The following is a 72,089-nucleotide window of genomic DNA, read 5'->3' as shown; positions in this document are numbered from 1 at the left end:
GCCATTTCCCCTAGCCAAATTGAGTTCGATGGAGAATATCCTCCTCGATTCCCCCGTCACTTTGGAGCATCGATCCCAGATAGTGAAAGGAGTCTTTCCTTGGTGCATGTTGTCCATCCATCAGAATGTCCCCTTCAACTGCCCCGGAGTTGCTGAGATCGTACTTCAAGTACTCGGTTTTGGTTCTATTAAGTTTGAAGCCCTTCGATTCTAGAGTCTGGCGCCACAATTCAAAACTTTCCTCTACATCTTCCTTTGATTCGCCGATAAGCGCCACATCGTCTACAAAGAGCATGCACCAGGGGATCTCACCCTGAATGTCTCTTATAACTTGATCTGTCAGTAAATTGAAAATATATGGGCTCAAGGCTGATCCATAAAATGATATATCAACCATAAATGGTCTGATATATCAACCATAAAATACAGGAGCAAGTTCTGCAACTTCAGCTATAACCTTAATGCTCATACCTGTGGCAGTAGCTTTCCATTACGGATAATCGTTATAGGTCTAAACCAGATTGCCAGCCGTTCACAGTACTATAGCTCCAATCACCTAAGAAAATACCAAAATTTATTTTGGCTCTGATTTTTTTTCTTCTGAACACACCACACTTAAGCACCCAAGTTGTCTGTTTTATTCATTCTCTGGTCAAGGGTTGGTATCTAGAATCAATTCAACTAACAAGGTCTACAGCTTCTTCCTGGTTATCGCATAATTACTCTTCTCCTAATTTCTTTCTTCTTCGTGTAGATGATTGTCTTAACTAAGGCGAAATTACGGATTTGCTCTGTGCAATATTTCGCCCCTACATCGCCAACGCATTGAGAAAAAAAACAACTGGGGGAAGCTCAGATGTTCACCTCTTTCCCTGGTTTTCCTTTTCTTTTTTTTGAAAGGAAGGTTTGGTTTTCCTTTCTTTGCGTTCATTAATACATGGTTCACCTCTTTCCGTGTTTTTTATCAACAACATATCCCAATCGGCACTAAGCTGCATATTTTACCACCCAGACGCTAATTAGGCTCTAAATATACTACCCTTTTACGAAACAACTCAAACTCTAACTGGTCCTTCTGGTGGATTCACATGAATCACATCCCATTCTTTTGTGAAGGAAAAGAGAGTTCGACTCTTCCCATTGGCTTCTCAAACGAGAGGAAACTGTAGGTTTTAGAATACAAGAAGAGAACACGAGACAAGAACACAAGACGAGAAGATATGTTTATGATTTTCTGTCTTTTCCATTGCCAAAGGAAACTCCTATATAGGGGAGTTTGAGAACAAAGAATAATATGAAATATCCTAACATAGGTACATATCTCTTAAACTAGGTAAGTAGATAAATACAATATATACGAGAATATACATCTAATAGAAACCGTCCGTTCAATGAGAATCAAGATATTATCCACTTTCACAAGCGAGTTATTTTTGGTACAGATCTTGTGGTCAGTGTTCCATTTGTGTTCCTTACCTCGGCAAAATCTTCATTGCTTCTTGAGATTCAAGTCGCTGCAGAAAACTACTGGGTGAAGAAAGGAGGTGGTCACACTTCTGTTCAAGGGACTGCCCATTTCTGCCATCACTATATGGTAAAACTAAAGTTTCAGTCAACGTAGAATATTTATGCTACTTCAAAATGTCGTTATTGTTTTTTTGTGGATCAATATGTTAGTGATTAATGATGGTTATCAGGTATGTTACTCTCAGTCATTTATTCGTAGATTCATACTACTTGTTTTCCTTGATTATACTTTTGACTTGCACTAATGTCTCTTTTAAGTGTCTTTTGGAAATGAGCTCAGAGCAGACAATGAACATATCCAAGGTGGGATACATATGCTGCGATATTTGAGATGACAAAAATGGCAGCATACATGGAGACTTCCAGCTTTGCAATTGGACTTAAGAAGTTGAAAGAATTTCTCAGTGTAATTCCCGTTTTCTTTTAAAGGCCCCGTGTCTGTAGTAATTGATGTAAATATTAGCTACTTGCACTATTTTTTTATAATTTTTTAGTTGATAACCTCAGACCTTTGGGGGTGTGAAAGGAATATGGATGATGATTGATTTTCTTTTTTACATTATTTTTCACTTCAACTACAAAATTATTGAACGGTTGAAGAGTTTGATTATTTTTTTCAAACAGAAGGGCAGGCGCATCCAGCGTTTAGATCTAGAGTCTCTAAATAATATAAAATGAATTTATCCACGAATAGTTAGAAACGCTTGCAAAGAAAAAAGAAAAGAAAACTTACGACCCGTTTACAACACTGATAAGAGATATGACGTATATTCTTCAAAAAAAAAAAAAAAAAGATATAAATTATGTGCTTGAGGGAACTTTCTTCTTATGATCTAAATCCACGAATATTTTCCTTAGTCGATCATTTGTTTGTTGATGTCAGATTCTTTGCGTGGTTTAATTTATAGTTCCCCTTTCTGTAGCGCTCCCTGTCTACTTTCCAAAAGCGCCTTCCAGTTTTGTTTCGGAAAATATGTCTCAAAAATACTATAATCTTGTTTCCCTAAGATTGTAGGCCAATATGTAGAACTTACCATTTCCACGAACAATGGGAATTGCAGAAAACCAAACAAAAGAACTGGAACACAACTCAAGAGCGATATAGCTATCGAAGCCCAATGAAACCGTTGTCCAAGAATAAGTATAAAAGCTGCTCCAAATGAAACTAATATGCTGGCCATCGATAGGAATAGTGTTGCAAGACCTATTATTAGTTTTTGTGGTAAGGCTTTTAGAAAATCTTCCTCTGAATACCGTGATGTGAATACAGCCAAGAACATTAACACTGATGTGATCGAGGAGACAAGTGCTAAGGCATCTGCTATCGCAAAAAACATGAATAAATCCTTGTTCAAGAAAACGGGCAGACCATTCTTTTTACTACTGCCATCGCTAATATTACCCCCTGGCACAGCAATAGCAGCTGCAAATGCAACAGTAGCTATTAGAGCCGCTACTACCATGCAGGATGTCGACGTGTCTTTCATCCATTTCTCTCCTTTTTCCATCAAGTCTTTGTGATTTTCCGTGAACAGAAAGTGAGCAGTATTACCATCTTCGTTTCTTAATTACAAACCTATCTTTCTGTATCATTGTATTTTCCACCATCTAGACAAAATAAATTAAGATTGCATAAGTACAATAAAATTAGAAGTATGCTCAAACGTTGATAATAAGGTATATTTACCTTGAACCATTGTATTTCTCGTTGCATTTGAAATGCGGCACCAGATATATCACGGAGTCCTCTATTGTGAGGTAACTCAGCACTGAAATGAAGGATACTGTTATCCTTATCATCGAGATCAGAAAATATACCCAACGAGCATCTTTGTTTTAGAATATGAATGAAATTATATATCATTTCATTCCGCTCGCGGACAACCAACTTTATCAATGTGTGTCCCAATTCTCCATCATCAGTTTTGAAATACAGGAAAGGAAATATCAGTAAACATTCCATTACGAATTCTGTGGTGCCGAACTTCATAGCTGTCTCCAACAGCTTAGATTCAAGAAATATGTCTGTAACGCTTTTTACATCTATTGCCTTCATACTAAGTAGTCCTAATAAATACCTCGTCAGGGCAACGACTTGTTGGTGCATCAACTTTTGTTCGTATAATTTCTTGATAGGAGGCACTGAAATAACAATGAAAAACAAGTCCAAGGTAAAGCAACACGCCTAAGATTATCCATTAAATTATCCTAAGGTATGAATATCTTGATAGGAGGCACTGAAATAACAATGAAAAACAAGTCCAAGGTAAGGCAACATCATTAAGATTATCCTTAGGTTAACAATGAGTGGATGATCTTCCTTCCAACTTGGAAGTGGTGGAGAATACAGATGGCCTGGCCTCTGAAGAGATAGATCCTACAGGGGAATCAGAGAATGAAATGGACAAGGAAAATATGGGAGTAGAGAAAATGAATGAGACAATTGCTGTCCAAGGTACGAAGAAAACAAAAACAATTGAGGAAGTGTCTCAGATAAAGATAATACCCTTGAATGTTTCAAAAGGCTAATTGATTGTTAGAATACGGGTATCCAACTCAAAACCAATTGGCAAACCAATTGGCAATGAGTGGAGAGGCCCTAAGAGATTATAGACCGCATGATCTTAGATGCCCAGACAATGTGGGACTAATAATCTTAACACACCCCCTCACGTGTAGCCTCGTTGGATCTAACACGTGGACAAATAAATCGGATGACGCGGAGTAAAGGTACAGCCAAACGACTCGACACAAATAGCATGCTCTGATACCATGTTAGAATACGAGCATCCAACTCAAAACCAATTGGCAATGAGTGGAGAGGCTCTAAAGGTTTATAAGCCTCAGGATCTATATTGGCCATACTATGTGCGACTAATAATCTCAACAGATTTCAATGCTCAACTTGGAGTCATTAAATCCAACCCGAAGAATACAAGCACATTCTTAAGAGCGTTACCAAAGATGCTAAGAATATGGGCATCTCTAAAACTGAGAAGGAGCAGGCCAAATTTTTTTGGCCAGGAGTCTCTTGTAATGAAGATCTTGGTAGGGGGAAGAGAACCCCAGCTAAGAAAAAGAAATAGAAAGTCTCTCATTAGGTTGTTGGTAGCTTTGTTAGATTAGGTCTTCTGCCTAGTTTTTGTGTTTTTTTCTTTGTTTGGGTCGCTTTTGCTTCCCCTAGTGTATGCGCTTAGGGGCCTTCTTTGTTTTTTTCTTTGGTTGGGTTGCTGTTGCTTCCCCTAGTATGCGCTTAGGCGCCTTCTTACTGTACTTTTTTTCTTTTATGAATCTTTCACCACCCCTTTTCTCTCTCAAAAAAAAACAGTGAGTGTTAGCAGGTATAATTCTAACCTTGGATTACGAATACGATTATTCGTTCTCCTTCAATTATATATGGGTATAACGTGCGTAAAGCTCAGTACTTTAGTTTGTTAAAGAATAATCATTAGTGAAGTGTCTATCTTTCTCCTAATGACCCCTCCCTCTATGGATAGGGACGAAGGTGTGGGCAGATTCAGATATGCTGGCGAAATGAAAAGTGGGTGTGTGGTAGCAGTTCCATGGGTTGCCGGAAAAAAACTGAGAAACAATTTATGTCCACTAAACCTAGGTATTTGATGTTAATGCTGCATTTTGCAGACTGAGAGTCTTATAAGAGTAAGTGTAGGAACTAGGAAAAATACCTTTTGTAATGTAGAGCCTGGAGTAGAATGAGATGCACTTGGTTATGGATCTATTATTATTACCAGTGGAGGAGTATTTTGAGGCACCACGAGGATTCTCTTCGTCTTCTTTGATGGTGCTCTCCAAACTAACCTTTTGTTTTTCACGTTCGATGCCACCGTTGAATGGACTACCCATGTCCACTCCAATTACTGCGTCAATCAACTTTTGATTAATTTATATAACCATCACATTCAGCTGAGTACCAGAATACAAAAGGTAGATATGAGACAACTAACCTGTATAGATGTAGCGTTCCCAGCGCTTCATTTTTGACCCGCTTAAAAATGCAAACGGCCTCTCCACAATACAATTTAAAAGCTGCGGCAGACCAATTTCATCATCTCCATCCATTATTTCCTTAACCAATCCTGGAAACCGTTGGCATACGGATAATGCCATACCTATAGTTCAGACTTTGTTAATAAAAGAGCTAAATTTCAATGCTAATTCTATCACGGGGATTTTTCTGTTTGCGTACCGTACATATCGGACGATATTAAACTTCCTAGCAGATGAAAACCATGTAGACCAGAGAATGGACTTGGGTCCTCATCTCTAGTTACAGAGTAAAGATACTCTATCACCTCCTTTTGTCCATCTCTATCACTTCTGGACGCGAAGGCAAGGGGCACACTTGGCATTACATTATTGGACCATACTTGTGTCAAGTTGGGATTCTTCTCCACCAGCGACTTAACTACTTTTATTCCACCGGACATCGCAGCTAGATGCAATATTGTAGCTCCTGCTGGGTCCACATATTCAAGTGCTTTTGGCGGCACCAGTTCCAAAAACTTGTCCAGAAACGTGTACTGGCGGTTACATTGAGCAGTATAGAGAATAGCATGAATCTCCTTCCTCGAATCTCTTGTCAGGAAAATTTCTTTTAGGATAGTTTGATGATCATGTAGATATTCCTTTGCCTTTTTCCAGTCTTGTGCCCATATTGCTTCTATTATGGGGAGATATCCATCATAATTAAATTCATTATTTTCTGGGTTCACCTGAGTAACCTCTTCTTAATTCGACATTAAAGGAGCAGAAAGAAGAGAATGAGAAACAGAGAAGTATATAATTAATAAGTTTAACACACTGACACACACATACACAAAAGAAAAAAAAAGAATTAGCTAAATCTATGTACCTTGTTGCTCATTGATTTCCGGTGGTTCATTTTCGACAGGAATACCAGGACGAATTTGTTCATTAGGGATGACATTAATTCCTGAAGCAGCCTCATTACAAATACCAGCATTATTGATACTTGTATTATTTGCTAGCATCTTTAACATCTCCATCATTTGGAATTGATTCTGCGCTTGCTGCTGTTGATTATGTGCGTGTTGTTGTTGATTCTGGGCTTGAGATTCAACAACTTTACAAAGCAAAGCTTGTATACCAGCACAGCTTGCTTCAACTCTTTCGATACTGGCTACAATATGTTGTGTAGAAAGCATTATTGTATCGTGCAACCGATGATCATCACCTACAATAGAAGTACTAGTGGTTGACATAGTGATTGGTATTGATCAAAATTTTTTTTAAGTATAATAAAATTATACCAGCTGTTAAACTTTAGCTTTCGAAGTTTTGGATGAAAATTAATTAAAAAGAAAGATTCAATGGAGAGTGAGGTGGTAATGATGAAACATTAAGACACTATAAATACTTTAAACTATTAAGGTCTGGAATCTAGATGACTTCAACTCTTCAACTATGAATACTATAAAGTAAAAACATAAACCCTCAAGGAAAAGAAAGGAACGTAAAATAAAACCCTTCAAGTCCAAGTGTTTTCGGATGTCCAAGATGTGCAAGTACTAAAAGCTGACACAATAGACAACAATCAGTGGCAACATTGGGGCCGTGGGGGTGGCAAATGTCCCCACCTCCAAATGACCGTTCATGCCTTAGTCGTAACAACGGACTTCGCCGGTTATTATGCCATCTGCTTGCAGCTGAAGTGAGAGGGAATATCTCGGTCCCGCGATATACATTTTCACGTTTGGTAGCTCGGATCCGGAACTGGATCCATTATCCAGGGAATAAAATGGACACTAAATGAAAAGAATCAGAACAAAATTAGATTTTTTTGATAAGGTTGTTTCTGAAATACACCTCATATCATATGGATGTTTTGGTTAGCCCTACCCCTAGCAGCATGTGGAATCTGTAACTAAGACTCACAAGAGATGTTTTGATTGTTCTGTCGTAATAATAAACTGCCCTGGTCATCGCACTGTTTTTTTTGGCCACCACTAAGGATTTTGGCTCTGCTGTAACTTACTATGGTTTGGTCAAAACACTACACCAAATCAAGGATTTCCTTATTGAAAAAAAGCATTACAAAAAAATAGAAGCTAATTTCCCTTACTAAAATAAATGGTTATCGATAGGGGGTAATATAATGTGTGAGAATTTTGCATCACTCTTTTAATCCATTAGGAAAATTAAATAGACTAACACTTTAAGTTCATTACAATATTTATCCTAACTATTTATATTTTACTCTTCATATTTACTTTGTAATGCAAATATTATGTTACAACCGTTGCTAACTCTTTCTATTACTATTAAAATGACCAATAGAAAAATGACATGTGTTTTTTGGTTCTAGACGTTTGTAACATTATTTCTGTTAGAAAATTTGTTAGGTCTGATACCTAACAAATGGCACTTTTCCGGCCTGACAGTTTCCGGTCGCCGGAACTGACGACGGCTTCCGGTAGCCGGGACTGACAATATTCAGTACCCATAAAATTACTTTTTAAGCTTCAATTTAAAGAATTGAACACTGGATATATAAAATATATATATTAAGAACCATAATGATTATATACAAGGAGCAGTAGTTACCCAATTACATTACAAATTACAGACTGAAAATTAGATAGGTACTAAAGAAGTTTTCACTTCACAAAAAGTGTGCTCCTCCAAGCAGGATATGTTTTCACTGCACAAAAAGTAGTTATTGAAGCTTTCATTCATGGGAAGACTCCATAAACTGTTTCCACTTCACAAAAAGTAGTTACTCAAGAAGTTTTCATTCATGGGTAGAATCCACAAACTCGATACGAGACACGGGCCAAATTACTGATTCATTTGCAACATACTCTTTCAAATAAAAGCGATCACCTTGAGGACTGTCAGGTACAGCACAGTTACCATCCTCGATGGTTTCAAGACATACCTTTCTCTCTTCTGGTTGCACTAAGAGTCCCTCACAATGTTCTCCATCTATGCCATACACAACATAACCTGTGGCAACAATTTCCCTTTTTCTGTTGTAAAGGCGCACAAATTGATTTCCATTAGGATCTTCTACACCACCAACAACTGGGTTTGTGCTGGCAGAATGTTGGTCTTGTTGTTGTTTTGCCATAACTTGCAGCACAACCTATAACAACAGAGAAAACAGTTAATTGCTTGGATAATGACAGCTACAGATATGCAATCATAACTCAAAAAGAACACAGTTTTTTACAAGGCAGTGAATCCCCTAAATAAGAAAGCACCCCCCCTATCCTTTAATACTTAAATACGTGCAAGAGTATAAGAGGAAACTTGCATACAGATTTTTTATTAAGTGTTTCAAAAATAAGCCTAATTTTTGTGCCCTGGCTCTATTGCTCTAGTGAATGCCAAACAAAAACAGAACTTGTAAATGCTCACATTAGTAATTAGTTCAGTATGCTTTGGCAGTAGAGCCTCAACCATATGATCAGTCCTTGGCGCAGTAATTGTGGGGTTTGTGTTTGCATTCATAACCGCGGTCGCAACACTTGCGTATAAGGCTTGCTTCTTCGAGACAAGTGGAGAATAACCCAACAAACCAGCTTTGCATTTGTCAGGTCCAAAGACTTCAGCAATCTCATCATTCTCAAAGTCTAAAGCGGATACCAATCCTGCATCAATTAGCTCCTTCCTCTTAGCTCTAGCAGCCTTTACTTGCTCCTATTAACATACATTGAACAACGTGTGTTAATTTCAGAGTAAATAGGTAAACTACGAGCTTCATTCAACATGACCAACTATACTCACATATTTCTCAACAGCCGAAGGATTTACTTTTCCATCTTTCCCAACATGGCCATCCATCCAAGCAAGCCCTCGTGCAGCCTCAGCTACCAAACCTTCCTTTACAGCCTGTACATACATTATATGGATAAGTATAAACAATTAACATTAAACTAGTGTCAAAGTGCAATATGATGTACTTACGATCTTGTGGATTTTATTTGCATATGACTCTCGACCACAGGTGTGATGTATGGTCCTCTTCTTTTGATTTTCTGAATATTTGGCATGTTTTTCCTTAATACCAGGTATGCTCTCATTCTCGACAAAAATTTTCCAACAATCCGAGTCAAAATCAACAGGACGTGCATCTAACTTCTCTTGCATAGTGACCTTGCCTAGGAGAGGACCAGTTCTTAGATCATGTTTATATGTCCTGAACTTCTGTGGAAGAGACCCCATAACAATCATCTTGGCTAAATGATTTGGCACATTGAACTCGAATTCTTGCTGAAATAAACAAGTTTCAAGTCAAAAATCAACAAGATTCATCAAGCCATTCATTCATAAAACCATGATAGAAGAAAAAGAAAGAAACTATAGATTACATACCAACAACTTAAACCACACATCTTCTTTGAAGTTATCCGGAACCTGCCTCCAATCCACATATTTGACTGGACAGTAGGCACGGACAAGTTTGACAGCCCGAGTAGCTAATTTGTCTGCATTGTCACCTACAGGTCTCCCATACAAATTAACCGTTACCATAAACTTTGACTTAGAAACAACATTAGTTTCAGTCGCTGAAGAAGAATAAGCAGGATCACTAGTTTGTGGTGAAGAAACAGTTGAATGCACACTATTAGAGGCTTCAATAGTATCCATCTGCATTCAACACAGAGAAAAACTATAAGAACATTAAATCGTAGACTTTATCAGTACTAGAAAATATAAGTAAATGAAGGAGAATAAACAGAACATTGAAACCTAAACACAAGCATATCCGTAACAAGAACCCAAAATAAACAGAATCACAAAACCAAATTTCCTCAAACACTACCACTAAACATAATAGACCCATAGGTTCACAAAATTAACTCAATTCATGTAAAAAGAAGAAACAGAAAAACCAACCAATGTTGCATAAGAAAAGGAAAACAAACTTCAAAAACAGTAAAAATGTGGGTATTGACAGAAATCCAAAAACAGTAAATCCAAAGATTCAATATGGAATGTGGGTATTGACTGAGATGTCCTCAGTTGTGAGCTTTGAGTAGCGATATTAGTTGATAAATGATAATTCCCCTGAAATATGTAAAGGATTCTCCAAATCTGTTCAGACCGTCACCATACAAACCAATAACTTCTACTCATGCATCAAGAAAGTCAGCAAGTGTTTGGATACTCACAATATGCTCAACATTTATAGCTTCCAAGAGCTCAAATAGATAAAGCAACTAATATTCAACATTCATTTATAAACAAGAAAGCATTGTGTACCGTAGTATAAGCAATTAGAGTGTGAAGATGGAAAAAGCAAGAAAGGGTTGTGTATGGTGAAGGAACTCACCGAAAACTCAGCCTCCCTCCCTAATGAATCTCCAAAAAACTGTAATAGAAATAGAGAAAAAAACAGTAAAAATGTGGGTATTGACAAAAAACAAACATAAATCCTAAAATCTTAGTAACAGAACCCAAATCCATTCAAATAAACTGAAACCCTAACATCTTAATAGCAAAACCCAAAACCCAAAACTCAAACAAACTGAAATTGAAATTGAAATTAATATAAAACTGAAACTGAAATTGAAATTGAGAATATGAAAAATCTTATTATCATGAAATTGATAAAACTAAACTGAAACCCTAATATCAAATCTTCATAGCAGAAATTGATGATGTGAAACATAAACAAAAAGAAGGTTTTCATGATATTACCTTAGAGAGCAGCGATTGTGAGAATTGATTTGAAAGATATACAGGCTTAGGAACCCTAAGTTTCTTGGAAAAAATTGGATCAAGTCTAGAGACCGGATTATATAGAAAAGAGAAAAGAGAAGGGGGGAACTAAAACTAAGATTTGAAATCATTCTAAAATTTCAGAGTGATTTGGCGGAAAATCTTGGTGGGAAACGAAATTTTGGGGATTTTTGGAGCGGGAGAAGAGAGAATGGGGGAAATTTTGGGATTTCTGTGTTTCTCGAACTTTCGGTTTTGGCTAATGAAAAGAGATGTGGTAAAACAAAGAGCCACGTTATCTATTTGATTACCATTAATTTTACTTTCTTCTTTAATCAATGGTCAATAATCCTCTATCTTCCCTCATACGGATCCAATATGGAATGGAGAGATTACCATTCATTTTACTTCCCTTAATCAATGGTCAATAATCCTCTAACTTCCCTCATACGGATCCAATATGGAATGGAGGGCTAAAGATATTTTACTTCCCTTAATCAATGGTCATTAATCAGTTAGAAACTTCCGATATTTCGTTGGATAATAACACTAAGTGCACAAAATCAGAAGATTCGAGTCATAATCAGTTTCTGAGACAGGAATCCGATTTTGTTAGAAACTTCGGATATTTCGTTGGATAATAACATAAGTGCACAAAATCAGAAGATCTCGAATTAATAATCAGTTTCTGAGACACGGAATCCGATTTTGTTAGAAACTTCGATATTTCGTTGGATAATAACACTAAGTGCACAAAATCGAAGATCTCGAGTCATTAATCAGTTTCTGAGACACGGATCCGATTTTGTTAGAAACTTCTGATATTTCGTTGGATAATAACACTAAGTGCACAAAATCAGAAGATCTCGAGTCATTAATCAGTTTCTGAGACAGGAATCCGATTTTGTTAGAAACTTCGATATTTCGTTGGATAATAACACTAAGTGCACAAAATCAGAAGATCTCGAGTCATTAATCAGTTTCTGAGACAGGAATCCGATTTCGTTAGAAACTTCGGATATTTCGTTGGATAATAACACTAAGTGCACAAAATCAGAAGATCTCGAGTCATTAATCAGTTTCTGAGACAGGAATCCGATTTCGTTAGAAACTTCGATATTTCGTTGGATAATAACACTAAGTGCACAAAATCAGAAGATCTCGAGTCATTAATCAGTTTCTGAGACAGGAATCCGATTTCGTTAGAAACTTCGTATATTTCGTTGGATAATAACACTAAGTGCACAAAATCAGAAGATCTCGAGTCATTAATCAGTTTCTGAGACAGGAATCCGATTTTCTTAGAATTGAAGATCTCGAGTCATTAGTCTTATTTCTATTCAGGAATCCATTTGTAAAACAAGATGTGAGGAAATTGAAGTAATTGTACAAAATCGGAAGATTTCGAGTCATTATTCAGTTTCTGAGCCAGAATCTGATTATTCAGTTCACCCGAATGAGAATTCCATCTCCAAATCGAGTACTCATTGAACCTGAGTTTCTGAGACAGATCCGTTTTTTGAAGGCGGCAAAGTTGCCACATTTCTTACTTTACCATATTATAAACATGATAAAATCATAAAGTCCTAACTTTTCAAAATTTCATCAAAATATAATAAATTAATTCCATTAATCAAATATTGGGTTACCTTTCCACAAAATTTATTTACTGAACTCTGTTTGAAGCTCGTTAAACAAAAATCTGTCCTCAAAATGATTTTACAGAACTCTTTTTGGTTACAGTTGGTCAATCCAAAGGTTACCTGTTCGATGCAATTACACAGTGGCTATTCTCGTCTTCTTGGCACCATTCTTGGCCTCTTGGCACCATAAACATTAAGCAAACAAGCCAAATGGGGTTCATCGACAAGAACATTTTTAAAGCTGCCGGGACTAGGCTTCTCAAGATCGTCTACCTTTATCGTTAACCCCATTGGTGAAGGAATAACAACCCACTGATCAGAGCTTTTCAAATCTTTGGAGTAAAAAACCTGGCTTGCCTCTTCCACTAGAATTGCTGGTTCGTCATATATTTTACTGGAACTTCTCATACTGTTCAACTTTACCAAAACCAAATTAGAATCTGGACAAATTTTGATTCCACTGCCTACCTTCACCCAGTCACAGTAGAACACAGTCTCATGAAAAGTGGTATAGTCCAATTCTAGGATTTGTTTAATCAGTCCATACCACTTTGATAGGTGAGTTTCAGGAGATGCATCACCTTTGTTCCTCCTAAACGTGGTGTATGCCTCTACGCAGACACCACTATCTTGGGTCTCATGGTCTTCTTCATAAGACCTAGGAGAAAACACAAAACCATTTACACGATATTTTATATACTCTGTCGCTCCTCCAACAGGACCTTGTGCCAATCTCCACAAAACCGAATCTGTTTTTTTCTCTTGCACTAGCTATACAAAATGAAAATAACAAAAGTCAACCAAGGCTTAGATTGAAACTAAGGCTTCCATTGGAGAGAAACTAAGGTGTCCACATCTGTATAATCTAAACAAGATACATAGAAGCCATACCTTTTCAACCAACCATGGAATGAACTTTGTTTGTGTTTCTACCTCATCGACAGTGACCTCCTTACCAGTAGAATCTAAGATGGGTAAGAGGGTGTCACAAAACTCCCTACAAGTAACATAAACCATATCAATATTCAAGCAACATTTTGTTTACTTCTCGTTAGTGAATTTGAAAAAAAATATACAGTGCAGCAAAAACATACCTATAATAGGCGTCAAGACCTGGAGGGTTTAATCGAAAGAGTACCCACCTACGTATTTGTACAAATTGTACGTTGGTTAGGGTCACTTCCTTATCTTTAACTTTAAGCATAGGACCTACGTCACTGAACTCCGAATCTGGTCTTAAAAAGGCTTCCCAAGTAGCTTTGTGATTTCCAGCGCTTGCATTTGGCATGCACTCCATCGCACCTGTAACAGACTCTTGTAAAAGACGGGACACTGAAATAGACCCTTCAATGTATCTTTTGTTATTTGGTATGTTTTTGCAGTCCTTCATTGCCCTGTTTCAGTTGCACATGTATATATCAGCAAAATAAAAGATTAGGTATATACCTAATAACCAATACCACATGACTAAATGAACAATTCACCTTTCAAAAGGATACATCCACCGAAACCTGACGGGTCCACAAATCAAAGCCTCGTCTGCCAAATGAACCATATTGTGGACACTTATATCAAAAAAGGAAGCTGGAAAGTACTTCTCAAGCATACACATTGCCTCTGCAACCATGAATCGAGCCTTTTCGAGATCACTTTTACACAAGATTTTAGAACACAAAATTCTGAAATACAAACTGATTTGGTGAAGTGCTGTTCGCAACTCTTTGTGGCGAGGAAAAGCATGTTGAAGTAGAACTGGCAGCAAATACATCATAATGACATGATAATCGTGGGATTTCAAGCTACTGATACTCAGAGTTTTCATAACATTGTTACAATTTCGACGAAGAAACCAGTAGGAAGTTTTAGATCTTTAAGAATCTTGCAGAAATCAGACTTTTCTTCTTTGCTCAGAACAAAACACCGGTGTTGGTTTACATCAGCTCCAGTAATACGATTTTGTGTAGTCCACTGTCCACAATGGAGACCTAGTTTATTTAACTCTTCCGTGCATTCCATGAATTCATAGACTTATTATTAATCGAAGATTGTCTCCATTATGTGATCCATAACATTTTTTTCGGTGTGCATTACATCAACACAATGCCGTAAATAGAGCATACGATAGACTTCAAGATCCCACCAAATACACTTCTTGTAGAATGCACCAGTGATTTGATTATCTTCAACGTTGTCATTATCAGGATCGTATCTCTTTCTCTTTGCTGTTTTTCTCTTTACTAACTTACCAGGTGTGTAATCCACAAGAGATAATTTTTCTAATGACTCCTCTCCAGTCAGTCGCTTTGGAGCAAAGTTAAACTCATCTTTACTTAGACCCAAGTGCCCACCCTTTTTTCTAAATGGATGGCCAGCCTTAAGGAATATCCTATAATTAGGATAGACCTCCTTATTACCATAAGGCAAATGAACACTTCTTGTCTTGTCGGCACAACAAACACAAGCAAAATAACCATGAGTAGTACATCCGGACAAAACACCTTGTGCTGGCAAGTCATGAATCCCCCACATTAGGCAAGCTCTAAGTAGAAAGTATTCCTTCCGGTGGGCATCATAAACTTTCATTCCATTCTCCCAAAAGTCATTCAGTTCATCTAGTGGTGGTAGAAACACATCTATGTCTTGTCCCGGCGACTTTCTCCCTGGGATCAACAACGACATTATTTGAAACTCAGATTTCATGCACAATGAAGGTGGTAGATTATACATCACCAATATCACAGGCCAACAACTCCAGCTTAAATTCTGCGTACCATAAGGATTGAACCCATCAGTTGCAATTCCAAACCACACATTTCTGCCCTCCTTTGCAAACTCTGGAAATTTCTTTTTCACTAAAGCCCACTGATGTGAATCTATCGGATGACGCATGTACTCACTAGAAACTTCAGCTCGATCATGCCATGTCATTGCTTCAGATATCCAAGGTGTACCATAATATCTCTTAAGTCTTTCTCCAACGGGAAAGTGTCTCAGCACCAGCGAAGGTTCCTTTGTCTTCTTTGGCCCCCAAATTTCCCTTGTTTGACCTTAAATCTTGGTTCTTTACATTGCGGACAGCTTGTTGCATCTTCATGCTCCTTATAGTACAAAATACAATGATTTGGGCACGCATGAATAGCCTTACATTTCATACCCAGACCCAACATAATCGACTTCATTTCCGTATATCTACTGGGCATCGTGTTTTCTTTTGGTAACCACCCTTTTATCATTTCCAACAATTTGGTCACACAATTACCTGATATTCCAAACTGTTTCTTTAAATTCTGCAGCTCCACGATCGCCGATAGTGTACTAACATTGCCTTCACAAGTAGGATACAATTTCTGTTCAGCCAATTCTTTGTACTTTTCGTGTCTCTTTTGCGCATCTGGTTCAAACTCGAATGGTTCCTCATTATCATCCTGTGTCCCATTCGCATCATCGATAAAAACACCACCACCATTACTTCGATGAACTTCAAATGCAGCATCAATAAAAGGAGTCAAATCTGGAAATACATCTTCTCTAACTTGCTCATTAGACACACTCTCTACTGGACGACTCATTACATTATTAACCGGCTGCTTCTCACCATGAAAGACCCAAGTGATATACGACTTGTCGATACCATACTCGTACAAATGCTGTTGCACTTCCTTAATATCGAGACGACCCCCATTTAGACATCTAGAACATGGGCAAGGACAAAGGGTTTTCCAAGGACCATATGTAGATGCATATTTAATGAAATTTTTTACCCCATCTCTGTATACTTGACCAAACCTATCATTCTCAAACATCCAAGACTTATCCAATTCTCTCCGCATTCTGAAAATCAAGATTAACGTTAGCCAGGTCCCCAAATCTTATTTTACTGCACCAAATTCATCTAATAACGAAAAAGGAACGAATAAGAAACACAAAAGAATTTTACAGAACATGACAAAGAACATTAAGAGCAGTAAGTAACTCTATAAAAATTCATGAATTATCGCTAGATGATAGTAAGTTATCCACTGCGATACACGAATACCAATGGCAGCAGTAAGTGACAAAATGTATTTACTGAACTCTGTTTGAATGCATAAACTGGTTACATTTTTTGTTACAGTTGGTTCAATTAACAAAACTCAAAACTAGCTAGTAGAAGGTGCAGTTGGCATGGACTTGCAATCATCATTACCAGCAGCTTTATCTTTCCTATAACTTCCTACAAATAAAAATAACATCTCTGGGATTGAGAACATTCAAAAATTTGTATGAACTTCAGTAACTAGGAAAGTAGAACAACCGATAATTAGTACGAAGTCTAGTAACTAGGGACCCAAAGAATACTTCCAGTAACAACACCAAAGAGAAAAAAACTAAGTTAAAAGGATTCCGGCATTACACAACTACTGTTGTACATATGCTAATGCCTGCCTACCCAAGTGATAAAAATAAATGACGGACATCACATCAAACCTTGTGAGTTTTCTAGCAAGTGAAATCTCAACTGCTCACCTTCCCTTGGGGTTTTAACCCTTAGCGGAACCAATGAAGAATCGTATCTTATGCAAGCACGTCCTGGTCACAGAGGTTTCAAACAATTTCAGGGAATAACTTCATCAGCCTGGCACACATAAATTTGTTTCAAAATTTATCATTCATTTTACAAAACCATGCATCATTCATTCCAAGTACGAACATCATTCATAAATATTCTGGAATCTAGAACATTCAAAAATTAGTACGAAGTTCGGTAACTATGAACTCGAAGATAACTGCCAGTAACAACACCAGAGAGAAATGAAAAAAGAGTTGATGCTTTCCTGCACAAAAGGATTCCACCATTACACAGGTACTGTTGTACATATGTTAATGCTTTCATGCACAAGTGATAAATATAAGTGAACAAAAATGTGATGAACAATCCTTACCATCCAAACGAATATTAAGAAGTGTTTTTATTTAGGCAAATGTCAAGTCCAAGAGTTTAAAAATTGTCGCAAGGTGAACAGAAGTGGATTGGTATAAATAAATTTACTAGTTTAAATGCAGAAAATGGAAATACGGGCTGGTATTATAGCCTTTTCTTAGCTCTGTCTCCAAAATCAGTAACCACTTCGACTTGTATCGACATCGCCTTTGTGGCCAGCGTCAGAACAGCAGAAGTTAGAAAACTAGGATAATCTCCTAACCGGCTGAAACTATTTTCTACAGGCATATTCAAACTAAATATATGCACACTTATTAGCTAGTCTATCCTGAACAGACAACTCCAATTATCAGAAAACTTATTAGCTAGTCGATTCATATGATGCTAAGAGAGAACTTTTCCAAGAATCTTCTAACATTTATGGCACATTGTATTGGGTAAATTATAATTACAAGTAATGGTTTAATGGGACACTAACAACATTCTTTGTGTATACCCTAGTCATCTAAATTATCCACCTGAAACGGTTGTGCTTCAATATTTTTTTCGTTCTAGTTAAAACTAGCTTTTACCCCTCAGTAACCATTGCAAGATCAACTCAAATCTTCCAAATAGCTTAAGAATCACGATTTCAGCAACTTTCTCTAACATAAATCCTGATGTATTACTAAACTAAAAATTCATCATTTGCCTGAGCATCTCAATTTGAGTGAAGCCGTCAAAAAGAGAAGATTTCTGTAAGGAATCACATCCAGGGACAGCATAAGGACAGCATAAGAAACACTTAGCTCACTTGTTGAGGAATTAGAAGGATCATAACTCCTATCCATCTCAAGTTCCAATTTGCAGGGAAAATTTAAAATAAGAATTCGGTAATAATTCATTCAATAGTTTCAAAAGAGACAGAAAATTAACATGATAGCAATCTAAACAGATTAAAGGTTAATAAAAAGATCTGTTATGATAACCATTAACACTAACAAAAGTTAAGAGAGTGAGATAGTTTGTTTTCAAACATTAATCTATCCAAGCAATCACAGTTTTGAGCGGATCCTAAGAAAAACTACCATAGAACAATAGATGGAATCAAGCCCACATTATAAAAGGACCTAATTCACTCATATTTCAACATGCACTAAACCAATTTCAAAGTAATCAAAAACCCCATATCTCAAACGAAAGCAGAAAATAAATTGAGATACATACCGCAATTTAGGTTAGAGAGTTTTAGTATGTCACCAGAGCTACGATCGAAAGAAGAAGGAGAAGAAATCGAACCTTTCAATTGCCCCTGGTCGTAGAGATAACACAAAATCAATGGTAAAACGGATTAGATCAATAAGGGAATCGAAACCATAGGGAAAAATTGATCGATATTGAGTCTGTTTCTTTCAATTGATTTCAAAAGGAAGCTTAGAGAGTATTTTTTTTCTTTTTTGAGCACAGGTTTGATTCAACTGATTTCCAATCAAAGTTCTCATTAGGTTTTCTTTCGACCATTTGTTCTTTCTTGTACAGGCACCACAGGTATGGCTTTGGTTCTATCGAGTATGGAACCATTGGCTCGTTGGACTAAAATTTTGGTTAAAAAATGGAACTAAACTTTGGTTCCCACACCCATTGGTTCTTGGGACTTAAGTTATTCTAGGGTTCTAGAATTATCAATCGGTTCCGGGGAAGATATTTAAGAAACTTAGAAATTCATTTTATTTTTCTAGTTATTCAAAATAAATCAATGTGTTAGATATGTGAAAGTGTGTTATAAATAAAAATGGTAAACAGTTACAAACATGGGGTTGATTTTAGGATACATGTAGTTATGGGTAGAAATATTGATATTAGTTATTTAGTAGAAATGTGTTAGTTTTGTATAACTAATGAACTCACACTTTGAAATAGTTATTTACTTTTTATAAGTTAATTCCTAATTATAGTAACTATTTGTTAATTTGCTAACTCTTTACAAGGGTTACTAGAATTATAATGGATCATTAGTGTTACCATAAAAAAATTAGTTAGAAAGCACGTTGTTAGTAAAACCTAGATTTGGTGTAGTGAAATGCGAGAGATGTTCAAAATCCTTTGTCAAGAACAAGCATGGAGAACATTATAATACTTGGGCTTATCCATCGGCTACCCATATAGAACGTTATCCTCCATGTGCCACTTTGCATATAAGGACTTTTGTGTGGGATTAGCCTTTTCTAGGGGACGGTTATTTTATTTAGGGTAAATCTATTTTGAAGTAAATCTAAGTCATTTCTTATTTAAATATTTATATTAATACCAAAATTAATTTATTGATTCGGTTACCTTTTTCTAAAATGCAGATATTTGAACTCGCTTATAACGGAGGTTTTGATGAGTTCGGTCATCGAACTCTAGAAGACTACTTTTTATCAAATTGTTTAGTAGTGTTTAGATGAATTCAACAGACAACTTAAAAGCTCTTGTGATAAGAATAAAGATAAAAGAAAAGAAAGGCCACTGTTAATTTGGTCCTGCACCTCCTTTTCAGTTTCGGTTTTTGTTTGTTAAATCATACACAATGTCGCTCTCCTCGGTTGTAGAGGTGAATGTTTTTCTTTTTTTTTCACTTTATGCGCTACTAGTTTTTTACACACTGTGAGGACAAATATGAGAATGATAAAATCTCCAAACCCCAGCCAACTTAGTCGGACCTTTTGGGCCCTATGTTGTCTGTCGATTTCTAGTAAACCCCAGCCAAGAAGCGAGTTCTTCTCTAGATGGGAGAAGCTTCTCATGATTTGAATTCACGGATGTTTTCCTGCTTAGTACGAAAATCATTTGTTTGTCAAAAATAAACAATTCCCTATTCACTTCAAAAATCATTTTCAAAAATAAAATCCTATTGTCTTTTTTGCTCGCTAAATACCTATTCACTCCCTGGAAGAACAACAGATATATACGATAATCTTGATTCCGTAGGATTATTGGCCAATAAGTACCATTTGGCGAACAACGGAAATTGCAGAAAACCAAGCAAGAGAACTGGCGCACAACTGAATAATGATATAACTATTGGAACCCAATGAAACCATTGTCTAAGAATAATTGCAAAACCTGCTCCAAAAAAAATCAACTGAATAATAATATAGCTATTGTAGCAGCCCATGAAAGAAGACGTGAACTAGCATTTTGGCATAGAAGATCTTCATTTCCAAATTTCTCTTCAAACGTTCTATTATTTCTTCCATTCCGAAACAAACCTACTGGCCATGGATATGAATAGTGTGGAAAAGTATGGGTCTGAACCAATTCTGGTGATCCAATGGATACTGTGCGTCTTTCCTATAGGTATTTTGAATCCAAAAATTTATTATTTGCCAAAATCAGTAAGCGATCCCAAAAAGGTTTCAGCGGTAAATTATACTGAAATAGACTCTATCGTGCATACAAGAAAATGCAAGCATGAAAGATTCATTTTGTAGTTGTTTCACTCCATTGATTTATTGTACTAGATTCTATGCTTTACTTAATGTAGTCGCAGGAAATCCCACAACTAACACCCCTTAACAATTTCTATAGATCTAAACATATTGAACATAAAAATGAAAATGAAATGCTTAAAATTTAAAATGGACACAAGGATTTTTTACATGGTTCGATGAATGTGATTTACATCCATGGTTCTTCACTATGAGTGTTGAAATTACATGAGTATTACATTTAGAATCTCCATTAAAAGGTTTTTGGTAAAGCTCTAGATCTAGTTTTGGGTGATGAAGAAGAAGATGAATACAAACGATAGGGTTATTTGGTTTTTGGTACTCAGGTTTTGACCTAAACCTGGATTTGGTCTAACATTTGTCCAGCATTTGCGTTTGATCTAAAGACCAACTTTGACCTGAGTTGACTCCGTCAAGTGATGATGTGTTTAACTTTTGACTTGAGTTATTTTTTTTGCAGCCCTCAAATTATAAACCATTTTCTTATTCCACCCCCAACTCACTTTTACCTAATTGATTTTTCAAATTCTAGGTTCTCAAGAAAAATCATGCCTCCAAACTAGAAATTAAACCTCAAATCGTCCAAATTACATACTCCAACTGCATTAATATCTGATGATGATGACGATTTTCAAAACCCTAATTTTCATTGCCCATAACCTAAAATCCTAGAAATCCAAATCAGTTTCTCAATCAAAACCCTAGATAACTCCATCAATATCAACTGTTTCAGTCTTGAACCCTCACTTCCATACCATTTCTCTCATCAAATCTCTCTCGAACTCCAACTTTCAGTAAAAAATTCAATTCAAGCAAACCTATCTCAAACCTGCATCTGCATCACAACAAAGTAGCAACCATCAACCCAGATCAATCTCTCCACTTTCAATCTTTTCCCAAAACCCATGACAATCAGCCATTTAATGAACATCTTCTCGTTCCTTGGTTTCATTTTGATTCTCGATCTGATTCATCTACCAACAATTTTCTTCTTTATTCTTCTCATTCTATATCATCAACATAAACAGTAGAAGCTTAATTCTTCTCAGCATCCACAAATCAATTCCAAATCCATATCGAATTCACTTCAATTCAAATCCAATCTTGAAAATACCCACTAATAATCTCCATCTCTCTATTTAACGGCAACATCTCTCTAAACCTATTGAACCAGTCCACACACCTGAACTTTCCGGCGTGAAGAGATCTTGGCAGCAGCTGCATGGTCTAGGGTATGCAACTTGGTTTGATAAAGATAATGGATTTAATGTATGATAGGACAGGGGATTGCAGGTTCAGTTCAAGGGGGAGATAAAGATAATGGATTTAATGTATGATAATGGTTGTGTTTGAGGCTCCGATTGGATGTTGCTATTTATTGATGTTTGATATGTGTTATTCAAGATTTGCAAACTAAGGTTTTTTGAAGAAGTTGAGATCCGAGATTTGTCGGAGGTTGTTGTCGGAGTTGAAATGGCCAAGAACATTTTCTCTGATGGGTTTTGAATGTGTGCAGAAGCAGAGAAGGTGAAGAAAGAAAAGGGGAATAACTTATTCACCGGGGTTCGTTTAGTGGATATTATAATTATATAAGGGCTGCAAAAAAAAAATAACTCAAGTCAAAAGTTAAACAAACAGAGTCCGCGCGGGTCAACGTTGGTCCTTACACCAAACGCAAAGCCTGGACAAATGTTAGATCAAACCCATGTTTAGGTCAAATAGTATGTACCAAAAACCAAATAACCCCAAACAATAAGATTGACCCCTTTTTTTCTCTTTCATTCCTTTCTCTTTATATATGTATTTACGTATTGGATGACATCTAATATAAATAATGGAGTATAGCTAATAAAGCCCTTTATTTCGTATCTGTTAGCGAGCTCTATCGATATTGGAGCGCGGCTCTATTGATATGGAAGCGCTCCCTTGAAATGTATAAATGACGCGCACCAAGGAAGTGTATAAATGAAGCGCAACAAGGAAATGCATGAATAACGCGCAACCTTCATATTGCCTCGCTCTCTCAATGTGTTGTGCGATATCTTTTCCCTACATTTTGCCTCTTTTTTCTTGAATATTGCTTGAAGAGCTATCTTTAAGGAAACAACCACCTTGTTGTAGTTGTTGAAGCGAAACGCGTGATGTTGGAGTATCCTTTGATCTTTGTTGTTGAAGGAACGAAGGAAAGAATACTAAACTTAAATGTACTTACTTGCCTCTATTCTTTTGTGAAGCTTCGAAACTCTGTTATTGTTGATCACAAATTCTTCATGTAACGATTAATTGTTTTTGATTTTTCCTTTGCATACTTGGTGTTTGAGTAGTTGAGATGAGATTGTACTTGTGTTAGAATCATGGTGTTTGAGGTTGAGGGTTGGTTGTTAATGTTGAACAACTTGAAGCTTTAATGGGCTTGGTGCTTTGGATATTTTGTTGAGCTCGAGTGTGTTTGGTCTTGTAAAGATGATGCTTCATGGATTATTGATGTTGGAGGTGTAATGAACTGTTGTGTGTCGTTTTTGTGAGATAAATTTTATTTCACGTACTCCATTGTTGTTGGGAATTCTTGATGTTCATGAGTGAGCGTCTTCTTTAGAAATGATTCTGACCCAGAAAGTAAAGAACATCAAATGTTTTTTGGTAGTCCATGATGATCGCCTTTGTTCTTTATTGGAATACGGGCATCCAACTCACAACCAATTGGCAATGAGTGAAGAGGCCCTAAAGGATTATAAGCCGCAGGATCTAGATTGCCCATACTATATGGGACTAATAATCTCAACACGCAACACGTGGACAATAAATCGGGTGACGCGTAGTAAAGGTGCGGTCTAGCGACTCGACATAAATAGTCTGCTCTGATACCATGTTAGAATACGGGCATCCAACTCACAACCAATTGGCAATAAATGGAGAAGCCTAAAAGATTATAAGCCGCAGGATTTAAATTGCCCATAATATGTGTGACTCATAATCTCAACAGTATGTCCATATTGAAGTCTTTGCACTAAATTCTAGCCATTAGTCTTAAAATACTTTGTTTTCGTTGGACTAGAGTCGAGGAATTTCTCAAAAACCACGTCGTGCAAAGGAAGATCCGAAAAAAATAGATGTGGTCGTGCATGAAGTAGACATCGTGCGTCAATCTACAGTTTCAAATCTAAATTTACTATTTTCGTGGTTTTCATTGAATATTGACTTATATGCTCTTGACACAAATTTATCTACATTTATAGAGTTCTTGACACAAACATATATGCATGTGTTATTTAAAAAGTTCATGTAAAGAACTAAAGATACTCTCCTAGAAACTTTGCAAAAACTGAGTGATTATATTTGTGGACTATGTCGTTTTCGTAGACTCATGGTCCAAAAGAATAGTCGTTCAACTACAAATTAAGAATCTAGAGAGTTCAAACAGCCCACCTAATGCTTTGATTGGTAACATTAGTATGGAGCATGCGGATTCAATTGATGGTTCAACATATATGCGAACATAAGTTCTCTACTGATTTGTTACTTGGTTTAGTGCATTTAGTTGTGACTCTACAATATATCTGATAAAGATAGTATGCATCTATGTCTATGTACAGAAAAATTGCTGCCGAAAATTTTACATCGGATGGTTCAAATAATTTTGTTGTATTTCAGAATGGACAACGTAGGTACATAAAGCATTATAAATAAGAATTTATTCGTATTATCTTAGAAAAATTGGTATTGTAAGCTCTTTGTACGGGGTCCAAGAAAAAACCAACCTGTCAGGGAAAATTACAAATCTTTATGTTAGCTTGATCCTCCCAAAAGTTGATGGATTTATATTTTTTCAATATTCATATTCTTTCTAACTTTTTCTTATTCGAAATGTGACGATTCCCTGTCAAGATTATTTTGTATCCACATCCAAGAATGTAGTGCTTCGGATGCATTTACTAGTTTTGGTTGCTCTTGTGATAAAAGGCTCCAATGTACTTTTGAATACACCGGGGACTCCAACACATGAGTGGAGCATTAGCACCCGACCAAGAAAGGGAACCATTTTCTTCCCAGATTTATATACACGATACGTGGAATAGGTTGAGAAAATACTTGCAACGAATTTACGGACGAAAAATCTGACCCATCTCTATTATAGACTACATGGAAATGTATGTTACACAATCCATGTAGTCGGATTCGATATCAAAAATGGAAAGTGCAACAAATATTCAAAGAAACACGGTACAACCATAGATGTCGGTGTAACCAATCTGGACAAAAAAAAAAGAATTAATGCAACACAAGCAACTAAAAATGAATATAAGATCAACTCACATTTGATTTCACAGATACCAAAATACAAACAAATGTATTCAAGTATGGGTTCAAAAAATAACGAACGAAGACTGAAACAAATCTAACTTAAAATTTCATTACTCTGAAAAAATTCTAAAACCTCTAGAGTAATCAGGATTCTCGGTCCATGGAATACAACTAAAAGTTGGTTTACCGATCATGTACTTGAGAAAGAAAGGCTATGAAAAATGAGGCTACTATGGTTTTGATCACAAATATTGAGAAGAAAAAAAACTGAAGATGAAATATTAACATGGAAAAAAGATAGAAGAGTGGTAAGCATTGAAATGATATGTGTATATGTCGATGATATTATCCAGTAGAAACTTATTAGAAAGGATAGTGTAATACGACTTGGGCAACAATGATAACAAAAAGAGAAAACTAATATATTAGGGTTTACTTTAGGGTTGTCAAAGGGTCAGGGTTCTCCCGGGTACTACTGGACCCGGAACCGGACCCTACTTATAAAGTTAGGGTCCGGTTCCTAACGGTTTTGGGTCCAGTTCCAAAATTTGTGGACCCAGAACCGGACCCGTTTAAAAACCCAGGTACCCATCGGTTCTGGGTACCCATTGGGTATCAAGAAAACTCACAAAAAAGTTTCAAAACTTGATATATTTCACTTTTTTGGCTTGAATCTAACTTATATTTATCAAAGTTTGTTATTATTTCTTTAGTAATGTACTAAATAAAGATTAAATGTAAGAGAAAATGAAAGGTGAAAAAAATATCAAAGCCAAAACTAGCAAAATACTTGTAATTTTGCCAAAAAGAGGAGTAAAAGAATGAATAACCGGGTACCCGTTACCCGCGGGTACCCGTCGGGTATTACCCGTTTGGACCCGTTAAGATTTGGGTCTAATCTGGTAAATATCCGTCGGGTCCCAACTTGTTATTGGGTCCAAGTTTAGGACCCGTAACCGGACCTTATTAGACCGGGTTCGGTTTTGGGTCTGGGTAATGGATACTCATTGACGGCCCTAGTTTACTTATACATTTCAACATGTCCATACTAAGAAATAATTTTTTTTATTGACTTGGAAAACATGATAAAAATTTGGGAAAATGTACATTTTATTTCCATCATTTTAAACTTTAAATATTTAACTATGTGGTTTAGATTCTAAGAAAAAAATATACAACACCTAAAATAGACTAAAGTTCATACTTCAGAGTTTACCAAAAAAGGCAAACAAAGAAGAAAAATATTGAAATCAGGAATATGAACTTGACAGAAAAGGAATGAGAGTCGAGTTAGCGATGCCAAAAAAGTCCAACAAGTTAGAGAAAGCCAAAAAAAGAAAAACCAAGTTAGAGGAGGCCAAAATATCATCAAATGAACTTGATATGCACATTTTTGCCAATAAGGTATTTAACATCCATTAGCTGATACCAAAGAGAATCTTTATCTTGTTTTAGTCTCCAACCAATTTTAGTAATCATAGAGATGTTGAAGAGTTCCATATTCATGAAGCCTAAGCCACCCAAATATTTAGGTTTGGAGATAGCAGTCCAGGCTATTGGGTAGTAACATTTGTGGTTTTCCAGACTTTTTCCCCAGAAGAAGTACCTTTGAAGTTTATTGAGATCCTGGCATGTTTTTTTTTGGGATCTTGAAGCAGTTTATTTGATAGATGCTAGCTGTTGAAGTGACATTTATGATTAGAACTTCCCTCCCAGTAGGGTTTAGAGGAACATTTTTCCAAATGAGAGTTTGAGCTTGAGTTTGTCAACTCCTGGTTTGAAAGATTTTATCTTGCTTCTGTGAGTAAAAAAAGGAGAGCCTAATTACTTATCATCAAGCTGGAGCACTTGCATGCCCATAATGTTGCTGATAATAGGAATGAGGTTTGGGCTAGTGTTCTTACTGAAAAAGACACCAGATTTGTTGAAATTAATGAGTTGACCAGAGGTTTCACCAAATATATTTAGGATGTCCGTAATAGTCTGTGCTTCAATCTTGTTGGCTTTGTATAAAACCATACAGTCATCAGCAAACAAAACATGGTTGATGGACGGAGCAGCCTTGTAAATCTTTATTCAAGTTATAAGACCCATATCCTCAGCTTGGATGAGAGTTCTGGAGAGGGATTTCATACAGAAAAGAAACAGGTATGGAGATAAGGGATCACCTTGTCTTAGACACCTAGATGGTTTGAAGAAATTATCTGGAGAACCATTAATGAAGACAGCAGAGGTGGTGATTGAAATGGACTGCATAATTTTGTGACATCATTGGTCATTGAAACCCATTTTCTTCATAATGGGTGTTAAGAACTTCCAATCCACTTTGTCAAAAGCTTTTTTCATGTCAATTTTTATGCCCATACTTCCATTTTCACCTTTTTTCCCCTCTTGGCACTCATAGGGTGAATAATTTCATGGGAAATGACAATGTTATCATAAATTTTCCTTCAAGGTATGAAAGCAGATTGGTAAGGGGATATGATCTTGTTGAGGCAGGGTTTCATCCTCTGAGCTAAGAGTTTGGAGATGATTTTATAGGTTGTGTTGCAAAGAATTTTTGGCTAAAGTGGCTTGGGGAAGTTGGATTGTCCACTTTTGGAATGAGAGAAATGAAGGTGGCATTCATCTCTTTGAGCATGTGACCAGAAGGAAAGAAGTGATGAACCATTTTGACAATGTCATTTCCCAAGAGGTTTCAGTTGGCTTGAAAAAATTAGGAGGGACGCCATCAGGTCCTGGGGCTTTATCTTTAGCCATGCTGAACATGATGGACTTAACTTCATTGTACTCAGGGATTATTTTTAGCATAATGTTATCATTTGTAATAATAGTAGTAATAATTAGGTTGATGATTTCTGGTTTAAAGATGGTGGTTTCAGCTGTAGCCATAGTTGAGAAATGATGTGTGAAGCAGTTTTTTACTTCTTGGTAATCTGTTATTCAATCTCCTTTGTTGTCTTGGATTGTGTCAATCTTGTTTCTTTTGGTTCTGCATTTAGTTGCTCTATGGAAGTAACTGGTATTCTGATCTCCTAGTTTTATAAATTGATCCCTACTTTTAGTTTTCCAGAACTTTTCTTCAATGTCTTGTCAGTCCTTAAGATTCTTTCTAGCTACTGCAAGTGCCTGACTTCTATCATGTCTGAAGTAGTTGTTTTGAAGCCAGTGGAGATGTTGCTTGCATTCTTCTATGTTGGTTTTGATATTTCCATACACCTCCTTGTTCCAAACTCTAAGCCGGAGATTGATGTCTTTCAGTCTTCTGGCTATGAGAAAAGCATTGGATCCATAGAGATTTCCTCCAGCACTCATCTATAATTTTCTTACAGTCCTCATTATCCAACCAAGGACCAAATAATTTGAAAGGAATCTTACCAATTTGCCAGTTGACATTTGAATTAAGGAGAATCTTACCTCTGTAGTTAGATTACTCTCATCACCTTTTTTTTTGACACGAAAGAAAGATTTCATTGATAACAAATCAACCCCTCATTTCAAGTAGGAGCTGATCAGAGATACATCCTGGTTGGTGGTTAGACCATTTTTTTGTTAGCTTCTCAGTACAAGCCGTTTTCGAAAGAATGTCTGCCACTTTATTTTGTTCCTCTGGAACATAGTAACAGTTCCAATTTCTAAAGTTTTTGAAACAAAGAATAATATCTCTAAGAAAGTTATGAAATTTCCAATTAATATTGAATTGCCCTTTAGTGATAGCTTCAACCAAAATCATGGAGTCCGTTTCGGATTTTAGTGCCTCCATCTTTAGCTGCTCAATCCACTTCACTTCCTCCAAAAGCGCCATCCCCTCAGCATGCTCCGGACTCATTACTTGTTCAACAAAGCGATACTTTGCTCCTCTTGCAGTACCTGCAGAATTGCGAATAATTAGTCAAATGCCAGCGTGTTTTGAAGAGTAGTCAAAAGAAGTATTTAAGTTGACAGTATAGTATCCCTGCACAGGTGGAATCCAAGATAGAATAACTCTGGCCTCTCTAGAAACTAACTTATGGCTAGATTTTTTTGTAGATCCAATGATCTCTATTCTAAGTACAAGCATCTGGGGATCTGGAGATACCAAAGAGCATCTCTCCTTCCAAATTGCCCAAGCTGTCACTAGTCTTCTTATGATAGAAGCTGTAGAGATTAAACCTTGACTATGCTGAAGAATCCAGTTCACACATTTTGTACTGATTAAATCATGAGAATCAAACTTTAAATCCGATCCTCAAAACCAGACTGCTCTTGAGAAATTGCAGTGTAGGGTGATATGAGATGCACTCTCTTCTGCCAAACCACAAATAGGACAATCTATATATGCATTTGCAGCATAACGTAAATTTCTAGCTTTGATTGGAATAATATCACGCAAACACTTCCAAACAAAGTTGTTAAGGATCGAGCAAGAGAGAGGAGAGCATAAACGCGGAAGCATAAAAGACTAAATTGATAATAATTTTGGTATATAATTCTTATGGCTTAACAACCTATTTATATTGTTCACAAACTTGACGACCACTCAAGGCACTTTCCTACCTAAGATCAAACTCTAAACATAGACACTTTCCTAATATAACTCAAACTACTTAAAGTGTATATCTCCTAAATATAGACTCCTATATAATTTCCTAATACCCTCCCTCAAGATGGAGCATGTAGATCACGAATGCTCATCTTGGACAAAAGAAATTTAACTTCGGTTTTCTTCTTTCTTCTTCTTTTCTTTCAACGCTTTTGCGAAAAAAAATCTTCAGACCGTAGTTTAAGGATGTTTCGGTCCCCTTCATAGTTTAGGACATTACGGTCCCGTTTTCGGAAGTTTAAGGACATTACGGTCCCATTTTCGTAGTTTTAGGACATCTCGGTCCCCCTCATAGTTTAAGGACATTTCGGTCCTCTTCGTAGTTTAGGGACATTTCTGTCCTCTTCGTAGTTTAAGGACATTTCGGTCCCATATTCGTAGAATACTTCTTGTACTCTTGGTTTCTTGGTTTCTTCGATGGAATACTTTTTGTACTCTCTCGACAACTCATAGGATTTTAACCTACTATTTTTGTTCTTTTTCTCATCACCTCTTGGTGATTGTTTTTTTTTTCTTCACAACATGAATGTTGTTTCTTCTTCTCTTCTTCCAGTCACGCTATTGTTGCGAAACCTTCACTCTTCTTTGTTCTTCAAGAGTCTCTCACAATCTTGTCGTCTTTACAAAGTCTGCCACACTTTGTAGGATCTCTAAATTTCTTCCACAAACTCTTCAACCACACTTCACTTCTTCCAACTGTTATTACACACTACTGTCACCATCTTTCTTCTATTACTCTGTATACACCATCACGATCACCACCAGCAGCAAGCTCATGGCGTACTCAAGAAATCCGTAACATATCTAAGCACCTATCATTTGTTCTTCTTCAGCAACATCAACGAGAATCACCAACAATTCAATACAATTCGAATCCCAGCATGTCGCTGGCAGCAACATCATCTTCTCTTTTATCGAGTTTCATCACCAGCTTGAGATCTTTTCTGTAATCACCATCATGATCGACCATGGTTATCAGCAACATCACAGATTCATGATCGATAACACCAAGCCTTCACAGCGTCGAGTATCTCTCAGTTTTATTCACCTCCAATGGTAATAGCGAAACTATCTTCTATTGATGTCATCTTCAGCTCCATCAGTCACCGGTTGTGGTATCACTTCCAATCACTCATCGTCCCCATCGCTGCCATGCTCCATGCAGATGAGCATTGACCATGAACACATCAACTCAGGCTCAAACTTTTTTCCGCATCAACGAACTCGCCTAAACCAATGTTTTACCGGCAATGACCTTAGCACTTAATCAACAACCCATCTTTGACATATTGAACTTACAGACGTGATTCAATTACCAACGAACACTTCAGCAACAACAACAAAGCTTGACAAACCTTCAACTTCTTTCTTCTTCACGCAAACAGCAACCAAAGAACGATTTTTTTTTATTTTTGATAACCCTAAAACGAAAAACAATAGACCTTCTATATCTCTTTTTCCTTCTCCTCTCTCTTCCTCTCACCTGGCTCTGATACCATGTTAAGGATCGAGCAAGAGAGAGGAGAGCATAAACGCGGAAGCATTGAACGTCTACATTGATAATAATCTTGGTATATAATTCTTAGGCTTAACAACCTACTTATATTGTTCACAAACTTGACGACCACTCAAGGCACTTTCCTACCTAAGATCAAACTCTAAACATAGACACTTTCCTAATATAACTCAAACTCCTTAAAGTGTATATCTCCTAAATATAGACTCCTATATTATTTCCTAATAATATAGGACAACCTATATATGCATTTGCAGCATAACGTAAATTTCTAGCTTTGATTGGAATAATATCACGCAAACACTTCCAAACAAAGTGTTTAATTTTAGGAAGAATCGGAAGTTTCCACATGAGCTTCAAAATCTTCTTCATCTCTTCGGAGATATCTGACTGTCCGTGCGCATCTGTGTAAAGTTTCTTGTAAGCAAATTTGACTGTGAAACGTCCATTTGTTTTGATCTTCCAAATTAGTTTATCATCTTGTTGAGAATGGATGGAGAGAGATATCGAGCTAGCAATCTCAGGAGAGAATAAATCATACGTAATACCAATGTTCCAACGGTTTATATCTTGTAAGCGTAAATCCTTGACCAACGTATGAAAAGAAGGATTAACAGCATTAATTTTAGGTTCAGGAGGAACATGAAGACCAGGTACACAAGAATCTTTCCAAATCCTAATTAAACATCTATTACCTAGACTCTTTTTTTTTTTGATCAGAAGGAAGACGTTTTATTAAGAAGGAAGAATGTACAACAGATTTCTACCAGAGATAGAAACAAAAACAGAACAAAAGCTCAAAAATTAGAGAAACACTGTGTCCCAGTTGCGGACAGTACAAGCCAGATTTAAATGAACTCTATTGCCACCAGCTGCCGCCCAAGTAAGGATTAGAATTTTTGGATTGTCACTGAGCTCCAAATCAGTCTTGAAGGTGTATTTCTCCTCAAACGCACGACAATTCCTCTCTTTCCAAATTGTCCAAAATACTGCTGCCGGGATTTGATCCCAAACCACAGACCCAGACTGCGAAAGGTTATTGTTATTTGGCCAGGAATGAGCCAAGGCTATCACAGAAGATGGAAACACCCATGCCCAATTATCATAAGGCGTTACAGCTGACCAAATTTTCCTAGCAATCTTACAATGCAGAAGTAAGTGCTCTTGAGATTCAGGATTGTCACCACAAAGAGCACATGAACTGTAAAGATTCATACCTTTGCGTTGCAGCATATCTAGAGAATTAAGCTTACCGTGCACTGAACACCACACCAGGAAATTTATCTTTGGGGGAATACAAGCTTTCCATACAAACTTCCAAGGAAAATCGTCAACACCATCAGCTGCGATCATTTTACCATATAGAGACCTGACCGTGAAGGAACCAGTGTTTGATAAGTTTCATCTTCTTGTATCTGTTAACGTATCTAGAGATGGAGGAATAGTACCAATAATGACCAAGAGGTCAGCAAGTTTGTTTGTTTCTTCATCCGTAAGTGTACGTTTGAAATCGAAATACCAAGATCCCTCTGCCATTATATGCTGAGCTACACTTGTATGAGGAAACCTGTCCAGTTTACAAAGAGTAGAGTACTCTTCCGCCAATGATCTGTTTCCAGCCCAATTATCAAACCAGAATGAAGTTCGAATGCCTGAATGAATGATAATCCTTGCATTTTCAGCAATTAGACGACCCATTTCTGCTATTGTTCTCCAGCAAGAAACCCCATGGGCAGACGCAACCTTACTTGGAGTCCAAACTGACGAATGTGGACCATACTTTTCTGCAACTATTTTGTACCAAAGGTGTGTCTTCTCAATACCCCATCTCCAGCACCATTTAGCTAAGAGTGCTTGATTCATTCTTCTGAGATTTAACACCCCTAAACCTCCTTTTGATTTTTCAGCACAAACTATCTTCCACTTTACTAGATGAGAACACTTTCCATCCTTCTCTCTATACTCCCATAAGAAGTCTCTCATTTTCTTTTCCAGCTTATTAATCAAAGATTGGGGGCTTGAAAAAGAGAAAAGAAATACATAGGCAACGACGTAAGAATGCACTTTACAGTCTATTACCTAGACTCCAAGCATTGTTTTCCTTGATGAACTGAATTTGGGAACTTATACTTCTCCAAGAAAATGATGAATCATCTTTGACAATATACTCAAAGATGTCTCCACTAGAATAGTATTTAGCAGACATAGTTTTAGAACACATGTCAGAGTTTCTTGTACAAAGTCTCTAAGCATATTTTGCAAGTAAAGCTTTGTTGAAACAATCTAAATCTCTGAACCCAAGACCACCTTCTTCTTTATCCCTTCTTAAATTTGTCCATGAAATAATTACTCCTTTGTTTGAATCTTTTCTTCTCCAAAACTTACCCTGAGTAGAGTTCAGTTCTTTTATGGTTTGATATGGCAGTTTAAAAGAAGTCATATGATGCACATGAATAGCATTAAAGACATGTTTAACCATGACTGTCCTACCTGGCTCAGAGAGATTAGTAAAATTCCACTTGAAGAGTCTTGTATCCATCTTCTCAACTAGAAAAAAAAAAGGAATTTTATTATTCCTTCAAATGAAGAAAAGGCCAAAGTACTTCTCATTTTTATCCAAGATAGGTATTTGAAAAATACCAGCTAAAGTTTCACAGAAGGACTGACATTTTTACTTAAATAAACTGAGGATTTATTGAAGTTAATAACTTGCCTAAGCAGTTAATGAACTCCTCAATGACTTCAAAAAGCTTTCTTGTTTGATCTAGATTTGCTTTAGCAAAAAGCAAACAATCATCTGCAAATAAGAGATGATTTATCTTTGGTGCTCTTCTAGCAATTTTAATTCCTGATATTGTCCTAGCTTCCTCACAAAAAACCAGTTTTCTTGAAAGAGATTTCATGGCTATGATGAAAAGATAAGGAGATAAAGGATCTCCTTGTCTTAGTCCTCTTGTAGGATGAAAAGATTGACATGGAAAACCATTGAGAAGTACTTCTACTTAAGTTTTGGAGATAAATTGATAAATCAATTGGCACTATTTTTCACAAAAGCCAAAATTCCTTAGAACCTCCATTAAAAAACCCCATTCTAATTTGTCAAATGCTTTTGACATGTCCATCTTTAGTGCTAAGGAGCCTACTTGCCATGATTGTTTCTTCATGGTATGAACCATTTATTGAACTAGAGAAATATTCACAAAAATTAATCTCCCTGGAACATAAGAAACTTGCATTGGAGATATTATCTTTTCCATGTGTTTTTTCATCCTTCTGGCAATGATTTTGGAGATTATATTGTAAGAGGTATTACAAAGGGCTACCGGCCTAAAATATTCTGGTTTGTGATGTGTGGAAATCTTGGGAATCAGAGAGAATCTTGTGTTGTTGAGTTGCTTGAGAAGAAACCCTAAATGATTTTTTTTTGAATCATTGGAATAAGATCATTCTTAACTGTACTCCATTGTGTTTGATAAAATTTTGTAGGGAAACCATCAGGGCCAGGTGAAGTTCAAGCTTCCATGGACATAAGAGTGTCATAAATTTCTGCTTCAGAAGGAATGAGAAGAAGTTCTGTATTGTCTTCATTCATCTTAGATACATTTAGGAATATGATGGAGAAAAGAATAACTATTATGTTGTCTCAACTGAAGTACTTATCTTCTTGAAGTGAGTTGTTAAGAGAGAATCTAGAGCAGCTCTGTCACAGCACCAAGTACCATCAGGAGCCAATAAACTGTCAATTCTATTTCTAGACCTTCTCATGTTAGCCCTAGTGTGTAAATACTTAGTATTCATATCTATTTCACCATGAAATTTATCTTTACCCTGATGTCTCCAAAAACTAGTCTAAATGTCATCCCATTTGGCTATTTCTGCTTCTAACTGAAGTACTTTATGAGTATTACTACCATTCCTATCAGACTGCTGAAATGTAGGCATCTGATCTTTCAATTTAGTGATAATTCTTTGAATATGCCAAAAGTATTCTTGTTTCATAATGATAGTTGCTTCCTAGTATTGACAACTTTATGCATAAAAACAAATGCTGCAAACCAGACACATTAGTAGTCCAAGAATTCTCAATTTCAGATGCACAAGTAGAATTGTGAAGCCAATTTTCAAAGAATTTCCAGTTTTTACCTTTGACAGTTAATTTATGGTATAACTGTAAAAGGATATACAGGGTATGGTCAGAGCCATTTTGAGTGACATGAGTTAACCTAGAGTCTGGAAATTTTAGAAACCATTCACTGTTTACTAAGGCTCTATCTAATCTAGTTTTTATTCTTCCAGTACCATGCTTACTACTAGACCAAGTAAAAGGGTTGCCATTAAAACCTAAGTCCATGAGATCTGCTTCTCTTAACAATTGAGTAATACTAATATTACTTGAAGGAGAAGCATGATTTACTCTTTCATTCTCATTAAGAGTAATATTTAAATCTCCAATCACAACTTTACTAAGTTCTTTAATGTATTCCCATTGTTCAACTTGCTCTTCTTTATAAGGGGTACCATACAAGCAAGAGAGGAACCATTCTCCCTTAGAGGGGTCATTCAAGATTATAGCATTAATCATGTTTGAACTAGAATTAACTATATCAACTTGAAAGCCATCTTTCCATAAAAGAAGAAAGCCTCCAGCTAAACCCACGAAAAGAATGTAAAAAGAGTTTGGGAATGACAAAGATTTAGAGAGATTTAAGACTTTGTTATCATTTATTTTAGTTTCTGAGATAAAGATTAAATCAAGATTATGAAGTTTATTTAAATGTAGAAGATGGTCTCAGATTATGAAGTTTATTTAAATGTAGAAGATGGTCTCTTGTGGGTTTTTGGCAAAAGCCTTGACAATTCCAGGCTAGAATTTTCATCTGTTCAGGTTTAAAGAGGTAAAAAATCACACAGAGTATTAACAAATTTTAAAACTGAAAGATTTAGAGGACGAAGAAAAATATTAGATAGCTGAGAAGCAGGAATTCCTTGTTGCCCAAGAATAGTGGATTCAGCTCCTTCACCATTTTTGTCCATCTCCATCTCATTGATGTTATGCATATCAGCAGTTGAGTCAGAAGTGTTATGGGATAAACTAGAAGGAGTAACATGAATATTATGAGGGTTATTTGAAGGTTCCTCATTCAGCTTTGAATTTCTCATCCTCTTATTTTGCTTAAAGTGTCTTCACCATTTTCTTCTACTTCAGTAATGTTGGTAGAATCATCAATGATTACATTCTCCTCCTCATTCATAAATTCCTCTTCTCCTTCTTTAGCATCAGAAGGGTGATCAAGTTGATGTTGAGCATATTGTTCAGCAGTGAGCCTATCCAGATAGAGCTTATGTGCAAAGTAAGAACAATTCTCTTCATTATGGTCTATTACATAACATTTGGGACATAAGTTATGGGGTTGGATATTCCAGTGATATTTAATCCAGACTTTCCCTACTCTCATCACCTTATAACATAGAAAATGTAGCATGTCGTGTAATAATGTGTAAATGAATCATCTAGTTGGATATCAGTAAGCATGGACCATTATGTCACCATCCACGATCAACTAGGTATGTACTATTAACATTGAGCCCTCAGCATCATACTCAGGAGATGTTACCATAGCTCTGATAGCTCCTAGGTCTTCATATTCATCCCAATCAGTATCTAATCCTGAAATTATATTTAGATCAATGATTTGTTGTCTTCCTACAACCATAAGGTCAAAATCGTGGTGAAGTGAACGGACTTCCCATCTTGTTTCCGCAACATCATTCACCTCTACTTCTTTATACATCAATGTTTCGTCTTGCATTTCGTTAACCCTGAAATGGTCTACCAACTCATCATCAAGCAACTTGTGTCCCTCAACATCAATGCTAACAGATTCATTGTAATAGTCAATAACTCTGTCCAACGATAGACTCGCAGGACCATAAAACCTAATAAGAGTAACGAAGACTGAGGGATGATGAATCATATTCATTGCAAAAGCCAATGCTTCTCGATCATCCAGGCCACCAAAAAAGAGGGCTGTCACGCGGTAAGGCGTGTCGGCCAAGAAGCAAGTAGGTTGTGTTTGGTGATTATTGTCGTCAATCAAGATCCCCAGTGAGCAAGGGGAGATTCGAACATATTTTGAAGAAGGTTTTTGATTGAACGATTGGAAATATTTAATCTTGCAAGATGTTCCCTGAAACTTACTGCATCTTTCCTACATAAAGGGAAGATTATGAGAGCAGTCCTCTTGTCAGCTGACATGGTGCATATATCGTTGTGCATTGAAGCATACGGCGAGACGGTGGAGAATGGATGGACTGAAACTAGGATCTGGTATTGATTTTGGAATTTTTGGAAGACTTTGATTATCCTTTCCGATTTGGTAGGGTTTGATGTGGAAGCACGTTAATGCAATGGGTGGGCGATAAGGAGAGGAGTAGCACGACCCACAAGCTCAACGAGATGGAGGACGTAAACGGTGAGGGTGGAGTTTGGTAGGATTAGTGGCTTCAAAGAGTCTGATGATGCGTGGAACATCATCTTGGGTGTGAAAACATACTAGTACTCGAACATCTGAATTCTTTTCATTCGACTGCAAAATTGACCTTCCTTTGTAGATTAAGTATTTCGATGAAGGGTCGTAGAGATATTTCACCGCGGGTGTAATAATTGCTACTAACACTACTAGTGTTAGAACCATGATTGTAATTGCTGCACCGAAAATTGCCTGCAGAGTAAATAAGATAACCATGTTAATTAAATATCAATCATATTACTTCAAAACTAGAGCTGCGAGACGTGCAACAAACTATCTCGCACAGAGACTCCCAGAAGCACAGCTGTGAAGAAAAGCCCGATAATCTTTCCAAGGATACAACCAAAACTTAGCAGTAAAACGCGCCATAGAAATGAAAAATGGACTTTGTGAATGTCCGTTTTTTATCCAACGATACCCATATGAAGAGGCATGAAGAATACAGTAACAATGCGTAGCTTGTGAACTAGAGCAGATCCTAAAGGTGGACCATCAAGTATAGCCAAACCAAGAAAGAAAGGCAAAACTGTACCATTCAATCCACAGTATCCACTAGCTAGACCACAAAGTAGAACTGAAATCATTATCAAGGAAATGTAAACATCATTTACTGGTCTCCCTTCAGGTGTATTCTTTACAATCCATAAATCTGCCGGACGCACAATAAGAAATATGTATATCAACGTCCCCAGTAAGAGTAACAACACTACGGTTCCATCTGAGAATAAATGGTTTCCGTCTGAGAATAAATGGTTGATTAAGGTCAAAAATAAATTACCCGTATTAAGAAAATCAGCAACCATTGCTACATCAATTGCTAAACTACCTAGGTCAGAGTTAAGTAAGTTGAGATCAGTGAGCATATAAGCGATAACAAGAAAAGATATTATTGCGAACACATTTACTACTATGACAGAGCTTGAATAGCAACGAAGAAACTGGATGCATCTTGATGTAAATTAAAAATAAGGAAAAATATTTGAAAATAGGTAAGATGAAACTGTCTACATCCTAACTATTTTTACATTTTTATTCATTTAAACAGTACCTAAATCTAAATCTAATTGTCCTTTTCATCCATGAATTATTAGTTTTGATCTTTTTAACCGATTTTGTGTAGAAAGAAAACAAGAAACACATATAGTGAAAAAAATGAAAACGACAAAAAGTGAAAATGCAATGTTTCATTTTACGTTTTATTCCGCGGTAAAACAAATACAAGTAAACTCGTCACGATTTATCATATCATTTGTTTATTGTGAGCTCCATACATGTATTCCATGTATTTTCTGCCTATGGATGAATTAATTTTTCCTTGGCTCAGGGTTCAATTCTAGTTATCATTGCTTCAATTCTTCTCCAATCGGTGTAAGTACTGATCAGTCCTGTTTCTTTGTTTTTTATATGTGTTCATCTATACTCTTTAATACGCTCTGTATGTAATGGTTGTATTTTGTAATTAAATATATTGCATCAACTGTAAGTTCTTCTGATATATGTTAGGGTTGTCCTCAATTAAGTTCTACCATGATTTCCTATAATTATTACTACTGTTCCACTATGGTTTGTCCAATTTGGACCTCCCACCATGAAAGCCGGCATCAACTTTAGGTGAAGTTTACAACATTAACAAATAACAAAGAAGCTTCTCCAATTTGACAGTTTCCACACTAGACTCGAGATATATTGATTAATTGATAGCTTGAAAAAGATTAAGGGTCACGTTCAGTATAACAAGTGCAGACGTGTTGGGTTGAAATATTTTGCAGTTGTTCTGCCCTTTGCTGTTGTTGTGTGTTCGAGGCTTGCTTTTAATCAACTTTTTTAATATATACGGTATCATCCCGGCCGGCAGCAGCAGCCTTAGGATTCTTGTCTCAATATTTTCAACAGGTTTTCAAGGATTTCTTTGACTCCTTGATTTATAATTTTGTACTTGATATGATATGATAATATTTCAAAATTGGAATACGAAAGCCAGCACCTATTGTCATATTGGTCGGTTAAAATTTTAATTTTTGTGAGAGAAACATATTCCAAAATATAAGTTTTATATGTATCAGTTATGTTTTTTTATTTTTACGAAATAAAGAAAATACGGCACGAAGTTTCAGAATAACAATGTGAGTGGATCCTCCGGCAATATCAAATTAAATTTAGATAAAAAGATAAATGATCAATTCAGAAGGAAACACAATATTTATAGGATATTTCTATAATCCTGAAAAGTTACTTTTCGTTTCGATTTAAATAGAAAAGCCAGAAGTTAGTTTGGCGTCATAATTTAGAAATGTTCTGTTTAACGTCTGGTGAAGAAAACTTGTTTTTTTTTTTGTTTGAATTCCAACCATTAATCTCTAACCACTAAAAGAATGTTAATGGTCGAGATTGTTTCGCGATAAATAGTTTGGCATAAAAGCAAAAATAAAATATTGGGCTAAATCATTTCGCATTTATTTTATACAGGTTTCCCTATAACCAGAAGTTGAAACGAAAGAATACGTCACGACTTTTCAAGTTGAATCTCGAAGTTTAAGTGATCACTAGATTCGATATAATATACAAGCGACATGGAGGTTATGTAAACAAACAACATATTGAAAATGAATACAAAATAGGTTATATGAGCATAAACATTAAAATTATATTATCTCACTAGGTAGTTATCTTCATCCTAAATAGTTATCTTCATCCAAAAATATGTCACCTTCATCTTCTACATTCATTTATTCTTAATTTTTCTTTCCCAAATCTACCCAGATCTTGATTTTGTTAAGATTCGATAGAGCAGGTTAGTTGTTTTTATGTTTTGAATAAATAAATTGCTTCGTAGCAATGATATATACATTTGCATTATATCTTTTAATTCTCATACTATGGTAAGTATATGTCGTTACGGTCATACCATCTGGAGGGCTTTCGATTTCGTTTAATCTTTCACTAAACCATTGACGGATGTAATGATCAGAGATTACAGAATTCAACATGGTATTTGAACATATTACTTCTTTTAAGAAAGAATCATATCTTCTCGGAGAGTATCCAATAAAATGGTGATAAACCAATTGAAGATTTCAATTACCCCGTCGGTCTACATAGTATTTGATGCGGAATTTTGTTTTTGATTTTTTTCGGTTCAGGATTATTGTACTAATCATGTACTTCGATTTATGGATGTAATTGAATATTACGTAACTGCATCCAACAAAATATTAATATTACGCACTAATCAATATAAGTCTGGGGCGTTCATGCTCCTTATTCCTTTAAAAACAAAATAAAACAAAATTAAGCAAGACAAAACCAATTATTTAGAAGTGTTTACTTGATAAGCTCCTCGTTCTTGTACCCAACTTTTTACTTATGGCACTTACTTTTAGTTACTTCACAAACATAGAGGACCGAGGTTAAGCGAGAGTAGTTCCAACAATCACATAAGCTACGAGTAAATAGAACGAGTGTCGATCATTTCTGATCAATCAGTTGTCAGTTCAAGAATATGGTGTCAGAGCATAGGTCGGTTGAACCCACCAAGCGTTGGTATGTCAAGTTTGGTTGTCATATTTTAGTGAACCAAAACTCACTTAAAGAGTCACTTGATTATTTACTAGAGTCAACTTCGTATAGGTTAGATAGAAAGTTCTTAGGATATGACACATACAAGTATTACTCGAAGACTTGAAGAATGTGAAGAAGCAAAGAACTACAACGACGATATCATCCTTCCTCTTAAGGTTAGTAATATTTTGACGTGAACTGTTTCATTCCTAACGTATCTTTCAAGTCATGCTCTATTGAAAACATAATTGCGAAGCTGTGAATAATTATACTCTAGTTAGATGTAGTATTAAGGAATTATAATACGAAATATAATGCCTATATTTTGAACTTCATATATAAGACATCGACATAATCGTAGGAATGCTATTGTGATTATGTATGGGTATGGGTGAAGATTTTTTTCTAGGAAACAATGTTTTACATTCGTTTGAAGGAAGTACATTCATAAACTTGTTTTGTGAATCGAAAAGGAAATCGCTAGGCTTATTGGTATTGTTATCATTGCAAATCTTTGGATTACCAATATGTATGTTTAGTATAACCGCTTAACCCATGAATGGTGATTGATTTTTGATCAATCACATAGTTCAAATCAGATGCACCAATTTTAAACTCGTTTGGAAGTGTGGAAAATCGGTTCCAAGATTGTAAATATGAAAGAGGATTTACAAAGTAAAAATGGAAACATACTTTGGACACGTGCAGTGATTCTCATCTATTTTTGTTCAAAGATATTCCTTAATAACTAAAGGAAAATCCCGGATCGAAATAAATGGATAATCTTTTAATTAAGGTTTATAGTTTTATATGCTTTTGATTTCCAGCAATTAAATGCATATCTTTATAAAATAAAAATTGGTAATGTGCATTTATTAATTGGAAATTTTCTATTGAGATTTCGGTCAATATTTGGACAGAGCATTTCCAGGAATTATGAAATCCAATTTGGGCATTATTGCATATCTTTGAGAATATTCGGTTTTGGAAATTCCTTAGTGTCCAAACTTCCTTGGTCTATAAATATTGAAGTTTGCATTTCAAGCAAACTAATCCTCAAAGCAATCAAAACTACCTTGTTGTGTTGTTACTTGTGGAGTTGTCTATTCAGAGAGGAAATTTCCCTAATTAAGAGAAATCTATTACGACCGCTCGTTTTAAAGACTTCTTTGAGATTGGGAAGCTCTACGAGTACCGTTGGTGGGAAAATAAATAATTGCAGTTTATTATTAGTTTTCGATTGATCCGATTGATTAACGGTTATTACATGGAAAAATAGATGTTACATGTACGCAACGAGGATGAAAAAAGAAAGAGTGAGTGAAGAAAATAGAGAGAGAAGAAGAAGGGGGAAAAATACTGCAGAGTTGTTTTGTACTTGTGTCCGTCTTCTCTTCTCACTTTTGGCTTTCTATCTCTTCTTCTGCTGCTCATCCACTTTCTTTGCCAAATGAAGTCACGATACTACAAGGAGTCATCATATTTAGATTCATTTTCATGAGAGACATCATAGAGAAAAGAGACCAGAGAGAGATTGAGAGATTATTAAATTAACAACACCATGGGAGTAGCTTTGACAATCAGAAAAGTTGTGAGATAAATCAGGCTCCCTTGTGGTGCTACTGCTGCTGCTTGATGAAGATCATCATCCAACGGCTCTTCACAAGAATGTATGCTTCTTGTTTATCTTTTTCTTCTAATTAATTAACCCCTAATTTTACGTTTTGCTTCAGACTGATTTTAGCTCGTTTCTTACTATCATCAATCTGAATTATGCCCAACTTTGTTCTTGTTGGAGTCTTCTGTGTTTGTTTTGTATTTTTTTTTCTGTATCATTCTTGTTGCAGTTTATTTTATTTCATGGAAAAATAGATGTTACATGTATGCTTACAAGATAATCAAGAACATCGTAAAACAAGAAAATTAAAATCCAAATACAAATAAAGATACAAATTACGAATAAATCACGAAGAGAAAGAGCGGTGAACTGCAATAGTATCCAATTTTTATATGAAGGAGGAAGGATGGTATAAACCGAAATAAAATCCGATCATTAGTTGTCTTCTTTAAAAAGAGATGCTTCTGAAATTGACAAGTAATATACTCTAACCATTGTTTGAGACGAACCCGGATGCCTTACATCTCTTCGATTGAAGGTGAAATCGCAGCGCTGCCGAGTTGAGTCATTGATGTTCTTGAAAAAATCCAAAATAACGAACCACATACCAAAATTCCTAAAAATAGTCACCTTGAAATTAGCGATGAAATCACCATAAAGATGAAGACAAAATCGCACAAAAGCTAATATATAATCGCTCCAAAGGCGAAGAAAAATGTGAAACGATATCAAAATCAAACCAAAATTAAAATCCTACACTAAAAACTAATACTAATGAGAATAAAACAAATTATTTGCTCAGATCTAGTCCACGATATGGAGGCTACTTGAAGAGTTTATCGGGTTTTTTTAGAGAAGATTTTTAAAATTGCATTATTTTTTACTATCATGATTCATGAGGATGGCGGTTCATCCACACACATCCCAAGCAAAGGGCTTCCTAAAGGCTCTTACGTGGCTAAATGAAAATATTTTATCAAGTGTGTCCACAGTAACAGACTACAAAATTTTGGCAGACAATATAAATAGTTTTACTACGGATCTTTGTGGGCGGCAGAAAATACTTTGCAGGAAATAAGTAACTTATTGGGGCGATCTACCTCAAGCGAAAGTGAAATATATAAAGAGAAAAAACAACAATGCAGCGGACTACATCGCCAAGAAAGCAAGGATCAAAAGACTACAACACATGTCAGAGAACCTAATTCAAAAAGTTCATAAATCTAACATTGATTCTAATACCTTTGATAAAAATGATATTTTAAATCTATTGTACTACATTTGCTAGTTTTAATACATGAACCTTTCCATCAAAAAAAAAAAGAAAAAAAATCCCTAACACTCGCTTTAGCCTTTAACGTTTAAATTCATGGGCCTGACAAATTGAAAACGGGCTTGCATTACAAGATTGCTCGAGCTTCTAAACTTCACGCATACAAGTAATGTATGGTGAAAACTACAGACAGCTCATTATTAGGACTTTGGTCATTATGAAACCTACCGACAAAAAACTTCAATCATGCATCCATTTTTTCCGTGAAAATTTCTTCCACACCCAGAATTTCTAAAATTCTTTCTTCGCTTATTCTTACTAGTTTTCACATCTCAAATACAAATACTGTCAAAATTCTTGACTTCTCCCAAAATCATTTTCCCCCCGTCTAAATCAGATTTCCTTCTCTCAGATTCTTCAATAGGGTTTACCTAATTCTCCATTTTCCTGGTAAGATCTCATCTTCTTTTATTCAAATTATTATTGATTTCAGTTGAAGGGTTGATTCTTCTTCAAAAAGTGTTCTCTCTAGGATTATACTTGTGAATTACCGATTCCACAAACACTATTTCATATGAGTGATGAGTGACGGCATAGTAATTACCGATTAGGGTTTTCGTTTTATGAAGAGCAGAAGATCTATTCAATTTCAGGGTTCGTTTCAGCTTAACTGATCGAAACGAATTCAACTGATGGTATAACTTAATTTCTAGTCTCATTAATTCGTTACACTTTTTTCCCCATGGCATCACATCTATTTTTTATAATTCGTTTATTGTTTTAAATTGTTTGAACGGAAACTCATCAGTGGAGGGAATAGCGTTGTTATTTAATACTTTTCCTTTGCTTGGGGTATTGTCACCGGGTGATCCTTTTCTTCCTGCACCATTTCCATGGGTTGAATGTAACTCAGACGATACCCTTCGAATAACAACACTGTATGACAATATCTTTACTTACATTCTCCCTTTGTAATTTCTTGTTCGTCTCATTCTCATTTTGTCTTTTTAAAGCATTCTCATTCTTATTGATCTAGTTGATCTTTATTGTGAAATAACTATTACAGAAATCTTGGCAGTATAATTGGGTTCACAATATAATTGCGAGAATAGATCTCTCATTCTTCAAGTCATCACATTCAAGTCGATATAGCGAGACCATTACCACAGACATGCTGCCATATCTCTCTTAGTTTTTCCTTCTCATCGTTGCCAATTGCCAATGTGCCTGCTCGGTTAATTTGGATAGCATTTGGGTCGTATACTTCTGAAGCTAAATTGGATAGAACATTCACAACATGTCCTATACGAAGCCGTTTCACATCTTCATCATGTAAACACTCACCTGCAAGAAAAAGAGCTTGGTAGAAGCCTTTCTCTGGATAACGACCTTTCAGTAGTGGATCAGCCACCGTAGTGAATTCCATACCACCCACCAATGCACGTTTCGCCAGCACATTCACAAAACAAGAAATACAATCAGCTTCAGGGCACCGTTGAAAAATGTCTTCAAAATAAACTACTAGATACTTTACCGATTATATGAGAACAGGCTTAATCTCTGCGATGCACCCTAAAATCAGTTCAAACAAGACAAAGCCAAAACTGTAGATGTCGGATTGTTGAGCGAGTTTCACATGAGAAGGTCAGGGAAGAATGAAGAGCTAAAAAATGATTGAAGAAATAATTGAATGAGAGATGAGAAACGATGTTACTGTCATTGTTGTTGATGTTTCGATGTGGTCTTTTTGTATGGAAATGTTAACGGAACCGGCAGAGAAAGGGTTGGTTTCAATGGGTTATGCTTTTAAAAGAAAATGAACTAAAAGGATGCTGTAGTGGCAAGGCAAGGAAAAGGAGATGGAAGTCAAATGAGTTTGGTTTGCGTGTGACGTGCATTTAAAGGAAAATGGAGGTGTGAATAGTGATGCATAACAGGTTATGCATCTACAAAATTTGTTGCATAACTTGTTATGTATTCTCGAAATTGGTTGCATAACACGTTCTGTAGCTTTTTTTTTTTGCATAACTTGTTATGCAGTCTAGAAAACGGTTGCTTAACACGTTATGCAACTACTTTTTCTTAATATTGAAACCAACAAAAAATAAGGCTGCATAAATTGTCATGCACCTACAATAATATCTACATAACATGTTATGCAGTCGTGAAAATGGATGCATAACATGTCTTGCATCCGAAAATATGACTGCATAATGCATTATGCATCAAGAAATTGTTGCACAATCTTTTATGCATCGAGAAAATATATGCATAACCTGATATGCATCTGTAAATGTGGATGCATACTGCATTATGCATCAATTTTTTTTTATGTACGCACTAAAATCAACCAAAACAATGGTTACATAACTTGTTGTAGATGCATAACTTTGTTATCCAAATGCATAATTTGTTATGCAGTGGAGAAAAAAGATGGTTGCATAATGCGTTATGCGTCTGCAGAATGTGTTATGCATCTGTTTTGGTGGCTGCATAATGGTTATGTATCAAGTTTTCGAAAATTTTGCCTAAAATGATGATCACCTCCGATTTTTTTGAAAAACAAATATTTGATATTCTTGTTTGTACTCGTTCCGTAGCTCTCTTAAAAAGATTTCCAACGATATAAAATTGGTAAAATTCCAAGACGCGGATTTTTAGATATGTTATATCCAAGTTGCGTTGCCAATTATACCCCTGATGCATAACCTGTCATGCGCAATGTAGTTAATCTCGGCCGAGATGGCTGAAATACCGCCGATAATATCGGTTTCGGTGTTTCACCGAAATGCCGATATTGCCGGTATTCACCGAAATATCGTGTCTCGGTACTCAACCGATATTCACCAAAATCCGATATTGACTAAATTGGTCATGCGGATGTTTAATCCGTCCTGCATACATTTTTAATAATTTCATATAATTATGGATGTCACAGAAATAATTATGGATATCACAGTACCTAAAATTAATTGTGAGTCTGACAATGAGAATATTTCTTTTTTTGGACCTCTCCTAAATTTCCCTAATGTAAGACTATTTTTCAAAGGATTTCAGCTGCGAGGATCCTTGACAGACGTCAATCATGCATCCCCGGTTAATTTGAGGTCGGTAGGAAAATATCTAAACACGTCTAGTGACTAATACACCACATCGTCATAATTTCCTAATGACAAAGGCAAGAGTCAGCCAAATTCATGGTTCCTCAAACACTATAAAATACATAGTATATTATATTAGCAAATGGTGTATGAGCTTCTCACTGTGATTAGTTTCATATTTAGGAATATCTACTGTAATAGTATAATAAAAAATTAGAAGTTACAAATTAAGATCGCCATACGGTCTTAGTTGGTAACCTAACAACAAGCTGAGCACCAATTATATTAATATTAGTTTCGTATTTAAATAAATTTTCCCAGTTTTTATATTCATTAAAGGTTTTGTTTTTCATGATTAATCAATGATGAATCAATAGCAATCATCAGAAAATACTAATTAATCAATAGTCTTCCATTGATTTGATTTAATTTAAGGGTTTTCTTAAACATAGCCCATGCTTTATTAGAATCCATAATTGGGGGATATCAAAACTAATTGGGGGATATGAATTACTTCCCCAACCAAAGGTGTCTGCTAAGGGGTGTTTTTTGGGACGAAAATACTAAAACACCCTTCCCTCAAAATAAAAATTAAAAAACTTAAAATCAAAAAACAAAAACATATCCCCCATTTCCATCTTCACCTCTTATTAATCTCTTTTACGGTTAGAGTTTTGAAACCTAAATATTTCCCACTCCCTTTCTAATTCTAGAGTTTCCCTACTCCCTTGCAAATTCTCTTCTCCTTCTCCGCCGGCTCCTCACTTTGAAAACGATTTTTTTTTTAACATTCGGAATTGATGAAGACCACGCCGGAAGTGATGAAGACCATGCCGGAAGTGATGAATACCATGTCGGAAATGATGAAGACCACGCCGGAAGTGATGAAGACCATGCCAGAAGTTACTTTTTTTAAATCGCCGGAAGTGATGAAGACCATGCCGGAATTGACGAAGACCATGCAGGAAAATAGTGCCGGCATGCTTGGTAACTAACATTCAACGCCGTAACTTAATGCCGGCATGCTCGATAGAAATCGATCAATGCCAGTATTGAAGTGAAAAAAAAAACAATTTATGGATACTTTACATCATGTGCCGGCACAGAAATTTAAGCATCATATCATGCCGGCAAGTCGATCACCGAAAACTCTGCGTTGTGGCAAACAAGAAGCCAAGGACCGAGTGATCTAAGATGTTTGTTAATGTTTCTTTTATAGTATTAGTTATGTCTTTGAACAATCTACTGTCGCTTTATGTTTGTTTGTGAGTCTTGCGAAACCTTGACGATCTTTATTTCATTTGTTTTCGGTTTGGAACATTTTAACTTTACACATGGTTTGTTAAACAATCTAGTATTTGCTTATGTTATTTTGTGTGTCTTGCTAAACTTTGGAGATGTTGATTTCATTTGTTTTTGGCTTAGAACGTATTATATTGGTTAATTTATGTAAAACATTGCAGTTTTTATGTTTTTTTCCAAGAACCGGCACGGTGGAAATTTTAACAACAATGCCGGTATACTGATTTCTTATCGGACCAAAAGAATTTCGAATTCCGGCATTTCGATTTTATGAGGTTTCCAAGCCGGAACTAGGATCCGGCATGCTCGATAAATTATAAACCATGCCGGTATTTAAGTTGAAAATTCTTTAGCTTCTGGATGTTTTTCTTCTGGTTCCGGCATGATAAAGTTAGGAGCGAATCATGCCGGTAGCATATTCTATGGAATATTCGGTGGTGGGTAAAAAGTTAACGGCCTACCGGCATGGATTTGTTGGTTGAAGACCACGCCGGAAGTTGTTTCAAAATGGGGGATATTCATTACCAGCGTACATAATTGTATGAATACCACGTCGGTAGTGGTGTTCCGGCGTGGTATTCATACTACGTGTATGACGGCAGCAAGCTTTTTCAGAGAAAAAATGTCGGTTTCAGAAAAAAAATCAAATTTTCGATTTTGTTGTTGTATTTGACTTAAAGATTTAGCAGCTGCAACTCTCTCCTCACAATCATCTTCCATTTTCAAAAAAAAATATCAACTCAAATTTTTTTTTCCCTCATTCTACTCTCACCTCACTCACCCAAACACAAATAATAACACACACTAATCTATCCCCCAAATACTTAAGATTATACTAATTATTATTAACCACTAAACCTGATTAGTGAGGGGTAGATTAGGATTTAAAAAAATTATTAGATAAGTGGTGATCCAGATTAGATATCTGGAACCAGTTTTTGTCTTGTAGATATATCCCCCAATTAGTTTTGATATCCCCCAATCGCGCGTTCTTTTATTAAGTATACCCCAAAAAGTTTAATTTAAAACCAAAAACCAAAGTTACCAAACAAGTCTCAATTTTTTAACTAATAATCTACTTCTTCCTTTAATCAAAAACATAAACCATAACTTTTTCTTTAGATCCAAATTAAATTATACTTCAGTCTAATTCTCACTGGTCTCTCATTTTTCTTACAAGTTTCCCTATTATAAGCCTTAATATATATATTTCGAAAACAAACTAAACCCTATTTTTCACATTTTCTCTAGATTGAAGTTATTTTCCTAAATCATGACTACAATAATATCGATTTAGGTCATATATTTTAATTATTCCCTTAAGAATTCTCTACAACAATATCAATCTAAAATCGAAATCAATTCGGTTACTCTTTTTTCTTAAAATCAATTTTATGAAATTCCATAAGCATCATTATTCTATAAGAAAATTCTAAGATGTTTTTTTTTCTCCATCATGACTGAATTAAACTGAGTATTTTTAAAAATTATCAATTATGCGATAGGTCTAACACAAATTTAATCATGGAATATAATTAACTTTATTTTACTTTTTTTTGATTTAGGAATTAAATAATTTATTGTGGGCAGTATATAAAAATTGTGTATAATTTTATGGATTATGCTAATAATCAAAGGATATGTTTGGTTAGGTTAACGACTTAGTGTATATGGGTTATGATTAATAAAACCATTGACTATATTTAAGAGAAGCCTAGTTTAATGGTGGTTGGATAATTGGGTCACCTGTTAGCATTATCTTTAACAAAAGGGAAGGCTAGTTAGAGACAAACATCCAAAAATCCTCCCATCAACATAAACGAGTCAATGTCCTTGTTCTAAACGACCTTGTCTATCACCATTTTTGTTTACTCGTCTAGATATGACAGAGGTTTACCTCGTGATTTTTCTGAATATAAATCGCCTAGATATGACGGAAATCATCAGACTCAACTGGATTTAACTTAATATATTTATTTTTGAGTAAGATCTAACTTATCTGATTCAAAAATATGTAAGTCAATAACTTGATCTCATAAATCAGGGATATTTACATACCTGACTAAAAGGAGGCGAGTCAAAAATTAGGTCCGACTCCGAGTTTAAACTGGAAAAAAAACCGTCCAAACATGGTGTATCCCTTCCTTGGATTGAGGTCCCGCTTTCATTCTTAGAGGAAGCCGCAAGGAACAGAAGTGCCAGCAAAGGCGGTACTGTAGTAGTAAATGCAATACAAATCGGTTTACATTTCTCTCTTTATTATGATGTGGAAGGTTCCTTATATTTGTTCATGTCATGTGAAATCAGATTGGGGATGTTCTGTTCTGTTCCCACGGGAACAAGTTTCCACAAACTCCAAAGTAATCCGATCCAATCCAATCCAACTGTTGTAAAGATAGATAAAACAGAATCAGATACTTGCATGCCGGCCTTCTTTTATGTCATGCAATAAGAAAAAGCAGTAGAGGAAGGAAGAATATGACGTTCCATCTAAATTTCAAACCGTAAAGAAAGAAAAAGATGAAACAACAGCCCACTTATTATTCGAGTCTAAAGTTAGCAGCACATAACATTTCGTCGTAGTTGTACATCATTTATCCTTCTTCTCTTTCAGTGCATAAGCTTACCCAAAGTATTGAAATAAAGTAAAATGGAAACTTGTACGTGTCAAATGTGCACAAGTTTGCACTCCCAGTGAAGCCAGGCAAACCGGCAATATCTACACGTATGGCAACAACCCAAAACAAACACGAAACGACATATATATATATATATATTTTAATGAAACACTTACTAGGGATGAGGGGAATTTTCGTCTGGTCTTCTTTCTACGCGTTTTTACCGCATTTTCCTTCCCTTGGAAGTATCACTGTCTTTCTTTATATAACACAGGCTAGGCTTTTGGTAAAGTAAAACAAAGTACAACCACTCCAATACCATCAAATCAAATCAAATCACATTTATAAAAGCTAACTCCTTTACTTAACAATCTATACATACCACACTCACCCTTATCCTTAAGAAGAACAAGTGTGATCGTGTATTTGTGTTTCTCTTCTTCTGCTTCATCAACTAACTGTTGTATTTTTCTTTAAGATTATTATGGCTCAATCTCAAGGTTGGAATATAACTTTTTTTTTTCTACTATCTATTCAGTTTCCTCATGATTTTAGCTTTTAATTTAGAATATTGAGTATGATTAGTTCTTGTTTTCTTGCTTAGTTTAGAGTTTGATTAATTTTCTTTTGATTGTAATACATATATATATATATATGTAGGTGCATACCCTCCTCAATCGTACCCACCAGCACCAGCCGTAGAGGGATACCCACCACCTGGTGCCTATGCCGCACCACCTCCGGCTGGATATCCAGGCGCTGAGTATGCCGGTCAGCAACAATCTCAAGCACCCGGAGCGACCACTGACAGAGGTGACAAAGGTGACGGATTCTGGAAAGGATGGTGAGTGATCACACTTAGCTTTTTTATTGCTTTGTCCTATCCATAATACATAGGACCTCTTAATCAACTAGTAATCTTTTTGTTAGTCAGGTTTACTCATTTAATTTTGGTTGAAAATTGCAGTTGTGCTGCTATTTGCTGTTGTTGTGTGTTGGACGCTTGCTTTTAATCAAGGGATTTCCTCCTCCTCCTCCTACCACCTGCAACATCTTGGTTGATTTTTATGAGACTGTGGAGTGATTAATATTATTGGTTTAGTTTTCTTTTCTTAATTTGTTTCTAGATCCATCCTTGGATGTTGATATTTGCTTCGCAATATATTTCCGTTTCGTGTGTAATTAAAAGATGGATCCAATGACGTTTACTTATGCAGATTAATTTATTGAATTTAAGTTCAACACCGGCTCAGATCTTATATACTAGTATGAGTTTCAAGGAGTCCATGAAATACATTAGAATTAACATTAATACATATTTAGCATCCGAGAAAAATTGATGGAAAGAACATTTTAGTGAAAAGTGGGGGTCGATGTAACCATGATTAGGGAGAGGAATGGATCATATGCTAATAGCATTTTCAAACCCTCTGTCTGTTAGCTTTCATTGATTTGATATTATGGTACCGGTGTTGGCCACTTGGGTCCTATCTTAACTTTGGCACTCACCTACTTAACACTTTAATTACTCCCCTAATCCTCCTATCTATAAAGTGGGGGCTGGTAGGCATAGAATATAGGATAGTTTGACCGGCATTCCTATGAATTAACTGGGATTATCCGGAACCAGTCACATAGGAGAAGTATAGCAGTTAGGATCAGATCATGAGTCATGACTGATGACAAAGCTACTGGAAAATCCAAGGTCACTTAACAACCAGCTCATGTATTTGACCAACAATAAATAAACAACAATTCTACACGAACCCGCGCCATGGGGAGTTAACAGGGGTCCCGGCCACCATGTCAAGATTTGTGAGAGCCCCGGTTTGTATGTTGTTTTTCAGCCGGTACGTTAGGAATTTTTGATAAATAAAATGAACATGATTCACGCGTTAACTATTGTTTTCAACATTAAGAATCAAAATAAAAATCAAACACATCCACGTTTGACTAATTCAACCAACTTGATTTGACTGCCAAGGGTTAGTGGAAAAGAAGATGGCTTTTTATCGTCAATTTTCTGCTTGTTCACTCGTCATCCATCCGACTATTCTTTAACCATCTGATTGGACCACCTGGTCTGGTCCATAATCTCCACCTAAATTAATATAAGATTAATTTCTTGAAATGGAGTACAATTCTAAATTCCCCACAACAACTTTGTTTTTCCACTTTCATGTCTCTATAATCCTCTTACTGTAACTGCAACAAACTTATCCCTTTAGAATAACACTTTGAAATGAAAAAGATGATATAAGATTACTCTCATTACTTTAATTAAACTGCACTAATAATACAATTAATACCAAGAAAGTGTCTAATCTAATTATCAAAAAGAATTAACATTAACGACGTTTGAAGAAAAATATAAATAAATTAAAGAGATGGACACATTTTATCTGTTGTCTATTAATTGGAGTCCAAAGTTAGGTCACCCGTCTTCTCTCTATGTGATGTCAGATGATACCTTTCTCACGCCTACTAACCAATATTTCAACCATAAATTAAATACTTTAAGAAACATTACGATGTCATTCAGATCATATACTTCCATTTAGAGACGGAAATTCGCACAGTAATGCGGATTGTAGTTTTTTTATTTAAGAGTAATGCGGCTGCTAGAAATTCCATTTAGAGATTGAAGGACAAAAATGATTATTGGTTCCTAAACTTTTGTGCGCCGAACGCACTGACTCATGATTCCGGCATGTGCTTGTGACAACCACTCGGAAACAAAAATAAATTCAATACTATAAAAACAGCCATCTCCCTCTGCCGTCCAAAAAATCCTCTAGATTAGAATACTAAATTTGGGTCGGATGAGTTTCCCTTTGGTACGTCTTTATGGCGGTCTAATCCTTGAACGCGTTTTGAATTGACCTCAATTTGTTTTTCCTTACTTCCCTTGTAAGTATCTGTTTGTAAACTATTAATTCAATTCATTTCTGTCTCGGTAACAGGCAATTTTTATTATAAAACCAACCAGCTAATACCTTTTACTACAACAAGAACAACATTATTAGTCATAATCATCTTCAGAAACTATCTTGTTCATTAACTAAAAGATCATGGCTCAATCTCAAGGTTAGTTTCTTCTCCATCTCTTATTCAATTTTATTTTCTTATCACCATCATAGTTTGTTTAACTTTGAAGAAATTTCAGTATGATTACTACTACAGTTTCACCTTTTTCATATATGGTTTTTTCCATTTTTGGTTAATTCCTCCTCCTTGCTAATACTGTTTTTCGTTTTTTTTTCTTGAATTTATAGCTGCACCAGCTGTCGAAGGATACCCACCACCTGGTGCTTTTGTTGCACCACCACCTGCCGGATATCCAGGTACCGAGTATGCCGCTCAGCAACAATCTCAAGCTCCCGGAGCAACCACTGACAGAGGTGATGGATTCTTGAAAGGATGGTAAGTTGAACTCAAGACTTGTTATGATTCTCAGTTACACCTATCAATTAATCAGTAATAATCTTTTAATTAGTAAATTTTAGTTACTAACTAATCTTTTTTGGTTGAAAATTGCAGTTGTGCTGCTATTTGCTGTTGTTGCGTCTTGGATGCTTGCTTTTAATCAGATTTCTTCCCTATACAGACTTATCATCACTGGATGCTGATTTCACGTTGTTTTTAAGTACACTTTATTCTTATGCTGGGACATATTTCCTTTTTTCATTGTAATTACAGAGAGATTGTTTTTATGATATGAGACTGATTGATTTCTTTTTATTTTGCATTGCCATCTTTATATGTTCTTAATTTTCTCCGGCCAGTTAGAGCTATCTTGGATTATCCGAAACGAGAAAATAAATAAAACAAATTCATTATATGTTGCTGCAAAGTTTATTACAAGATCAACGCGAGAAAAGATAGAAAAATTAAACGCCAATCAACCTTCTCAAAGAGCCACACCAGGAACCTTGCAAGATCCATGACCTATACAAACCATAGTAAATTAGTAATAAAAAAAAATATACCGACGGTTAAAAAAAGATTAGATTGTATTACTTACTGGGATCTCTAGAAGTCTGAATTGCAAGTCCATTAAAGGAACAAGAAGCACCATTACTCCTCAACTGTGACCAAAACGAACTAAAAGCGAAATTTGCATGCGAAACTACTGAAATGGGCTGATAACATTCTCTTCCAGGGTGGATGAGATCACAAGTTCCGTTACCCTGCCCACATGCATATGATATGGCAGACACCAATTCATTAGTCAAATTCCTTGCTTCATTTGCAACAACACACCAAATCTTACGCTCGTACGGTGCATTGTTATTCCCCTTTGGCAACGCTTGGTACTCGGATTGTTGTCTACTCCCGGTCAAGTCGATTTCGTAGATTGGTTTTCCGTCTGGGTACATAACTCCCCAGTTTCTTTCGGTGCCAGGTCCCGGTTTCTGATTCTCATTGAACAAGGAGAAGATGAATGTGGGGATTCCCCAAGTTGGTCGTGCCGGAGTACCAATAGTAGTTCTAGTGCCTATTATCCGTTCGACGAGATTCCGGTTATATGTTGCAGCATTGTAGATGTTTGCTCCGATTTGGTCGATATCACCAGCAGACGGCCAACCAGTTTCAGCTATGTACAAACGAACATTTCTGAACCCCAACTTGGTCATTGCAAAGACTACCGAGTCGAGCATCTGGTCGAGGAGATTGTTGTAGGATAAACCACTAACGGGATCGACGTACGTATAGTTATTCTCGTTCAAAAGCGCGTAATCTAAGTTGATGTCTCTAGGATTTTCAGACCAAGGGAAGTATGGGTACACATCAAGAAAAAAGAACGATTTAGTCCGATTCAAGAATTGCAACAGTGGTTTCATAACAGGAACGGTTATATCCGATCTAAATGTCCCGCTAGAAGGAGGGAATGATGATTCAATTGCATCCATAGCCAGTGGAGTACCAATCTTGATCTTCAAAAGATCATACTTTTTCAAAGATCGTCTGAGATTTTTCATTGCGGGAACAAGATCAAACCAGAGTTGTCGATCTTGGTCAGTACTATAGCTGAGAATCTCATTTCCAACTAGTAAGAACCGAATCATGGTTGAGGGATAGTATGGAATTATGTTGTGCTGAACCCATAGATGGGAATAATTTTGGTTTGTAGAAATGGGTGAGATTTCTTCGTTCGGGATCATGATTGATACTTGAATTTTAGAACCGGATAGGAGTTGGAGGATTTCTGGGTTTGCATCATAGAGTTTTACTCTACTCGCATTGATGGACTGGATTAGTTGAACTGAAGCTTCAGGTGATGGGAGATTGTTTCCTAGTCGGCCGTAAGCTATGCCGATTTTATTCGACATTTTTGCATCTGTGGAACAACATAAGTTAAAGTTAGAAAATTATAAAGAGATTAACGACACAAAATGGTTTAGTATTGGCTTACTTGAGATAGATATGAATGATAAGAGAAATAGAAACCCCTCTATTGCCATTGCCGTTTTTCTGTGTTCCATACTTGCTTTTGGTGTTTCAGTGTCAATATTTGTGAGACAGTGAAATTAGTGGATTGGGGTTGGTTTTAAAGAAGATTAGAGGGGAAAACGCAAAGAGTGAGGGTAGTCTGTGTTTTGTAAAAAGAAAGTGAAAGGTTTTAAAATAATGGATCATGAAAGGTTTGAAGGTTGAACTACTTGCAGATAAATATCTATCGAAGAGAACTAATCTATTAATTGAATCCCAGTGTTTTGAATTTTTTTAATTATTAGTAGTTTATTAGTGATCAAGATGGGGTTAACTGTGTAACAAAAAAGGTTGTTATTGGTCTTGGCGCTAAATTATGCTGTAGCACTGATGGTTTTAAACGACTTGGTTGGTTAGGATCTATCTAAACTGGCCACCAAGGATAATCTCTATATGCCATCTCACACACAGACAAGCACACACAAAGAAATTTGGAGACAAAATTTTAAGCACACTCCTTATATCATTAAACTGCAGTATAGAAGTTGCTTTTTTGAATTAAAATAAGCAAAATTCATCAAGAAATTAAAGAAAATAATGTATCGGTGCCACACATGTTCAAATGATGAACACCTTCCAAATGAACAACCAACATAGCAGTACAGGAAATATGGCCATATGCTGACACTTCAGAAATCCAGAGCTAACTGAGTATATCCAGGAAAAAGGTCTACTCCAAAATATCTGTCCTTGTTTTTAATATTTTTGATATTGTTATTGTGTTTTTGAAAAGGATATCTCCAAAATGTCCCACGAACCATTTCAACGAACAATGGTAACTGCAGATATGCAAATGAGATGGGAGGAATACAACTAAACAACGCTATGGGAATTGGAAATCTATCTCTAAGCACGATAGAGCACCAATACGGTGGCCATAGATAAGAAGACCTATTATCATTTTCCGTGGTAGAGATACCAAAAAGTCCTGTTCCGTATAAATGGCTAAGAACATGAATACTGATGTTATGGAAGAGAACAAAGATAGTGCATCTGATACAGCAAAGATCACGAATAATGGGCTCCCCTATATATCTCTTTTTTTATTTCTCTTGAGAACCTTATATTCCTCTGCTATAATGCTTTGGATACCCTGAACCGAACGAAATGACAATTACAAACAAAACTGAATGCAGTTAACAACAATGCGTCAAAAATGAAGCATAAAAAACTACAAAGGAAGAGGATATCTCAATTTTGAATTATGTAGAAAAGAACACACGGCGTTAATAAAAAAACACGTGTCTTGTTTTTTGATTTATCAATCATCTCAGTTAAACACTGGCCAACATCTAAACTATGAAAGTGCAGGATTTCAATGTTTTCTGAAAAAATAAGTATGATCATCTTGCAGTTAGATGCCAGATAATAACCATATTTTATTTTCACACTTACCTTAAACCACTGCGTTGCATCTGAAGAATTGAGCCACTAACCAAATTGAGTTGATATGGAGGTGCTAGGTGTGCAGCGAGAGTGTTACCATTTTTATCTGTCTGATTAATCAGATCCACGTTATTATTAAGATTCATCTTACTGGCGGTTTTACATATGACATCAAAAATCTTTTTTTTTCGCTGTGCAACAGCCATTTGCAACATTGTTTCCCCACCTAATTCATACCAAATCTTCTGAGACACTCTGCTACAACCTCTACGGATCCATGCTGTCTTTATGATGTTCGGATTTTCACTGAAATACTCCACTGTCAGAATCTTAGACTTGTGTGTTACTACTACTTTATCGATCTGCCCAAACATTTCACTGACCAATTCAAGGGCTTCTTTGTGCATCAACTTCTGTGTGAATAAGTACCGCTTGATAGGAAGCACTGAAGTCAAAAATAAAAATCAATAAGCCACCATAAAAATAAAACTCCTGATCTTTCATTCTTAAAGGAAGTGATACATCCCAGGTCTGAGTAGCGCAATGTACATGTAATCACAGAGCTAATTAAAACAATAAATGTACTTAAGGTCAGGTAATATCTGAAGGAAAAAACCTCGCGTAAAGACTGAGACGAACTTTAACATTATCCCCTTATGACTCGCTGAGAAGATTTTTGATCTCCACGAAGGATTAGCCTTGATTATTTGGGTTCCCTCTGAGCTCTCTAAAGCATTCTCTTCATCTTTAATAGCGTTTTGCGGCTCCTCTGAAGATTCTTTGTCCACGTCAATTGCTAAATACCGTTTGGATTTAGAGAAGTATTTACATGAGTAGTTGTCGGGAATCACAAGAAGAAGAATATGTAGATGACAAATTAACTAAAATGAATAGATGTACTGTTTCCACCATGTCATCTTAAATCCACTTTGAAATGCAAGTTGCCTCTGAGTCATCGCCTCTAATGCGCATATATCCTGTGATCGTTGTAACCAACATCGGGAACCTTTTGACGATGGACCGTGCTGTGTCTATAAATAAAACATTTAGGGCCGGATTTAGAGAACTGAATCATTACCAAGACTATATCTACAAAATCTGTCATTGTATACACTGAATCTTCTTTGTTTTTTTGAAATCTTCCCAGTAAATAACAGGCGTTGAACTCACCGTACAAATTGGCAGCAATTGCACCGCTTAACGACCGTTGAATGGACTTGGCTTCACATGTCTAGTTACAGAGTAAACATACTTAACCATCTCCATCTGTAAAACTTTGAACAGCAAGTAGGAGAGGTACCCTTCCTCCATCATCGCGTATTTGTGTCAGTCTGGGGTTCTTGTTAACTAATACTTAAGCAGCTTCACTGTTACCACACCTGGCAGCCCGAACCTTTGTTGTGTTGTTATACTGGAGTGCATCTGGTGGCATGATTTTAAAAATCTCCTCCAGAAACAACAACTGATTAAAATCTACAGCTATATCCATTGCTACTTTCCATTCCTCCTGTTCTCTATTATTTTTCAAATATTCTGTAGCATCTTTCCAATTATCATATTCCGCTTCTCCCAATAGATAATTGGTAAACAGAATCTCATGATTTGACCACCGTAATTCCCTTTATTAAACACAACACAGAAAAACATTGGTCAAATATACCATCTGTAATCTCTACACTAAAGTAAAACCACTTGATCATTGTTCCGTAATTTATATATCATAATTATTCAAAGTCTAATCTGATTAAGATCTCAATTTCTGTTCTTTCAATATTATAGCAGGATAAACTTTTAACGAGGCATGTATCAGCATACCAGATTTCCGTTGATCCTCCTCTTCATCATCAGCAGGTACCTCTGTGATCTCTTCATCTTCAAATATTAAGTAATCGTCATCATTATCAGAGTTACTGTCGGGAACATCTTCTTCTTCTAATTTATAGATACACCAAATTGAAAACCATAACTAAGAAATTAAGAGACGTAACTGCACGCATATATATAATAGAAATCAGAAAATATATCTAATTACACACAGAATGATTGGTGATCACTTACCTTGCTGGTTCTCAGCTGAAGAGTCATCTTGATCTTTAGCAGTGTTGTTACATATTAAAATCTCCAACGTTTGTTGTTGAGATGCAAGTACATTCGAGAGTAATGTTTCGAGCCTAGAAAACATATCTTCTTGAGATTTAACAAGCCTATCAAACATCATTTCCTGGTGAGATGTCTGATCATAATCTTCCCTAGTAGTAGTAGTAGTAGACATGATGGCTTGTACCAGGAGAAAATATTTGATATGGATGGAAATGAGAGGGCTAGAGAGGTACTGAAAATCAAATCAAGGTAGATGTAGTATTACACTCTGGGGACATTGTGTCATGACTGTTTACATATTACTTGAATAAACTAGAATTCGATCATCTCTAGCGTTTACTTTGAAGTTCCCCTTGACCTAATTAGTTGTAGTTCAGCAATTGGTTTTACATTTTCTATTTATCTTTTAATCGCATCACATGGGTATCGATTTGGTGAAATGTGATATTAGCAACCTGTGTATCATTATTCGTAGTTTGACTTTGATTCCTTGGCATGTCCACCTGTTAACACGTTTGTAGGTACGAGGTGCCTAGTGATGTACCAGTAACTCTTTATAAAATAAATTAGAATGAACAGAGATGAGCTGATTGTCGTTGTACCTATATACGTTTCGGGGTCACTTTTCATTCAGTTTCATCTCATTCTCTGGATTAAAAAAACGCCGAGTTGTTTGATTCAACTTGCAAATTACAGCTGGTGGAGGAGATGAAGGTTTTGAATTCTCTCTCTAAATCAAGTCCCCTAGGGGCCAGGACTACATTCTATTAACCACCTGGATTAAATGACACATGGCTAAGGGAACTACGGGACCAATTACGGAGGAGACGCCAATGGGTCTGTTTAAGACCAAAAGAATTGAAATCAAGCTGAGAAAGCTCATAGCAGTTCGGCAATCGGTCTTCCATCCCAAAAAAAAAAAGCTTGTGGATCGTTTTTGACGATAGGCATATCTAAACTGTTCAACTCACATTAACCCGTCAATGTTTACAACAAGCTTTCCTCCTATGGGTGAAGAATTATTGCTCTATTATTGTTTTACAGGCTCACATGACCTGGGATATCAGTTTGACTTTGATTCTATCCCATGCGGCCATCTCTTAGCACGTTTGTAAGTAGGTAAGTAGTGAAGCACCAATAACTATCAACTTCCCACGCATATGGGCATCTGAACTGTCATACTAAACACTAAAAGATCTTATTTATTTTGAAACTAAAAGATTACAACTTGCTACATTAAATCACTCATTTAACCTACTTACCAAGTCTCATAATAAAATCCTTCTCATTAACAAAAAGAGTAAAATTCTGGCCAATCCATGTGATGATAAGGGTGTCCTGAAAGATGACACATTTGAACAACTAGACGGTTTTTCCACTGCCAACTTACCACACCTCAATCCTAGCACATACCCAGGCAGGCACCGTCCTTATTTGAAAAGGTTAGCAAGGTAATATAGCAAATTATTAGAATACAGTGTGAACTAGAGTATCTGAACCTTGTCAAATACAAAATTGAGGCATTGAAACTAACCAGTATATAATTGTGCATTAGACGCTTACGTCCATTCACCCAAAAATGTGAAGTCAGTCAGAAAGTCTACAGAAGAACAATGTTTCAGATCACATCACCACCGAGAGCCATAATCCTTGTAAACAAAGACCTTGTTTGATCACTTCTACAGACTTACAGAAATTGACTTTTCATACTTAGAGAAAGAAATTTGATTAGTCAAACTGAGGTAACTAACAAGTATAACATGATGCTAACCAACATTTATAGGCAAGTATTTCTCAACTTAATATAAACAATCAAAGACATATCTATTCACAGTACCTTAGGGCACTAGGAAGTTCAGGAACATTAACATAGGGCATACCAAAAAATTTCAGGACATACTCCACTATTTGAAAAGGGGGTGTTAGATAGCAAAATGAGATAACCCCTTAACCAAATTTTTTTATAATGGCAAATCTGCCCCTTTATGTATTAGTGTTAATAATATGGATTAGTGATTAAAATTTTGGTTTAGTGATTAAGATAATTATGAGTGATTATATGGTTTGTTAGTGAGAAAAAAATCAGAATTTGGGAGAAAAACTCTATTAAGAAGGAGAGAGGGGAAGGAGAAAGTGAGAGTGAAAATTTTATTTTTTGATTCAATGGAGAATGAGGAAGGTCATTATACATCTAACAAACCTAGGAAAATACACATCAATTACAACAATGATTCCCAAATGGAAGATTTCTTAGATTATGAGAATGATTTTACACAAGCTCAAACTCAAGCTCAAGCTCAAACTCAAACACAAACTCAATATGATTCGTTTTATGAGCCAAATCCACATGATGAAGACATTGATGAGGAACCCAATGCTTCTAATACACAGGTATACTTCTATACTATGCTCAATCTCACTTCTGTAGCTCCAAATTATCAAAAGTTTGGATTTTTTGAGTCATGGTTCGGCGAACCAGGATAAGGTTCGGCTGACATCTGTGAGCCGAATCAACCAAATGATGAACGGTTCGGATCATTGATTGTGTGTACAGCATGCGCCGAACCTATATTTTCCACTTTCAACTCAAATGATGAACGGTTCGGCTCACTTAAATTGTCTATAGCATGCGCCGAACCTACATTAGTTCGGCTTATATTGAAGTTTCATAGTAAGCCGAACTACATCCTGAACAGCTTGGAATAAATATTAGGACAGGTTCGGCTTATATATTCAAAATCGTATGAGCCGAACATCAGTTTGGGTTAAAATTTTGATATTGGTTCGGCACACATTGAGAATGTCGTATCAGCCGAACCATGGTTCGGCACAGAAGATGATTGTCGAATGAGCCCAACCTGTAACCATTTCTATTATATTCCCTTTCTAGTATTTAACCTTGTGTTATTCTTTGTAGATCGTGCTTTCCGGACCTGTAACCATGGAAGATCAACCTGTTCCAGTAGAGATAATTCACGAGGATACCAAGAATCACTTCCAAAATTATTTGGTATGTAAGAACTTGGTGTTTACGTCAATGTTGTAGGAATATTCCGAAGTTTTTCTTACTAATTATTCGTGTTTGAATGAATGTAGAGATAGAAAACTAAACCCGAAGCAGTGGCTTGGGCTGAGGAACACGCGATGAAGATAAATTGCATACTAGTTAAAGGTCGACAAAGTCGAGGGAATCAGTTTGAATTGATTTGTGAGCGAAGTGGAACTGGCGATAGCAAGGCTAAAAATGGTTTTGTATATGTTGGGAAGACCGGGAGGAATAATAAGACAAAGACGAGGAAAACAAGGTGCCCTTTCAAGATCGTTTTCAACCTCAAAAACAAGAATAAGTCTTTGAACGAAGATGATGAATATTGGGTTATGAATAAAGAAATGGATTGTCGTCATCCACGTCCAAGTGATCTTCATGGACATGCAAGAGTAGCGCGACTCAAACCCAACGAGATTCTAGAAGTGGATAAAATGACACAAGCACGTTTACCACCGTCTAGGATTCTTAGTAAATTGAAGGCGGACGACGAGATTAACAAGTCGACTCTGCAAACTATCTAAAATGCAAGAAATAAGATTAGAAGACTCAATTTTCAATGTAGGATGGTGATGCAACAAGTGATGTGGTTAGGGGTGAAGCATAACTATGCTTTCCAAAAGAATTTGGATGAGTTTGGTCAAGTCACACACCTTTTCCTTGCCCACCCTGAATGCGTCCAATTGGCTCTATGCTTCCCACAAGTTCTTATATTGGATTGCACGTATAAGACTAACAAATATGAAATGTCGTTGTTGAACATTTTGGGGCATACATCGACAAAGGCAACGTTCACCGTGGCTTTTTGATTCTTGAAAGACGAAAAGAAAGAAATTTATGTTTGGGGGTTAGAACAATTGAAGTTAATCTTCCCGGAGGGTTCTCTTCCTAAAGTGTTCGTTTCTGATCAAGATTCATCGTTGATGTATGCTATTAACAAGGTATTTCCGGAAGCATTCAACTTTCTTTGTACGTTTCATTTATGGTGCAATGTTAGGAAAAAATGCCAACCGTTAATTCAACCACTTAAGATGAAAGAATTAGAGATTATTTCTAAACTACCGGCGGAGACACGAGTAAAGAAAAAGAAGGAATTCTTGGAACAATATGAACATAATGAGATGTTATGGGCTTCTTTCCAAGGCGAATGGAACGCTTTGGTATGGTCAATCACCGAGGATGTTTACGAACATAATGAAATGTAAAAATGCTTATTAACCATTGGAGTAAGGACTACCCTGAAGTCATTACTTACTTGCTGAAAGATGTGTTGGAACTTAATAAAGAAAGGTTTGTGTCTTGTTTCACAAATCGACACAAACACTTCGACAACCAAGCCACAAGTATGGTGGAGTCGGCTCATTATCGGTTGAAGAAGAACCTTTTTGGATGTGTTGACACGTTTGCTACGGTATTTAACGCAATTGATGAATATTTCAAAAGTGATGTTGTTAGAATTAAAGCGGATTTCGAACATAACCTTATGGTCAAACACAAGAATTATAATAGTAAATGGATACGGGAATTAAGTCATAGAGTCTCCCATCTATGCATTGACAAATTGATGAAAGAAGTAGAGTTGATTGAGATGTTAGGCGCCAACTTGGAGGAAAAATGTGTCTGTAAAATGAAAACCTCTATGGGACTTCCATGCCGTCACGACATACTTCGGAACAAGGATGGTATTATACCATTAGAGGATATTGATCATTTTTGGAAACAATTAAGCTTCGATCCTCTCCCAACGGAATACGACGAGGATGATCTAGAAATTTGGGACACGACAAATGGGAAAAAGTTGACGGAGATGTATAGGAAGATGTTCCGAGATCAAAAACAAATGTTTTGGGACAACATGATGCCGGTCATGTATCCTTTCACCCAAGAAAATATCTTCGAACCGGAGAAGGGTGAACCGAAAGGTAGGAAGAGTAAGAAAATGACTAAGTTTCAAACTAGACAATCCAATAAGAAACTATTGGCTACTCATAGGGATCCATACGGCGTTGAGTACCATGATGCAAGATATGAGAAGGCAGAGAAGGAAATTGAGAAGGTGATGAAGGAGGAAGTAGTGAAAAATCCAAAAAAACGTGGTCGTCCAAGTATTCAAAAAGGCGACACAAGTAACAAAGAGGTCGATGAGAATGATTGTCCGTAAAAAGAAAAGGATATTAATGAGGATGTCAAGGGAAAGAGTAAGATATATCCTTCACAAACTAACATAAAGGAGAAAAGGACCGTACATGAAATCGGTAGGATGAGAGGGCCAAGAAGAGATAAGTCCGGTAACTATTTGAGGCCTATAAATTTTATATACGATAACTACTTGGAAGATCTTTCGCCAATAATTCATGAGCATATTATAACAATGGATGACGTAACCGGTGATGGAAATTGTGGATATTACGTCACGGCGGAACAACTTGGTCCTTTTAAGGAAGGGAACATTCCGGTGCCTCATGAAAATGAAGTCAAGTATATTAGGCAAAGATTGTTACAATCTCTACGCCGAAACAAAGATTTCTACAAGACAATGATGAGAGGAGGTCCAAGAGGAGATGCAGGGGTGGCAGCAGAATACATTGCATTCGAAAGTCGTCTACATGGTGATTTTATAATCACCCAAGAACATTGGATGATGATGCCTATTTCTGGGTTCTTAATAGCGGAGGCCTTCGAATGCGTCGTACATTGTTTCGGGTGGAGGGGTAGTAGTTTTACTTACGCGCCTCCAACAAGACCTTGCCATGATGGTGTAAAAGATAGAAGACTTGTTATTGGATTTGTTCAAAATTTTCATTTTATCGGTCTCAAACTTAGACCCGGTTTCCCATTACCACCCTTGATGAGTGAAGCATTTTGGCCTGGATTTGAAAATAATTATGCGATGGATTGGTGTGAAAATTATGGAAGGAAATGGATCTTTGGATTTCTTTGAATGTGCAGCCCCCAAGTGGACAAGTAATTACGTTTTCAAGTGATGAGGATGATAAGAAAGAGGACAGTGAAGATGATGAGAAAGAGGTCAGTGAAGAGGATGAGATTTGTTTAGGAGATCCATAAAAATGTTTCATGGATTTATCCGCGTATTTTGATTTTCGTGAATGATGAGGATGATATTTTGACTTGAATTGTAGTTACATGTACCCATTAAAACGAAATACTTGAATGATTTACTTTTGGTTATGGAAAACATGATCAGGTTCGGCTTGTATTATTAGCTACATTATAAGCCGAACCTGACAACAAAAAAATTAGATTTTTTGCCAGGTTCGGCGCATAACTGGAATTACCGGATAAGCCGAACCTGACAAAAAAACTCAGTTTTTTTGCCAGGTTCGGTGCATATCTGGAATTACAGGATAAGCCGAACCTTTCATGATTCATGAAAACAATAATTATTATATCATCCCAAATAGACTTTTCAAATTCATTGAAATTGTTGATTACACACCCGTTACATAATAACCCAACAATAAATTTGTAGTCGAATTCTTCTAATATCCAAAACGGGTAGTGAGAAACCTTCTAAGAATGTAGTAGTGATCTTTGTATTCGAAATTCATTCCTTTCCATCTTCGCCATTCCTCTAGAGCTCGATCTTCAATCTCTGAGTTTGTTTCACCCTTGAGACGATATAGACTCACAATCCGAACTAAAGCCATAAAGTCTTTGATCGTCTTTTTAATAGTTTCAATTCGGCAAAATAAGTCCGCATTATCACGGTTGTGAGGATTACCCGTTTCGGTGCTGAAGGCTTCATGAATTCTAACTAAGTAGTACATACTCATCAAACCCTTCACTCGTCGTTCTTCACCCTTCTTTGGATAGTATGTTACGTAATTAGTGCAAAGAGACAAATCTTCTTCTAAAGTAAACTCATGAGTTGGGGGTGCCATTTTTTTAGGTATATGCTTTGAAGATACATCCTACGGTCATTGGTGTTTTGCAACTTAGTGAGGCCTTTATTTTTTTCAACATCTCCTTACCCGCGGCAACCTATTTATTCATTTACCAACAACTTATAACCGTGAGGTTGAAGACATTTTTACCATAACTAATATATGAAAATAATATAAAGTGAAGTCATTCTTACCATTATCTTGAAAGCGTTGACTACATCTTCGGAATTAGACTTGTTGGTGATCTTGATTGCTTTGGCCTTCCCCTTATGAGCTATCTTCTGACTCTCCTTGTTGATAATGAAGGGATGAGAAATTTGGTTATACCAATCCATATAGCCCGGATCCGCTTCACATGGATCATCAAGTAAAGGTGCTAACCTAGACATATTTAATTTGTGACGGTCTAAGTTATTCCAAAACTCAAGGGTGGGAAGAGGATCATACGCTGTGCTTTTAGTTACAGTACCACTCTTTGGTAACAACCTTAATTTCTCATCAAACAAAGGAACCCTTTGGACGCATCCTATTTGACGGAGTACTCACTGAGGATCGTATATAACATAACCACTGGGATAAAACAATGGCTCATGATACATATATATTGGCATTTCCTCATCTCGAACAACTTCATCTTCTTCATCTTCCTTCTCATATGGTTGAAACACCACATCATCAGCACCCAAATTGTCTAACGTCTCTCTCAAACCTGCCACCAAATGTTTCTTGTTCCTTTTCTTGGAGTCCTCGTACGTGTACCGTGCTGAAGTTGGCTCTGTATCAACATAATCGACGTCCTTTACATATACTTTGTCCAAGTTCAGAATTGGAAAATGGTCATATATCCACACCTACATCCAGAGAACCACATTAAAAAATCAAAGGAATTGAAATGATAGAAACAATTCTTACTTGGAAACATCAAAGTAACATTGTAGTTCGCAAACTTTGAACTCCCAAAATTTACCTGGAGCAAAGTGAAGTTTCCTCCGATGTTTGTACTTGTCAACCTAGACGCGGTGGCAAGTTGGTCCAGCAGGTAAGCGAGGGTAGCCGTTGCCCAAGCATACTGGTTACAGGTTTCAACATTCTTTACCAATTGGAGATAATTGGCATTTACCTTGTTTCCGGTAAGGTCAGGAAAGATGTCCCTACCAAGAGTGTAAAGCAAGTAGGCAGTTCCGGTTTTCCTCACTTTCACGGGATCCATTACCAGCGAACCATCCCTAACTCTCTCCTTTGTGTTCTCAAACGCCTTCTTCAAGTTAGTCAGCTTGATCTTCTTGTTCTTCTTATTTCTTCCACCGTCCGTGAAAACGGAATCGCAATCTCTAACAGACCGACAAAACTCCAACTCAGTTGTGTATGCATCCCAACCAAGAAATTCCCAGTACAAATTATAGATCTCATCCCAACTCTTGTCATAACAATCAGCTTTCACACTTTTACCCCTTACTTTAAGGCATGTAATCTTACCAGCCTCATCAGGAGTGATTGTCATCTCTCCAAAGGGTAATTGGAATGTGTAGGTTTCCGGAAAGAATCTCTCGGTAAAGGCAGAGGCTGCCACACTATCATAATCCTTGTGTGCATAGATGATAGTAGGACATAAAGCACTGGCCTGTACGTAAGAAATCACCTCAGGAACCTCTCCATTAATATTCCATTCCGCTTCCCTCTGGTGTCTTAAAACTCGGATTGCACGGTTGTGATCAGGGGTCTCGTATATTCTTTTCGCCCAAGAATTGACATAACCAATCAAAACATTTCCTCCATCTTCGGGAAGACCATGGGGCAAGCCATCTGATAGAGGTGTAATCACGTCATCCTCATCAGGAATGTGAAAACCAGTGACCCTTCGATCATCATCATCCTTCTCTTTCTGTGGTTCTGCCACCTTCTTACCTTTCCTGTCTTTCTTTGGTTTTTCTTGGGGGTGTGTTTCTTCTTGATGAACTTGTTGAGGTTCTTCTTGATTAACCTCAACTTATTCTTGTCTTTCGACTCTTGCTTCTCTTTCAACTATTGTTTCTCTTTCAACTCTTGCTTCTTCAGCTTCTTTTCTACCTCCCGTTCCCAATCTTTTAGTACGTCCTACTCGAGGATCGGGAGTTTTAGAAGTAGAAGGTGTTACCTCCATCCTCCTCCTCTTATTAGCTGCATTAATTCTGACACAAATATGAAAGTAATAAGTATGCTTCGAACAACAAAGGGATACAAACTATATGAAATATGGATTTGAAATGCCAATAAATTTTCAACAAATAACAAGGTTCGGCTTACAAGCAATAACAAATATGAGCCGAACCAGGTCTTGAAATTTTCATTATCTTACACAGACAGTGGTTCGGCTCATATTAAAAAATAATTACAAGCCGAACCCAATATTCGGCACACAACCTGTGCGCCGAACCAGGTCTTGAAATTTTCAAAAGCTTACGCAGAGAGTGGTTCGGCTCATATTACAAAATAATTACAAGCTGATCCTAAATATTCGGCACACATCCTATGCGCCGAACCAGGTCTTGAAATTTTCAAAAGCATACACAGAGAATGGTTTGGCTCATATTACAAAATAATTATAAGCCGATCCTCGATTCGGCACACAACCATACAAGCCGAACCTATCATGAAGCAAAAATTCTGAAATTCACAAAACATATTCGGCACAAAACTAACACCCTCGAATAAGCCGATCCTAAAAATATGGCACTGTGTAATTAGGTTCGGCTCACAACTACTTTCAGATATAAGCCAACCGTTCATATGCACTTTCAGGGTACGGTTTCAGGAGCAGTTCGGCGCACATCTATATTTTTTTGTAAGCCGAACCACACCCTGTAACCGCCGCACACACATGTTTTTGACCTAAAAATTGTATCATACCAATCAAAAAACCATCAAAAACATCAAATACGAGATGGGTTTGTAGAACTAACCTTCTTATTCTCATTGAGAGAGTTGGTTCTTCTTCAATCTCTTCTTCCCGTTGATTTTCTGGTCGATTTTGAGTTTGTTCTTCACTCACAAAATTTTCTTCTTCTGCAACGGATTGTTCAATTGATCGATCAGGACGCGATACTTGCTTACAACGAGCCATTATATAGATGAGTTTAATCGTCGATTAAATTCTCACGAATTGACGATGAATTTCGGCGATGAAAAAAAATGATAAAAAGTTGGAAACGGGTGCGGGTGGAGATGAAGAAAAAGTTAGAAAAAAAAACTGATTTTAGGTTTATAGATTATAGGTTTTTGTATTAGGGTTAGGGATAAATTAGTAATTTAAAGGATTTAAGGGCATCTAGATAATTTAACACCCATATAGGGTACCCCTTATCAGGTCACCCCTAGTTAGAACTAGTGTTTATTATGCCCTGAAATTTTTTGGTATGCCCTATATCGTGGTTCAAGTTCAGAGGATATAAAGTTTAAGGCCCGTTAAAAGGAATGTGCATACGGAAAACAAGTCAGTTTACAAGCCCAACATAAAGTGGTGTTTTGGATGATCATACTGTTGTGTGTCATAGTGCTACTATGTTTTCATACACTCTTTTACTAATTTCTTCACAGACATGTATTTTTCTGATTATTCATTTGGAGTAGAAATAAGGCTAATGGATCTCCTAGATTACAACAAGGGACCAACACAGATTTTAAGCAAAAATGCATATCACCAGTTTCATACCAAGGTGTCCATCACATAAAGAGGGCAAAAATGAAGCATTACAGAACCATACTATCTGTATGGGTCAAAAATGTTCATTTTAGTCTTCTCCGTTCATGGCCACCTGGGTTGCACGCACGCTCCATTTCTTGAGCCGTATCCGCGTCCGACTCGTGGGACGCTGACACGACGCGTGTCCGACGCACCAATTTGCGCGTCCTGCGCGCGTATGGTTTGGACGCACCGATGACGCGTGTCCGACGCATTTTTTTCATTTTCATTTAAATTTTTTCCTTTATTTTTACTATTATTAACCAAATGAAGAAAGACACGTATTTAGATCAATAATTTAGGTCTTTACTAAGGTTTTGTAATTGGAAATGACATCACATATACCCTTAATTAGGCATTTGTTGTTCTAAGAATGCATTTTGATTGTGCCATGTGTTTAATAATGACTGATTGTTTGACATTTGGCGTGTATAAACAAGCGATATTTTCTTTTCTTTTGAAATTTATACATATATAACATCATTTTCTAATTTTTAGGATCGGAATACTTGACTTTGATGTATAAATACATAATTATATATATAAAATAATATATAAATAAAATATGTATATAAGTGTCTGCGCCTAGTTTTTTGAAAATTTTGTAGTGTCCGCGTCTGTGAAACCCAGATGGCCACCCATACAATCAGTCATTCAACTTTTTCATCCCCTTTACAATCCGATAACTAGACTATGCTCCTTCCCTTAAAACCACTTGCAACACAAGTGTACCAACACCAGATTAATAATCCAAAAGCTCTCTAGTGATCAA

The 72,089-nt window shown here is 36.3% G+C and overlaps 5 protein-coding genes and 1 long non-coding RNA gene across 7 annotated transcripts; 2 read left to right on the top strand and 4 right to left on the bottom strand.

The window, feature by feature from the left end:
- Positions 1–3,048: 3,048 nt before the first annotated feature.
- LOC113275640 lies at positions 3,049–6,770 on the bottom strand. The gene is made up of 6 exons (XM_026525180.1): positions 6,401–6,770; positions 5,735–6,274; positions 5,493–5,657; positions 5,214–5,405; positions 3,215–3,669; positions 3,049–3,135 (listed from the first exon to the last, which is right to left on the bottom strand). Exons 1-6 carry the CDS (start codon positions 6,768–6,770, stop codon positions 3,076–3,078), a joined length of 1,782 nt encoding a protein of 593 aa, XP_026380965.1. The 3' UTR covers positions 3,049–3,075.
- Positions 6,771–33,070: 26,300 nt separating this feature from the next.
- Positions 33,071–33,652, bottom strand: LOC113275631 (uncharacterized mitochondrial protein AtMg00310-like). Its single transcript, XM_026525170.1, has one exon. It carries the CDS (start codon positions 33,650–33,652, stop codon positions 33,071–33,073), a length of 582 nt encoding a protein of 193 aa, XP_026380955.1.
- An 18,307-nt stretch (positions 33,653–51,959) lies between these two features.
- Positions 51,960–52,911, top strand: LOC113323437 (cysteine-rich and transmembrane domain-containing protein WIH1-like). The gene is made up of 3 exons (XM_026571758.1): positions 51,960–52,169; positions 52,330–52,513; positions 52,637–52,911. Exons 1-3 carry the CDS (start codon positions 52,154–52,156, stop codon positions 52,680–52,682), a joined length of 246 nt encoding a protein of 81 aa, XP_026427543.1. The 5' UTR covers positions 51,960–52,153; the 3' UTR covers positions 52,683–52,911.
- A 1,576-nt stretch (positions 52,912–54,487) lies between these two features.
- On the top strand, positions 54,488–55,425 carry LOC113339894. Of its 2 annotated transcripts, XR_003355180.1 has the most exons (4): positions 54,488–54,506; positions 54,633–54,756; positions 54,945–55,092; positions 55,210–55,425. It is a non-coding gene; the product is annotated as an uncharacterized LOC113339894 (long non-coding RNA). The 2 variants fall into 2 exon arrangements; XR_003355178.1 differs by having other exon boundaries at positions 54,501–54,756.
- Positions 55,426–55,579: 154 nt separating this feature from the next.
- Positions 55,580–57,017, bottom strand: LOC113275624 (probable glucan endo-1,3-beta-glucosidase A6). Its single transcript, XM_026525162.1, has 2 exons — positions 55,694–57,017; positions 55,580–55,617 (listed from the first exon to the last, which is right to left on the bottom strand). The coding sequence occupies exons 1-2, from the start codon at positions 57,000–57,002 to the stop codon at positions 55,580–55,582; spliced, it is 1,347 nt and encodes a 448-aa protein (XP_026380947.1). The 5' UTR covers positions 57,003–57,017.
- A 2,922-nt stretch (positions 57,018–59,939) lies between these two features.
- Positions 59,940–60,820, bottom strand: LOC113275613. The gene is made up of 3 exons (XM_026525153.1): positions 60,607–60,820; positions 60,364–60,480; positions 59,940–60,167 (listed from the first exon to the last, which is right to left on the bottom strand). The coding sequence occupies exons 1-3, from the start codon at positions 60,818–60,820 to the stop codon at positions 60,073–60,075; spliced, it is 426 nt and encodes a 141-aa protein (XP_026380938.1). The 3' UTR covers positions 59,940–60,072.
- Between the last annotated feature and the right edge of the window lie 11,269 nt (positions 60,821–72,089).

The sequence above is a fragment of the Papaver somniferum genome, chromosome 1 (genome assembly GCF_003573695.1).
Source record: "Papaver somniferum cultivar HN1 chromosome 1, ASM357369v1, whole genome shotgun sequence".
Lineage (NCBI taxonomy): Eukaryota > Viridiplantae > Streptophyta > Magnoliopsida > Ranunculales > Papaveraceae > Papaver > Papaver somniferum.
This window is presented reverse-complemented; position numbering and strand designations above follow the sequence as displayed.

What these genes read in the sequence shown, in the direction of transcription:
- LOC113275640 (XM_026525180.1), bottom strand. Translation starts at nt 6,770, where the DNA reads ATGTCAACCACTAGTACTTCTATTGTAGGTGATGATCATCGGTTGCAC. An exon ending in GGAAATCAATGAGCAACAAG is followed by an intron (nt 6,275 to 6,400) that starts GTACATAGATTT and finishes TGTCGAATTAAG; the next exon opens with AAGAGGTTACTCAGGTGAAC. An exon ending in GGAACGCTACATCTATACAG is followed by an intron (nt 5,406 to 5,492) that starts GTTAGTTGTCTC and finishes TGATTGACGCAG; the next exon opens with TAATTGGAGTGGACATGGGT.
- LOC113275631 (XM_026525170.1), bottom strand. Translation starts at nt 33,652, where the DNA reads ATGAGAGACTTCTTATGGGAGTATAGAGAGAAGGATGGAAAGTGTTCT.
- LOC113323437 (XM_026571758.1), top strand. An exon ending in GACGGATTCTGGAAAGGATG is followed by an intron (nt 52,514 to 52,636) that starts GTGAGTGATCAC and finishes TGAAAATTGCAG; the next exon opens with TTGTGCTGCTATTTGCTGTT.
- LOC113275624 (XM_026525162.1), bottom strand. Translation starts at nt 57,002, where the DNA reads ATGTCGAATAAAATCGGCATAGCTTACGGCCGACTAGGAAACAATCTC. An exon ending in TCAGACTTCTAGAGATCCCA is followed by an intron (nt 55,618 to 55,693) that starts GTAAGTAATACA and finishes TGGTTTGTATAG; the next exon opens with GTCATGGATCTTGCAAGGTT.
- LOC113275613 (XM_026525153.1), bottom strand. Translation starts at nt 60,820, where the DNA reads ATGTCTACTACTACTACTACTAGGGAAGATTATGATCAGACATCTCAC. An exon ending in TTCAGCTGAGAACCAGCAAG is followed by an intron (nt 60,481 to 60,606) that starts GTAAGTGATCAC and finishes TCTATAAATTAG; the next exon opens with AAGAAGAAGATGTTCCCGAC. An exon ending in GGAGGATCAACGGAAATCTG is followed by an intron (nt 60,168 to 60,363) that starts GTATGCTGATAC and finishes TGTTTAATAAAG; the next exon opens with GGAATTACGGTGGTCAAATC.